General features: G+C 38.9%; 4 protein-coding genes across 8 annotated transcripts in view; 3 read left to right on the forward strand and 1 right to left on the reverse strand.

The window, feature by feature from the left end:
- The window catches only part of LOC128704129 (uncharacterized), an 8,917-nt gene extending 7,631 nt beyond the window's left edge, over positions 1–1,286 (forward strand). The window contains exon 7 of one of the 2 annotated variants that reach the window (XM_053799182.2): positions 134–429. In XM_053799182.2, coding sequence (XP_053655157.1) covers positions 134–204 — 71 coding nt within the window. In that variant the 3' untranslated portion in view covers positions 205–429. Of the gene's footprint in view, positions 1–133 lie in introns of both variants that reach the window. The other variant, XM_053799181.2, reaches the window with a different exon arrangement.
- Positions 1,287–6,207: 4,921 nt separating this feature from the next.
- LOC128704128 (26S proteasome regulatory subunit 10B) lies at positions 6,208–21,054 on the forward strand. Of its 2 annotated transcripts, XM_070099134.1 has the most exons (8): positions 6,208–6,361; positions 12,365–12,558; positions 12,934–13,095; positions 14,467–14,616; positions 19,806–20,030; positions 20,216–20,378; positions 20,531–20,745; positions 20,779–21,054. In XM_070099134.1, exons 1-7 carry the CDS (start codon positions 6,277–6,279, stop codon positions 20,719–20,721), a joined length of 1,170 nt encoding a protein of 389 aa, XP_069955235.1. In that variant the 5' UTR covers positions 6,208–6,276; the 3' UTR covers positions 20,722–20,745; positions 20,779–21,054. The 2 variants fall into 2 exon arrangements, with proteins under 2 accessions (XP_069955235.1, XP_053655155.1); XM_053799180.2 differs by having other exon boundaries at positions 20,531–21,054.
- On the reverse strand, positions 21,045–56,906 carry LOC128704127 (tRNA (guanine(10)-N2)-methyltransferase homolog). Of its 3 annotated transcripts, XM_053799179.1 has the most exons (13): positions 50,346–50,400; positions 48,500–48,681; positions 47,722–47,787; positions 47,195–47,283; positions 44,109–44,265; positions 41,610–41,726; positions 35,245–35,419; positions 34,437–34,540; positions 30,402–30,543; positions 27,338–27,548; positions 25,105–25,231; positions 22,216–22,401; positions 21,045–22,177 (listed from the first exon to the last, which is right to left on the reverse strand). In XM_053799179.1, the coding sequence occupies exons 2-13, from the start codon at positions 48,566–48,568 to the stop codon at positions 22,004–22,006; spliced, it is 1,617 nt and encodes a 538-aa protein (XP_053655154.1). In that variant the 5' UTR covers positions 48,569–48,681; positions 50,346–50,400; the 3' UTR covers positions 21,045–22,003. The 3 variants fall into 3 exon arrangements, with proteins under 3 accessions (XP_053655154.1, XP_053655152.1, XP_053655153.1); XM_053799177.2 differs by lacking the exon at positions 50,346–50,400 and adding an exon at positions 56,889–56,906 and having other exon boundaries at positions 21,045–22,401; XM_053799178.2 differs by lacking the exon at positions 50,346–50,400 and having other exon boundaries at positions 22,058–22,401; positions 48,534–48,678.
- A 10,049-nt stretch (positions 56,907–66,955) lies between these two features.
- The window catches only part of LOC128704182 (uncharacterized), a 5,475-nt gene continuing 341 nt past the window's right edge, over positions 66,956–72,089 (forward strand). Inside the window, exons 1-2 of the mRNA XM_053799242.2 lie at positions 66,956–67,890; positions 71,258–72,089. The exon at positions 71,258–72,089 is cut by the window's right edge and continues 341 nt beyond it. Of these exons, the coding sequence (XP_053655217.2) occupies positions 71,277–72,089 (813 nt within the window). The 5' untranslated portion in view covers positions 66,956–67,890; positions 71,258–71,276. The remainder of the gene's footprint in view (positions 67,891–71,257) is intronic.

Below are 72,089 nucleotides of genomic sequence, written 5' to 3' on the forward strand. Positions count from 1 at the left end.
TAGATTTTAATGCTTCTCCATAAATTTTATATTAATAGGGAAACTTGTGATATCTTTTCCTAAACAATAACACATGCTAAATTAGTGTCAGAAATGTATACTGTACCTAAATCAATAAAATTTTTACCCTCAGATAAAGAGCCTGTCTATTTGGAGCCGGTCTTGGAGGAGATATACGACTTGCCACCACCACCATGGGAATAAAAATACATGGATGAAGATCAAATTTAAAGCATGAAGGTGTGTTTGTGGCACAGTGAATTTTTTGTGTATTTTAAGCAAGACTACTGTCGTATGTGAACGGTGTACTGTATCTAGAACTTTACTACACAATTGTAAACTGATTTCTTTTATTGGGTACTGTATTAAAACCTGTAATCCATAGATGCTGTGTTCGAGCATTGTTTTAAGCATCATGCATCGGCATAATTTGCCACAAAAATAACACCAGATTTCTTAGTTGCATGTCCCATCACTTAGTTTCATATGATTCTTTTTATTTTGTTACCCAAGTAATTTCTTTCACTATTTGTTTAAATTTGTATTCACCAAATATTTTTGGGTTTATTAAGTTCTAAATTGTATGGCATTTTTTCTCAAATGCAAAACTGAAATACTCATTCTATTAAAAACTCGGTGTTCTTTAAAGCAGGGTATATTTTCAGTAAAGATAAAAAGTGCAGCTTTATATTTTTGTCTCATTGCAGGGAAAAATTAAAAATTCAGGTTTCAGGGATACCAAAGAATGTGTACAGTGCTTAGTCTAGTTTTCACACTGTTGTAAAAGACTAATATAAGATAGGCAAAGTCTTATTATTCTTGTCCTTGATGCTTGTGACCTTATCAATGGCTAATGTATTATCCATTTTTTTTTTTTTCTAATTTTTAAGGGTGCCTTACATGGAAAAAAATTGCCTGTTCTTACAAATAAAGCCTTTGGTAGTTTTGTTGTATAAACAAAAAAATAAAAAAGGATGCATCTTTTTGAAAAATGTTTTTATTTGAAAAAATAATTAAGTGGATGAGTTTGCATTCTCTACTTTTTCAGCCTTTGTTTTCCCTTGGCAAACAAATTGCATTTTATTAATGGTAAGTGGCATTTTTAAATGTAAATATGCAACTGCATTTCATTGACATCGTTGTTAAGACTTGTATCATTATTTTTACTAACTTTTTTATATTTTGTATTTTTATTTTAGTTATAGGTATAACACTTTGTAATAGTGAGCACTTTGTAATACACTGTACTGTATGTATAAAATAAATACTGCTAATATTGATATAACTGAACCTTTTTCAATGTGTACTATAGACATGCATTAATGCTGAATTTTGGTGATGCCCTTATAATCCAGAAAGAAATTATCTGGAATTCTAAGGTACAGTATTCACAATTCTCAGACTTCCTGTCACTTATTACACTTTGTAGTTACTAAATGGACTTAGTTGCACATTGTCCCTGGGAGATTCACTTAGAATCTACCAAAGAAAGTTTGCTTACATTATATTAACTGTGTTGTTCGTGCCCTGCAATAATGTCTTGAACCTCCAAGTTAATGGAAGAGACTTATTCTTCCTAAGAAAAATTGTTCATGGAGAAATGCCAACCCTATAGGGGTCGTGCAGCACCTGTGGATTGGAAGGTAATCAGGATTGATTGATGAAGGGAAGGGTAGCTCCCATTTACTCATCAAAAGATCTTTACCAGAAACCCCACCCTCTAGTGGGGGTTCCTGATACCAGTGAAATGTTCTTCATCCAAGGAATTAGACCTGTCTTTTTCTTGGATAAATAATTGCTGCCCCTTCCCAAGGCACTGCAGCGCTGTATAGCTCTTGTGGCTTAGCGCTTCTTTTTGATTATAATAATAATTCCCAAGGCACTGTATCCCCCTACCTCTGTGGATTTAGCTCTTCACTCTAAACAATTTTGCACATAGTAATCCCTATTCTCTCGCATCATCCTCACGGCTCTGTAGAACCTATATAGGTTGCATGCATAATTTTTAATACAGTAGCACAAAAAAGCACTCTGAAAGGAAAGTAAACAGATTGATGGGTAGGGGAGGTACTCTCTCCCTTTATCCATATTGCTGCCAATGATGGCACCAATACATGGCTTAGGGCTGCTGTCTGGTTGATAGGGAAGGGTAGGAAACTTTTGTTGTGCATAAAACTCGGGCACATATTGTACAGCATAGGACTAAACCTGTACTGCTTACACCTAGTTCGAGCAGGCAACCCTGAACTCTTCAGGCATTTGAATGTGCACACCCTACAAGGGATCTACTACCGTGATGCTTGTACAGGATTCTTTATCCAGAGAATTGGAAAGACTGCCTCCTTGGATTGAACCTGCTTGCCTTTTATTTCCCAGATGCTGCATTACCCCTGTGGGCATAGCACTTCCCACATAACTATAATAATGAATGCACACTTTCCTGAGTTAAGGGTTCTGAACCTATAGGAACAAAATCTACAATTTATAAGTTTACCATATGTGTAGTATGTAAATTTTAAAGACTATTGGAGTGTAAGCTGTTTATATAATAGTCACCTGTCTTCTGTACCTTTTTTTTTTTTTTTGTGCTTTTTCTTTCCTTCCTCATAGCAGCTAGTTGATGAGCAGGAACAATATACAGTAGTTCACTGGTGAAACCCTTATGCTATCAAGCAACAGTTCCTAAGTTTGATTCCAAGAGTGGGGAGGTGAGAAAGTTTTATGCCTCTCCATGCCAAGCAGTAGAAATAGATAACTACTGGTATATAATAACCCACTTTAGTGAGCAGCATCCATAAAAATGTTTCTCGACAAATGTCAAAAAAAAATATCTTGACATTTGCACCCTGATCAAAATGCCATGTGTAAGAAAAATTATAACTTGCTGCAAGTATTCAGATGTTGAGTAAAATGTTTAAGCAAATAGCAATGTATAATAAAAAAAAATTAGAGGTAGTGCCTTCATACCAAGAAACTATCTTGATTCAAGGAATAGGAGCTCCTGTCCTCTAAACTTGATTACCTCTCATTTCCCAGGCATTGTATAATCCCTACAGATTTAACCCTTTCCCACAGTGCTGTTTGACCCTTTTGGGTTTGGTGCTTTGTATAATTATTAATTAGAGCTTCCTCGTGAATATAATAATTCCCTCCCTCCAGGGAGGAGTTGCATAAAACCAGTACATAATCTGACAGCACAATCAGGTTCTTATCATCATTATTTTAGATACAGCACCAGCATGGAGCCCACACTTGAGAAAATACTGCATGCTTAAAAGCTAAGCAAAGTTCACAGATTTGTAGCTAGATTGGTTCCTTTGCTGATAGACCCTGATATGACCCTGGTGAGTCATACAGCTCTGATTAGCTGATCAAGTTGAAATATAAGGAGAGGCTCAAAGAAGTTTAACCTAATGCAATTGGAAGAGAAGTACCTGGGGAGATATGAAAATTACATGCAAGGTATAAAATAATTTCCCATTCCCAATTTGTGTAATAATTCCATTAAATAAACTACAGGGGCAGATTAGATAGTGCAGGGTGAATTATACAATGAAGTTGCAATAATAATGAATTGGCTACTTGCAATGCAGATGATGCCTTGATTCTGGAAGGCTCATGCTCCCATCAAGGAAGGTCCTTTGATGATGAGGAGCTCTTGATCCAAGAAGCTTAATTTATACTCTTCCTTTGGATCAAACCTAAATGCCTTCCATTCCTCAGGTGCCATATGACCCCTATGGGTCTAGTGCTTACCTCTGATAAAAAAAAATAATGGTCAAACTCAGTTACCTTTTAATCACGAGTCATTGTTCCCCTCAAGGGAGGTGCCTTTATATTTGGATGTGTTCTTGTTCAAAGGAAGTGGATATATATTTCTCTTTGGATTGATTATTATAATTATTGGGGAGCACTAAACCCATAGGGTTATACAGTGCATGTGGGGGGAATGGAAGGTATTCGGACTCAATTCAGGGAAGTGGAGCACAGATCTAATTCCCTAAATCTAGAGTCCCTCGCCACCATCAAGGAACCTCCCTTGAGGCGTCTTTGGATTGAACCTGAGTGCTTCCCCTTCCCATGCCCTGTATGATCCCTACGGGTTTAGTGCTTTTTCCTTAAGTAAGTTTATTCAGGTATACACAAATACAGTTACATAGATTATCATACATAGCAGGATATGTGTAGAGAGCCTAGGATGACCCAAAAAAGTCAGACAGTGACTTATTTCTTGACCCAGGGAACTGCAGTTACACTCCTTGCCCTTTGATCTAACCTGATTATGTACTCCCATATCCAAAGTTGTGTGTGACCCCTTTGAGTTTAGAATTCCCTGCATTGTATGACCCATTTTGGTTTACACTTCCCCAGGAATATCTTAATACTTCAGGATGACCTGTTAGGCAGGCGTGCGTGAGCGTGTTTGATAGGAGTGAATGGAGACGAATGGTATTTGGGACCTGACGATCTGTTGGAGTGTGAGCAGGGTAATATTTAGTGAAGGGATTCAGGGAAACCGGTTATTTTTATATAGCCGGGCTTGAGTCTTGGAAATGGGAAGTACAATGCCTGCAGTCTAAAGGAGGGGTTCGGGATATTGGCAGTTTGGTGGAATATGTTGTGTATCTTTATACTTCTATGCTTCTAAGCTGTTGTGTTCTGAGCACCTCTGCAAAAACAGTGATATGTGTGAGGTGAAAGTGTTGAATGATGATGAAAATATTTTCTTTTTGGGAATTTTCTTTCTTTTTGGGTCACCCTGCCTCAGTGGGAGACGGCCAACTTGTTTGTTGAGGTGGTTTGGTCATTTAGAGAGAATGGATCAAAGTAGAATGACATGGAAAGCATATAAATCTATAGGGGAAGAAGGCGAGGTAGGGGTCGTCCTCAAAAGGATTGGAGAGAGGGGGTAAAGGAGGTTTTGTGGGTGAGGGGCTTGGACTTCCAGCAAGCGTGCATGAGCGTGTTAGATAGGAGTGAATGGAGACGAATGGTACTTGGGACCTGACGATCTGTTGGAGTGTGAGCAGGGTAATATTTAGTGAAGGGATTCAGGGAAACCGGTTATTTTCATATAGTCGGACTTGAGTCCTGGAAATGGGAAGTACAGTGTCTGCACTTTAAAGGAGGGGTTTGGGATATTGGCAGTTTGGAGGGATATGTTGTGTATCTTTATACATATATGCTTCTAAGCTGTTGTATTCTGAGCACCTCTGCAAAAACAGTGATAATGTGTGAGTGTGGTGAAAGTGTTGAATGATGATGAAAGTATTTTCTTTTGGGGATTTTCTTTCTTTTTTGGGTCACCCTGCCTCGGTGGGAGACGGCCGGCTTGTTGAAAAAAAAAAAAAAAAATATATATATATATATATATATATATATATATATATATATATATATATATATATATATATATATATATATATATATATATATATATATATATATATATATATATATATGCAAAACAACCACTCTGAAAGAATAGAGAAATTCCAAGCGCTTTCGTGACTACTCACATTATCAAGGAACTAGTTCCTTGATAATGTGAGTAGTCACGAAAGCGCTTGGAATTTCTCTATTCTTTCAGAGTGGTTGTTTTGCATGTTCTGAAATCACCTGTTTACTGTGATCTTATTGCATATATATATATATATATATATATATATATATATATATATATATATATATATATATATATATATATATATATATATATATATATATATATATATATATATATATATGTGTGTGTGTGTGTGTGTGTGTGTGTGTGTGTTTGTGTGTGTGTGTGTGTGTGTGTGTACTCACCTAATTGTGGTTGCAGGGGTCGAGATTCAGCTCCTGGCCCCGCCTCTTCACTGATCGCTGTGTGTGTGTAGATAGAGAGAGGGGGGAAAAATCGTTGTAAGCAGAAATCAGGGAGAACCTTGAGTTTTCCCTGAAGCAAGTTTATTCTTTTCTCTGAGGATGAGGGTCCCTTGGACAGTTCCAAAGGTGGTACCTCCCTATATTTTATATACGTACGTACATATATATAAATTTTTCTACCTGTCATTCATTAACGCATATTGTTCTTCAAATTTCTATATATTCTATCGACTTCGTAAAAACTTTGTAAAATAAAAATGATTCCACAAGTACATTATCATGCTAAAATTACTTAATAAATGTACTTTAACATACCAATTATTTAAGACAGTACAAAATAGAATTAAATTTTACAAATAAAGGAAGTCGAGGGTTGAGGAGCTGCAGAGTCAGAGGAAAACAAACATGACTGCTGACCGGGAGCAATGTCTCTCAGATTATCGTCGGAGGCTGATAGAGCACCGCGAAGTCGACTCAAAACTAAGGAAGTGTAAGTAAATGTAGCTAGATGGAGTCGAGTATGTGTTTCTGTCAGCCTAACGGAAGAAATACGTTCAGTGACAGGGCGGACCCCAACTGTCAGTGCAGTACAACTTTATTTCTTTCCGCAGTATACGAAATGTAGTTTGTTAGGTAAGACACATATGCAACAGTTAGACAACTTTATTCCGAAACGTTTCGCCTACACAGTAGGCTTCTTCAGTCGAATACAGAAAGTAGGCAGGAACAGTAGAGATGTGAAGACGATGTAATCAGTCCATCACCCTTAGAGTCGTAGAATTTGAGGTTGTCAGTCCCTCGGCCTAGAGAAGTTCAGTTCCATAGTCAGGAACTATCTGATAGTTCCTGACTATGGAACTGAACTTCTCTAGGCCGAGGGACTGACAACCTCAAATTCTACGACTCTAAGGGTGATGGACTGATTACATCGTCTTCACATCTCTACTGTTCCTGCCTACTTTCTGTATTCGACTGAAGAAGCCTACTGTGTAGGCGAAACGTTTCGGAATAAAGTTGTCTAACTGTTGCATATGTGTCTTGCCTAACAACCTGTCGGTATTGTATACCATTTTGATGTTCATCTCGAAATGTAGTTTACATGTAATCAAATATTGTTAACCACAAAGGAAAGCCATTAACATGCAGTGCATTTAGCTGTTTTATTTTGAATTTTTAGGTTTATTTTATTCGGATTCTTAATCCAGAGAGTTAATGACCCAGAATAATAATATTTCTACCAGTACATGTACAAGGTATACAGACCATAGCTGACATCAATGACATACTACTATATAGAAAGCCCCTTGTTATGCAGTTCATGTCGGGCAAAGTAGGTCAATTTTGTCCCAGGATGCGACCCACACCAGTCAACAAACACCCAGGTGATTATCAAATGGTATACAATACCGACAGGTTGGTAGATAAGACACATAGGCAACATTTGGGCAACTTTATTCCGAAATGTTTCGCCTACACAGAAGGCTTCTTCAGTCGAGTACAGAAAGTAGGAGGGAGCAGTAGAGATGTGAAGACGATGTAATCAGTCCATCACCCTTGAAGGCGTAGATTTGATGTTGTCAGTCCCTCAGCCTGGAGAAGTTCTGTTCCAAAGTCTGAAACTAACTGAAGATCAAGCGACAGTGTTGAGACTTAGTAGTATTTAAGTCTCAACACTGTCGCTTGATCTTCAGTTAGTTTCAGACTTTGGAACAGAACTTCTCCAGGCTGAGGGACTGACAACATCAAATCTACGCCTTCAAGGGTGATGGACTGATTACATCGTCTTCACATCTCTACTGCTCCCTCCTACTTTCTGTACTCGACTGAAGAAGCCTTCAATGTAGGCGAAACGTTTCGGAATAAAGTTGCCTATGTGTCTTATCTACCAAACACCCAGGTACCTATTATTACTGATGGGTGAACATGGACAACAGGTGTAAGGAAACGAACCCGGACCCTCACCACATGAAGTGAGACTTGCCACCAGGCCACGGGCCACCAGCCACTATGTTTGGCTTCCATTTAGATGTTTTGATGCTCTTCCCCAAGATGCAACCCATAACACTGGCCCAACACTTGTCAAATCTGAATAAAAACTAGACTCGGATACCTACTTACTGCTAAGTGAATATAATGCAGGAACACTAGTAGGATGTAGTATATCTAACATACATGTATCTATATTGTGATCTGATCTTATCTTTAATATTAATGTAAATAACTCACTTTACCTTATTCCTAGTTTATCTCTTTTTATTGTTTAAATAATAAGTTAATACAAGGACCCCAGTGGAAATAACGGTTATCCTGGGTAATCTACACATATACTGCTATGTATGATAATGTATGTAACTGTACTGGTGTGTACCTGTACCTGAATAAACTTACTAGGCCTATTGGCCCATGGTACACAGGTCCAGTTCACACCCACTCATGTACCTCTCCGACTTATGTTTAAAGTTACCCAAAGTTCCTGCCTCAATAACTCTACCTGGGAGTTTGTTCTACTCATCCACACCTCTATTACCAAACTAGTACTTCACAGTTAACATTCTAAATAAAAAAAATTCCAACTTTAATATATTGCTGCAAGTCCTATCTTGATTAGATACTTTCAACAGGCTAAGTGTATTCCCTGTATTCCTGTTTTCCATTTGTACACTTAAGTTTTTTTTCCCCTAATTCTGTGCCTTTCCAAAGAGTGCAAGTTCATTGTCTTTAGTTTTCTAATATACATGGAATCTTTTATCATCCTTCTCAGTGTATTTTTGAGTGCATTTATTTGCATCCTGTAATATGGAGACCAGAATTGAATAGAATAATCTAAATGAGGTCTATCCAAAGATATATATAACTGAAGTACAGTGTATAATCTTAGGACTTCTATTTATACTTCTTGAAATGAAGTTAAGAATTTTATTAGCTTTATTGCAAATACTTGTGCACTATTGTCTTAGCTTAAAATATCAGCCAACCAGTATGTCTAGTTCTCTTTTTATTCACTTTCCCTAAGATTTATATTGTTTAGTTTATATATGCCCTAGTTATTTCCTTTTCCTAGTGTTACACCCTTACATTGATTCGCATCTGCAGCTTCTCTGACCATAAACAGTAACTTGTCTGAGTTACATTAAGTGGACTTATTTTATCCCTAACTTATTCTAATATACCAAAGAGACTCATAGGATTGGTCTTGGATTCCTACTTTATGAAATATGATTATGGAAATTTACTTTTGTCAGGCATATACGTATGTATACAATGAATTTTAGAAAGATTACTTTTTGTTATTGCACACACTACACTTAATTTCTATACATAAAATAATACTGTACCTATGATTGTTAGGTAGCGTATGTGATTCTTCAAACCTAAATAGCCAAAATATTATTAAGATTTAAAAAAAATTACATGATAGAAATTAATTAAATTCAGATTCGTGATTGCCACAATAAAATTAGCTTAAAACCAGTTTGGTTTCTGAACTGAATATGAAGTTAAATTGTGTTAGCTAGTGTAATCTGAACAATATCTTGATCTGTCTTAAATACAATATACAGAAGGGCCCCACTTTATGGTGTTGTGCTAATATGGACATTTCAAATTTTGACCAAAACTTGCTATACGTTCCCCCCCCCTACCCCTTGACTAATACGGTCACTGCGCACCACTTGGTATGTTTACATTCTCCGTGAGCTCAGTTTGTTTCCATTATGTGTGGAAACTCCAAAATTTCAAGTGTGTGAAAGTTATTGCATATTTTATATATACAGTGGTACCTTGACTTAAGAGTTGAATCCATTCCGTGACCTAGCTTGTAACTCAGTTTGTTCGTATATCAAATCAATTTTCCTTATTGAAATTAATTGAAATGCCATTAATCTGTTCCAGCGGAATTCCTGCTCTCAGGAGGCAGGAGAAAATAATTCAATATAACGCTAATATAAACTCTATGGCTTATTTTTTTATCACAATTGATCTAATATGACATAATAAACAATATAAATAACATAGAAATGTGATATATACTCTAGAATGAATAAAATACATGTCATCATGTGACGAGTGGTGACGGCCACTCCCGATCTGACTAGATCTTCCCCTTCTGAAAACGGAGCATTTCTGAGGCTAACTGCACTTGATCACTAGTTTTGTAAGGAAAACAGTGTATTTATAAATAAGAAATAATGTATAAAAGCATAATAGAGATTGTAAAGAAATAAACTGGTTTTATGAAGTGTATGTAATTACCCTGGAGAATAGATGCTGGCGGAGGTGGAGGGTGGGCACACCTCGCTCATATTTATCCATGATTTCATTCTTTAAGTCATTGGACATCATCCTCTTTTTCTTCTCAGCACTGTCATTTGCACTTACTTTCTTAGGATCCATGGTTAGAAAAAAGAAATTTGGCAAAATAACTGCACAAAACACAAGCACAACACGAGAAATGCTTCCACGGTGAGGTAAACACGTGCGATGCTGAGCGGATGTTGTGGTGTTCGCTGTGCCAACTAGTGGCGGTGTTCTGAAGCTCGCTCATTACTCAGATTTTGGCCCGTAACTCAGAGCAAAAAATCAACCAAGGGACAGCTCGTAAATAGAAAAATTCGTATGTTGGGGCACTCGTAAGTTGAGGTTCCACTGTACTCTGATAATTATACTTATGTGTACCTGTACCTAAATAAACTTAGTGCTGGTGTGCAGGTACACATTAAAATCACTAAGTGTGTCTCACTAGTGTTGAAGAAACCTTAATAATAACAATGATTAAATGTCGTATACAGTAGTCCCACCAAATTCATGGGGGGGTTACGTTCCACAACCACCCGCAAATTTGGAAAAACCGCGAATTCTGCACGCGGTTAAAAAAATGCCTATAAATGCCTATTTTTATAGCTTAGACTCTAATTTCAAACTCAGCTTCATACATCACCCTTAAAAACAAAAAAAAATGTAAAGATAAACCCGTATACAGTACTGTACTGCTATGTCTCCCGCAGTGCTAGAATGTAAAATACCGATGTTACCCCCATATGTACTGTGATTCATGCAACCCCATTTTCTTTGTATATGTATGGTAAATATACGGTAATAATTTAATTTAGTCAAAGCATTATATTTTATGTGGAAATTTTGTTGAATTTACATTAATATTTATGTTACAAAATTATTAAATTATATTTTTCTTAATATTTAGTGTTAAAACACATAAAAAATTATACATTGCCACAACCCCCCCCCCCCCCCAAAAAAAAAAAAAATCCATGAATTTGTGGCTATTTATGCAAACGATTATTAATTAGGTTCTAAGGAAAAATCCACCAATTACTGAAGCCACTGTATATGTGATTGGGTGACAGTATATTAACCCTTTGAGGGTCGACAGGCCCTCTCCGAAACTCGTTCTCAGGGTCGGCCAAATTTAAAAAAAAAAAAAAAATTTTGTTTCTTATGAAAAGATAGAGAATCTTTTCCCGATCATAAAGACACCAAAAGTTTGAAATTTGATAGAAAACTTACGGAATTATGCTCTCGCAAAGTTAGCGGTCTCGGCGATGTTTACGCATCGGCGATTTTGCCCACTTTGAGCCCCATTTTCGGCCAATTTCACTGTACTAGTCGACACAAAACATGAATATTTCGCTAGAACTCCATTTTTTCTATCGAATGGGTGCAAGAAACCACTCATTTATGAAATTCAACTATCCAGTACAGTGGTCAGAATTTAGCAATTTTGCCAATTTCACACAAATTTCAAAAGATGCCAATTTCCGAATAGGGTCCAGAATAAACAAGAAAGACATTCCTGGCACTAAAATGACATTTCCTCTAGTCATTATTCACGTCTCAAGGCCCCTCTTATATTCTTTTGCTTTCCACTTTGAATTTTTATTTTCACAAAAAATATAAGATTTACTGTTATGCAGACTACTGCATTAGTGTAAAAAATGGTATAAATATTATTGGTGCACTTGTGAAAGAATATTAGACTCGCCAGTTGACGTGTATTGCACGCTTGGCACGATTTGTTTACTTTTGAAGTTTGGTAAAAATCGAACATTTCTGCTACTTTGAGCTCAATTTCAAGGCACCTTTCTTTGTAAAACCAGTCAAAATCATCTCTATTTCTGTAATATGTCTTCCATTCTATAAAATGAGACCAAGAAAACTAGAATACAACAATAAATACCATACGAAAATACACTGCAAAGTCGCTGATTTATTCAAAAAAAATGGTCAAAGTTTTTTTTTTCTCATTATGCACTGTGTGCTGCAGGATTTTTTTTAGACTGTGCACACTGACCACATAGACCCATTCTTTCATATGAAGGCCTACCAGCTTTCTCCCACTAGATTTGAGGCCGCTAGAATTTATGAGTACTAGTACGTCAAAAACCCCTACGCGTAAGACGTACTAGTACGACGAAAACCCTCAAAGGGTTAAACAAAACTGTTCTATATTAAGCTTCTTGGTGGACCTTAATTACAGTGAGAGAGGAGAAGAAAGAGTTAGACAAGCAATATGATAAGAGTGAGAATGACCTCAAGGCTCTGCAGAGTGTTGGCCAGATTGTTGGAGAAGTTTTAAAGCAGCTTACTGAAGAAAAATTCATTGTGAAAGCTACAAATGGCCCTCGTTATGTTGTGGGTTGCAGACGCCAACTTGATAAGGGCAAACTCAAGGTCAGTGTCAACTCTGTTTTAAATTGTAATTGTATTCGCTTTCATTAAGAGTTATGTTTAGCTTATAAATGCCCTAGTAATTTCAGATTCATTACTTTTTGATGTTTTGAGTTAGGTATGTAAATGTGTGTGTGTGTATTTATGCATATAATATCAAATAAATATAAATGTAAGAGTGTGTGCTCACTGAGTGAGTTTGGAGCATACATGTGAAATGGAACATTATTATTTTAGGACTATTAATAGTTTTGTTTTTGCATGTTAGACTATTTTACAGTTAAAGGTACTTTATATTGACTCCTAAAATTCCAGATTCATAGTACATATGGGCATTTAAATTACATGTATTAGTTAACTAAGTTTTCTGTTGTTTAGTCTGGTACACGTGTGGCACTGGACATGACAACTCTAACAATCATGAGGTACCTACCCCGTGAAGTTGACCCTCTTGTGTACAATATGAGCCATGAAGATCCTGGTGATGTCACATACAACAAAATTGGAGGTTTGGCTGAACAGATTCGTGAACTTAGAGAGGTAAGAAAACAGTGGCATGAACAGAGGAGAAACTGAAGTTTTAGGTTTATGCATAATTTTTTGAAAACTGCTTCCATCAAAGGACATGAGAGCAACTAATGAGACTTTATTGGCTTGATAATCTCTTGGAAAGGAAAATGTAGACATAATAACCATCTCATTAGTTGCTTTGGTGTCCTTTTACCAAACTTGTGTGTGTGGAGGCAAATGGTTTTTGGGACTTGACGAGCTGTTAGAGTGTGAGCAAGATAACACTTTGTGAAGGGATTCAGGGGAAACCAGTTTGCTGGACTTGAGCCCTGCAAGTGGGAAGTGCAGTGCATGCACTCTGAAGGAGGGGGTGGTAGTATTTGCAGTTTGGTGGGGCACTTGAATTGTATCTGCATGCCTCTGGCAAGACAGTGATAGTGAATGATGGTGAAAGTGTTTCTTTTTCAGGTCGCACTACCTCAGTAGGAGATGGCCAGTGTGTTAAAAAAAAAAAAAGCACCATTTCCATCTTGTTTTGGTGCACTTAAATTTTTTAGTTATTTGATGACAAGTGTCATCCTACCGATATTACCCCATTCCACAAAGGCAGCAGTTGTAAAAAAAACCTAGAGACCAGTAGCAGTAACATCACATAACAAAATCTTCAAATGGGTTCAAAGAAGCAAGATGGCCAATCATGTGGAATCACAACAATTGCACAACTCACAGCTCAGGGCATCACGAGTAGAGCAGGTGCTCATTACTTTCACAATTGTTAGACAATTACAATATGGTCCTGGATGAATTGGAAGACAGGCTAAATGCAAATGCAGTGTATGCTTATTTTGCAAAAGCTTATTTCTTCTTGAAAACTGTTCCCCTTTCTCCTACATAACACTAAATTGAACCTCACTTACCATATAAACTCTACTGCTTTATTAACATACATATTCCATACATTTGCAACATCTGCCGCATTTCTTCCTTGTCGACCCTATAATATGCCATTTTTAAATCCATGAATGCCAGTTTCCTAACCTTACCTGAGTATTGTTCACTTGTATGCTGCATTGTCAACATTTGACCCTTTTGCCTTATACAAAGTAATTATGCACTCTCTTTGCCAGTCCTTAGGTACATTTCCTATTTTTCATTCCTGTATTTAACAATACACAAACTACAGTACCAAATTAAAATTGCCTATCTGTCAACTACTACAAAACTATATCCCTACCTCCTTTAACTTCTCAGTAGTAATCTTGCTTATCCCAATTGCTTTACCCCCTTTCTACCCATGGAAATGTCATTTTGGAAAGCTATATTGTGACTTCCTTTTCATTACTTACAATTTGTCTCAGAATACATTATAAAATAAATTTCTGAATGTTATGTTTCTTTCAGGTAATTGAGCTACCTCTGCTTAACCCAGAACTCTTCCATAGAGTAGGAATCAATCCACCCAAGGGATGCTTGCTCTATGGACCTCCAGGTACAGGGAAGACACTCTTAGCACGAGCTGTTGCCTCGCAGCTTGATTGCAACTTTCTAAAGGTTTGTCATAACATGCATGTATATTTGTATGCTCAAAGACTTTTGTAAGGATTACTGATTCTACTGAATATAATACTGTATTAATTTGCATTAATAATTGAATACAGTGAACTTCTCTAGCTTGTTTTATAGAGATGAGGATTTGTTACTGTTAATATTACATTGGTTTGATAGGCCATTTGTTTGTGATTTTAAAAAATTATAACACTAGTTTGACGTTTTCTTGTTTTTAGCCCATGAATTATTTGTATACTTGGTGGTTTTAAGAGAAAAATAGTTTAATAGAGTGGAACCTCTGCTTGCGAGCGTGTCCACGTGCGAGTTTTTCCAAATATGAGCAGTCGATGGGTCGATTTTTTTCTTCCATACGCGAGCAAAATTTCCACAAGCGAGCAGACCTCAAGGCAGGTTCCTTGACACTGGTGAGGGGCTCTTGCTCTTGATTTCAGGAATTGTATCTCATTTGTTTGTTGGGCTATCTTATTGAAACTTGGGCAATGTATGATGGAAAGATGCTTCTTAACATACACCAAAAATGAAAGAAATCTAAGCATAAATACAGTGGACCCTCAACCAGCGATATTAATCCGTTCCTGAGAGCTCATCGTTAGTCAAAATAATCGTTAGTGAAGTTAATTTTCCCCATAAGAAATAATGGAAATCAAATTAATCCGTGCAAGACACCCAAAAGTATTGAAAAAAAAAATTTTACCACATGAAATATTAATTTTAATACACACAAACTGAAGATTACATGCACAGTTACATGACACTTACCTTTATTGAAGATCTGGTGATGATTGATGGGATGGGAGAAGGGGAGAGCGTTATCTTCTTACTGTTTAGAAGGGGAATCCCCTTCCATTAGCACTTGAGGCAGCAAGTCTTTTTCTGGGGTTACTTCCCTTGTTCTTTTAATGCCACTAGGACCAGCTTGAGAGTCACTGGACTTCTGTCGCACAACATATCTGTCCATAGAGGCCTGTACCTCTCGTTCCTTTATGACTTTCCTAAAGTGGTTCACAACATTGTCAGTGTACAGGTTGCCAACACGGCTTGCAGTAGCTGTGTCAGGGTGATTATCATCCATAAAGCTTTGCACTTTAAGCCACATTGCACAGATTTCCTTAATCTTAGAAGTAGGCAACTTCTTCAATTTCTCTCTCCCCTCCCCCAAAGCAGTTTCCTCAGGTCTGTCCTCTTGCTGTTCAAGATGATCTAGCAGCTCATCAGTGGTTAGTTCTTCACTGTCCTCCACCACCAACTCTTCCACATCCTCCCCACTAACCTCCAACCCCAAGGACTTCCCCAATGCCACAATGGATTCCTCAACTGGCATAGGATTCTCAGGGTTAGCCTCAAACCCTTCAAAATCCCTTTTGTCTACACATTCTGGCCACAGTTTTTTCCAAGCAGAGTTCAATGTCCTCTTAGTCACTTCCTCCCAAGCCTTACCTATAATGTTTACACAATTGAGGATGGTAAAATGATCTTTCCAAAACTCTCTTAGAGTCAGTTGAGTTTCTGAGGTCACTACAAAGCACCTTTCAAACATAGCTTTTGTGTACAGTTTCTTGAAGTTGGAAATAACCTGCTGGTCCATGGGCTGCAGGAGAGGAGTGGTATTAGGAGGCAAAAACTTCACCTTAATGAAGCTCATGTCCCTAGAAAGTCGCTCTGCCACATCTGTAGGATGACCAGGGGCATTGTCTAATACCAGGAGGCACTTAAGGTCTAATTTCTTTTCAATTAGGTAATTTTTCACATCGGGGGCAAATTCATGGTGTAACCAGTCATAGAAAAAGTCCCTAGTGACCCATGCCTTATTGTTTGCCCTCCACAGCACACACAAATTAGCCTTGAGGACATTGTTTTTCCTGAACACTCTGGGGGTTTCAGAGTGATACACCAATAAAGGCTTCACTTTGCAATCACCACTAGCATTGGCACACATCAACAAAGTAAGCCTGTCTTTCATAGGCTTATGTCCTGGGAGTGCCTTTTCCTCCTGAGTAATGTACGTCCTGCTTGGCATTTTCTTCCAAAACAGGCCTGTTTCATCACAATTAAACACTTGTTCAGGTTTCAGTCCTTCACCCTTCACTGTCTATGTACTCCTTGAAGTCCTGCACATATTTTTCAGCCGATTTGTGGTCCGAACTGGCAGCCTCACCATGCCTTATCACACTATGAATGCCACTACGCTTCTTAAATCTCTCAAACCAACCTTTGCTGGCCTTAAATTCACTCACATCACTAGTTGCTGGCATTTTTTTAATTAAATCGTCATGCAACTTCCTAGCCTTTTCACATATGATCGCTTGAGAGATGCTGTCTCCTGCTATCTGTTTCTCGTTTATCCACACCAATAACAGTCTCTCAACATCTTCGAGTACTTGCGATCTCAGTTTCGAAAACATAGTTGCACCTTTGGCAAGAACAGCTTCCTTGATTGCCGTTTTCTTGCCCACAATAGTAGCGATGGTTGATTGGGGTTTATTATATAACCTGACCAGCTCAGAGATACGCACTCCACTTTCATATTTATCAATGATCTCTTTCTTCATCTCCATAGTAATTCTCACCCTTTTTGTTGTAGGGTTGGCACTAGAAGCTTTCTTGGGGCCCATGGTGATTTATTTTGCAGGTGCAATCACTAAAAAGGCTGTGATAATATGAAATGTTCCAGTTGTATGTTTGGAAGCGACCGCGGTGGCTGGCTGGCTTGTAAACACTGGCACCAAAGGGACAAGTGAGGCGCGCTCAGGCCAAAGTGGATGCGTATGGTACGGAACGAATAGCGCTGGTCGGGTTTTTAAGCGCTAGTCGAGGCAAAAATTTTGCGTTTAAATGAATCGCTAGTCAGATTTATCGTTAATCAATGCCATCGCTGGTTGAGGGTCCACTGTAATGGAGTTCACTTTTCAGCAATTAGCCACTCCTTAGCGATAATTTCGAATGGTTTTTATGATTGTATTCTCGTTTGTTTGGTCTCATGATAGAATGGAAGATATATTACAGAAATAGATATGATCTTAATTGCTTTCACGACGAAAAGTACCTTGAAATAGAGCTCAACCTAGGAGAAATGGTCCATTGCTTGGCTGTTTCAGAGTAAACAAATGAAGTCACTGTCCATTCCAATGTGCAGTCGTGAATGGGTTGACATTTATACAATTATTACAATAAGGAATAACAGTAAAGCTTATATTTGTGTGAATAAAAATTACAAATTATTTATATAATAATAATAATAATATGTATAATAATAATATATAATAATAGTATAATAATATAAGACAATAATAATAATATAATATGTATAATAATACATATATAATAATAATGTGCTACATATAACAATTATAATAGACGGCTTCAAAAGGCCGTCGCTAGATGGCAGTGTTTACCACAACAAAGAGGGAGCGGTTGTGGCCGCCTCCACCTGTTACATAATGATATGTTTTATTCATTCTAGAGTATATATCATGTTTCTATGTTATTTATATTGTTTGTTATGTCATATTAGATGAACTGTGATAGATAAATAAGCCGTATAGATGATATTAGCTAAATTATTCATGAAGTATTTTGCCCGGTCTCCGGACAAACTCGTCCACCGCTGACACCGCCCATACCACCACATGAATGATATATTTTATTCATTTTAGAGTATATATCAGGTTTGTATGTTATTTATATTGTTTATTATGTCATATTAGATGAAGTGAGATAGATAAATAAGCCTTAGAGTTGATATTAGCGAAATTATTGAAGTACAGAATTCCACTGGAACGGATTAATTGCATTTCAGTTAATTTAAATGAGGAAAATTGACTCTGCAAACTAGCAAATCCAGTTGCGAGCAAGGTCATGGAACAGATTAAACTCGCAAGTAGAGGTTCCACTGTATATAGATTTTATGTGCAGTGTTTTCTATCATATTAGAACCATAATAAACTCACCACACATGCATAAAAAAAGACCTCAGTGCATTAGATAAGGAAATACTGTAATAATTATTCACCCCCACCCCTTTTCTTTTTATCGCAAAAACCATATCCTACTAAGGCAGGGTGACCCAAAGGGAAAATTCGTTAACCATTATTCATTCAATTGCTGTCTTTTCAGAATTGTGTTGACATCACAATTATTAGATTATCCTTCCCAACAACTGCAATATCCCCACCCCTCCAGGATTTGAGTTTGACTTAGCAATTTTTCTGAATCCCATCATGAGTTACCTTGCTCATACTCCAAGAGCACATCCATTAAAAGACCACTTGCCACCATTTGCAATTATCTGACATACTCTCAAATGCCTGCTGGATGCTCATTCTTCTAAAACTCAAAACCACCTTTACCCCCTCCCTCCTACCTTCCACCTCAGATTTGTGTACCCTCTTTTATCATTCACTTTCTACAACCACATCTATAAATTTATTAAACAACCATGGTGACATCATATATCCCTCTTGAAGTCCTACTTTCACTAATAGTCCCCCTTCCTTCTACATATCCCAACCTTAGCTACACTTTCTGCATAAAACAAACTACTGCTCTTAGTAGCCTACCTCCTATTCCATACATTTGCAACATCTGCCATGTGGCTCCCATATCCACCTTGTATTAAGGAAACCATGTAGTGATGTGTATGTTGAGCAAGAATGTTAGATTTGATTAAGGCATTATGTATGAGCACAGCTGTGTATTAGAGAGGCAGCCTCCCAGGCATAATGTATGGCTATGAGCATTGTTGCAACTTGTGCTGATGATCAGAAATTAGTACTAGTGCTTTAAAAGATCTTGCATAGATAGTGAGGGCATTAGCATTGGCCACATCTCTCTGTAACTGGCTGAGCTGGGACACATTTCAAAGTAATGGGGAAAGTTTGAGAGGACAGTCAATGAACACAGTAGCCAAGCCAACATAGGGGCAAACACAATGATGAACATTATCTGGGAACAAACTAGGTTGAGATGAAGCAACAGTACATAGGATTTATCCAGGGAGAAACAGTCAAAAATCCACAACTGGAAATGAAAAACTAGACTAAGTTTATCAGTCCTGCACCATCATGACAAGTATTATCAGAATAATTAATTTAAAAAATGCAGAGTATTAAGGTCTGATATTTAAACTTCTAAATTTTACTTTTACACTGTCACTGTCTAATTTTCCTTTTCAGGTTGTATCAAGTGCTATTGTAGATAAGTACATTGGAGAATCAGCTCGGCTTATTCGTGAGATGTTCAATTATGCTCGTGACCACCAGCCATGTATAATCTTTATGGACGAGATTGATGCTATTGGTGGAAGGAGGTTTTCTGAAGGAACGTCAGCTGACCGAGAGATTCAACGTACACTCATGGAGTTGCTCAATCAAATGGATGGCTTCGATTCTCTGGGTCAAGTTAGTTCTTGGTGTTGTGTGATTTTTTTTTTTTAAGCTTTTGGTTGGATTTTTTGTTTATTAATTTTGATTGTTACAGCCTTGGCATATTTTCAGTAGAGCTTTGTCAGATTGTGTAATGTCTTATCATTTTACTTTTGGCACTTATTTCGTAGATCTTAAATATAATTATTTCCTGTCTTCAGGTAAAAATGATTATGGCCACCAATCGTCCAGACACACTGGATCCTGCCTTACTGCGTCCTGGACGTCTTGATAGAAAGATTGAAATTGCCCTTCCCAATGAACAAGCTAGATTGGAAATTCTCAAAATTCATTCTGGACCAATCACCAAGCGAGGAGAAATTGGTAGGTACTACTATTACTATGCTGAGCACTGTATTACCCTTCTGGGTTTAGTGCTTAGTTTTGATTGTAATATAATACTATTCTGTAAACTTTGTGTATGCATGTGTCTTATGCAATATTTCGTGTATTAAATACTTACATTCTCTTCTCAGATTATGAAGCAGTGGTGAAACTCTCTGATGGCTTTAATGGTGCTGATCTTCGTAACGTATGTACTGAAGCAGGTCTCTTTGCCATCCGGAATGAGCGTGATTATGTCATAGAAGAAGATTTTATGAAAGCTGTGCGTAAGGTTTCAGATAATAAGAAATTAGAAACTAAGCTAGATTACAAACCAATTTAAATGAATTAATGGTATTTATAGTAGGTGATCTTTTTGATTATAATAATAATATAGTAGGTGATGCAGGTATTTGAATGATTGTTTTTAAATACAGTATTCAGTTTTCTTTATATGAACCTGTAATACCAGCTATATTTACTTTCCAGATTTATTTTTTTAGTGAGGAGACTACTTAACAATTTGAGCATCATGTTTTGCATTTCAATGGGTGTAAAATTCAGTATCCAAAAAATGCATTTGCTATCTAACTAGTGTTTCTTCTCAAGTATATTCTCGGTTCTTTAAATGTAGGCTCAAAAGGTATTGCTTAAAATTAAAGAAAGTTTTGTAAAATATATTTTATTACTCCTTGTCTACAGATTTGTTTAAATGATGGTGCATTGCTACATTCAGTGACTGGTCTTTGGAAAAATGAAGGGCAAAGTAAATTATGGTAAGAAAAATAAAATATGGTGCTGTATATACAATAACTCATTTTACATATTTTCATATTTCAATTTATATAACCTGTTAATGGATGAAAGGGTAAGTGCATGCATTCACATGTTTATTGGACACATTTTGGTCCTGTTACCTTTGTTGCTTGAATGAGGAAACACAGTTCTGCAAACATAGAGAATGCAAGTCACTGGTGATTGTCAGGCAAAGGCGAGAGGTCACCCAATTGCTGTCATGTGGCAGCCAAGAATCGTGTAGCAGTAACAATGTACTAGGGTTGAGAGGATATCTTTGTTCTGTGGTGGTTGGAAGTAGCAATTAAGGAGGCTTCAATACAGTGACGTCTGTTCCTGCCATATTCTTTGATTCATCAATCTACAGACCAAGACAAGTATAGACACCACTGTGCTGAAGCCTCCTTGATTGTTACTTCCAACCACCACCACAACAAAGGGTTGACAAATACATCTCAACTTAGGCACACAATACTGCTACAGGCTGCTGCCTTGTGACAGCAATTAGGTGACTTCACACCATCTGACAATCACCAGTGACCTGCATTCTCATTCATTTGGAGTTACCAAGGTCCCAGGACTAGATTGGATTGTATCCAATAAAGATGTTTTTGTGCATACACTTATCCCTTCATTCATATTGTTAGTATAAACCCATAGGGGTTAGAGAGAGGTGGAATGGGAGGCAATTGGGTTCAATCCAAGAAAGGGGAAGGTACATCCAATTCCTTGGATCAAGAGCCCCTCACCAGCATCAAGGAACCTCCCTTGAGAGGTGGTATCACTATCTAGTTGAATAAATAGTGGGTTCATTTTATTTGCTATACTGCTTAGTGTGAGGTAAGGCTCCTACTTTTCACATTTATATAATCTTCCCTTTCTTCATCAATATTACTTCCTTGTAGATTTATGAAACTGTTAGTCTGTGCCTCCTTTAAGCAACTTTCATTGCTTATATTATCAGTCTGAACTGTATTCCTAGATCCTTCAGATTCATTTAGTGTCTCATGCCTTTGTAAAATATTTTTTACATTGTTGCAGCATCCATTTTAATGACTTTCACTTTACCTTCTGTCAGTCGATAACCTAGACCTTGGCCCCTCTTGTCTCGTGGGAAGCGAGATTTCATAAAGGCCCTTTCCTCCTTTGTCATTAGAGAGGCTTGGAAGAATTTCTCTCGAAATTTTGCTGTCAGGTCTGTGACTTGAGCAATGGCTGTTTCTCCTTTCTGTAATATAGTAAAACATTATTTTTATTACATTCATGGAGGGGAGAGTGAAGCATTGATAAGGGTAATCCAGTGCCTCAGGTAAAAGGCAATCAGATTTGAATTCAACGTGAGGACAAATTATTATTTATTTTTTTTATTATCACACTGGCCGATTCCCACCAAGGCAGGGTGGCCCAAAAAAGAAAAACTTTCACCATCATTCACTCCTCCACTGTCTTGCCAGAAGGGTGCTTTACACTACAGTTTTTAAACTGCAACATTAACACCCCTCCTTCAGAGTGCAGGCACTGTACTTCCCATCTCCAAGTCCGGCAAATATAATTCCTTAAATCAAGAGCCCCTCACCAGCATCAAGGAGCTTCCCTTGTGGGGAATATATTAAGTGTAAAAAAGAACTCTAGAATTTCAGCCTGCAATGGTCTACTAGGTAAAATTATTCTAATGGGCCCCCTCAAGTGCTGGTGAAGGTATCTTGATTCATGATTTGGAGCTATTGTACTCCCCTCAGATCAAACCTGGTTACCTCCCCATTCCCCAGTAGTTCTACGAACCTTGCAGCGCTGTTTGATCCTTACAGATTTAGGGATTCGTAGATATATATTTAATGTGGTAGTGATAATGTAAGTGACAAGCAAATGTTAAGTGAACACTATTATTACTATGGTAGTGTAGTACACTATAACCCATATTGGTTTAGTGCTTAATTTTTAATATATTGTAATACTACATTCACTGAGTCATGGAGGTGGGAAATACAATGCCTGTGGTTAAAGGAGGGGTCTGGGATATTGGCTGTTTAGAGTGACATCTCACCTGTTGTATCTGAATGCCTGTGCAAAGACAGTGATTATATGTAAATGATGGTGAAAGTGTTTCTTTTTTGGGTCACCCTGCCTCGATGGGAGACTGCTGACGTGTTGAGAAAAAAAAAATTGTGAGACGTAATTAATAAACCGATGGGCGACTTGAAAAAGAAGAAACACTTTCACTAACAACCACTCCATAACCATCTTGCCAGAGGTGTACTGACATTACAGCTCAGATGCCCTTTACAAGCTGCAATATCCCACCCTTTGTTCAGAATGCAGGCGGTGTACTTACCATCTCCAGGACTCTTACGTCCAGCTAACCAGTTACCCTGAATCCCTTCATAACTGTTACCTTGCTCACACGCCAACAGCACGTCAAGTAATAAAAACCACTTGCCTCCACTCACTCCTATCTAACACACACATATATGCATGTTGGATGTGCTAGCCCCTACCCCCAAACAAATCTATCATGTCAAGTGATTATGGCCAAATAGAAAAAAATAAGCTATAGCTTATACTTTCGAGATTTTTTGAAGTTTGCAATATTGCTTACGAACATGTACACTTTAGACATACTGATAAAGAAAATAGAGTAAAAATTATGAGATGCAAATAACTTTAGCATATTAATGGAGTCTTTTACCTTACCTATCCAAACCTTCAATAAAAACTTCATATACAGGATATTTTTTTTTTTTACACTACTAGGAAGTAAATGATCAGACAAATAAACTACCATGTCAATTGACAAATAACAATTTTTGGAGGAAAAAACTTTGAAAGAGCAAAAACTGAGCTAAAGGCTTACTGTACTTGGAATAGTGCATGATTTTTCAATTAATATTTTGACTTAACCCCTTCATTATCACGACCCCTGATTTGATATATCCAAAGCGTCTAAGAATTGAAAAAAAAAAAATTATTTTTTCTTACGAAATGGTAGAGAATCTTTTCCTGAAGGTAATAAAATAAAAAGTACAAAATTTGATGGAAAACTGACGAAATTACACTTAATGCGAATTTTGCTGTCAGCAATCTTTTGCATCGGCGATTTTGCCCACTTTGTGTCCTACTTTAGGTCAGTTACATTGTTCCAGTAAACCAAATTCTTAGGTATTTCACTACTATGTCTTCTACTTTATCGACTGAGCACAAGAACCCATCCAATCAACTATTTCAACTACCCAATAAAGTGATCAGAAATGGGTAATTTGGCCAATTTCATACAAATTTCAAAATATTCCAATTTCAAGTTAGGGTCCTGAATAAACAATGTAGGCATTCCTGGCACTAAAATAACATTTCCTCTGTTCATTAGTTACATTCCCAGGCTTCACATATGAATTCCATTTTGATTTTATATTCACACACAAAAAAACAGAAGATTTACTGTTATGCAATATTGTAATAACTGTATAAATAATATCAGTGCATTCATAAATGTATATTAGACCCACCAGTTGGACATGTATTAGATGAGTGACCTGATTTGTTTACTCCTAAATATTGGCAAAAATCAAACATTTCCACTACTTTGAGCTCAATTTCAAGCTATTTTCAGTCCTGAAATTAATCAAAATCATCTCTATTTCTGTAGTATATCTTCCATTTTATCAATTGAGACCAAGACACTGAGAATGCAATCATAAATACACTGCCAAGTCATTGTTTTATACCAAAACACTGTTGCAGTTTTTTCTCATGCACTGTGTGCTACAGGAATTTTTTTATATGGTGCACACTTACTGCATAGACCCAATACCTAGGCCCAAATTTACCACTCACAGTTTACCTGAGTGAGCTGAGCTCCTGGTGTAGTACTACGGCACTGACAATGAAAGGTTTAAGAGAAAATTAATCTAGCTCTAGAATAAAAAATGAGGTTTACCTGAGGGTGTCTTGTCTTGTAGAGGGTAATAAGGCGTCTGCTGGAGTGTACAGTAAGAACTTGTTCACTGTTGAAGAGAAGCTCCAAGCACGGGTGGCTTGGTATTAAGCTCTCATGGTAGTCTTCTCTTCATAGGAAGATAAAAGCTTTAATACACTAACTATTGTTTTATGAGTGTATGACTGTTTAGTTAATTGACAAATATAATATTCCAGCAAAGGCACACAAAGCTAATATGGCAACACAGTACCTAAAAATTTTATATAAATGAAATAAGCAATGACATCTACAATATATTTTGTCAAAAACTTAATTGTTTTAACCCTTTCAGGGTCCAAGGCCCAAATCTGGAGTCACGCACCAGTGTCCAAGAATTTTCAAAAAAAAAATTTGTTATTTTTTCTTATGAAATCGTAGAGAATCTTTTTGTGAAGGTAATAAAACAAAAAGTACGAAATTTGGTGGAAAATTGACGAAATTATGCTCTTGCGAATTTTGATGTGTCAGCGATATTTACGAATCGGCAATTTTGCCGACTTTGACTCCCATTTTAGGCCAATTACGTTATTCCAATCAACCAAATTCTTAGCTATTTCACTAGTATTACTTCTATTGTATCGATTGAGCACAAGAAATCGCCAAGTCAACTGTTTCAACTACAAAATAAAGTGATCGGAAATTGTTAATTTGGCCAATTTAACACAAAGTTCAAAATATTCCAATTTCAAAATAGGGTCCAGAATGAACAATGTAGGCATTCCTGGCACTAAACTAACATTTCCTCTGTTCATTAGTTATGTTTTGAGGCTTTACAAATAAATTCCATTTTGATTTTTTATTCACCTAATGAATTTTTATTCACACCAAAAAATAGAAGATTTACTGTTATGCAATACTGTAATAATTGTATAATTATCATCACCATATTTGTGAATGTATATTAGACCCACCAGCTGACGTGTATTAGACGTGTGAGGTCGTTTGTTTACTCTTGAATATCGGCAAAAATTTAACATTTCCGCTACTTTGAGCTCAGTTTCAAGCCATTTCCAATGCTAAAACCAATCAAAATCATCTCTATTTCTGTAATATGTCTTCCATTCTATCAAATGAGACCAAGAAATCGCAAATACAACTATAAAAAACATACGAAAAAACACTGCAAAGTTGCTGTTTTAATCGAAAAATCATGATTTCATTTTTTTTCTCTCATTATACACAGTGTGCCGCAGGATCTGTTTTATGTGGTGCACACATACCACATAGATGTATTCTCTCATATCTAGGCCCAAATGTACCACTCACAGTTTATCAGAGTGAGCTGAGCTCATGGCGTAGATCTACGGTTTGGACCCTGAACATAAAGCCGTAGATCTACGGGACGGACCCTGAAAGGGTTAAATAAACTAAGAAATTAAAAAAAAAAAAAAGCTATTATTCTCATTACATAGTGCCAATTTCAGGAATCTAACCCTCACATTATGTGAAGTTTTACTATACCATTTATACAATAGACCCATGAATGATACAATAGTTACAGTCCTGCAAATGGTGTTTTTAAAAAAATAAATAAATAAATAAACTAAGTACTAAAAATATACTTGATCTAATAAATTTTGTTTATTTCCATGATCTCTAAGATGGTTTTTCATGTTTTATTCCTTGGGAAGCACTAAACCTCTAAAGATCATACAGCACCTAGGGAATGGGAGGCATTCAGGTGTGATCCAAGGAAGGGAAGGTCTAAACTGGATTATCTGGGAATTTTTCAAAGTTTACAGGACAGGCAGACATGTATGTCCCTTCAAGAGGGGTGCCTTGACGATGGCAAAGACTTAATCCAAGGAAGTGCAGCTACCCTCTTCTTGGATTAAACCTGATTATCACCTACCCCTCTCATACCCCTGGTGTTTGTGATCCCTTATGCTTAGCACTTCCCAGTGAGTATAATAATAATACAAGGCAGGTGTTTGGATAAATAGTCATGTGGATAAGAAAATCATTTTGCATGGGAATTTAGTGAACTGGATAAATAAAAGTTCACTATATTTTTTTTGTCAGAACATATTCTTTGGTAATTGTAAACCATCCATTTTATTAAATAAATATTGTACTGTGTATATCAATGAGGAAAACAAGAATTTTTGGTGTTGGCATATTCGTGCACACAAGTAACAGTGAAATATTACTAAATACACACGTTAATATTACAAGTCACTTGCATGATACTAACCTTATTACTGGAAGCCAAAAAACTAGTCTACCACCAATTACCAGGTGAGTAGCAGCAAAGTTGATCAAGTCACGAAAAACATCTGATAGGCTGTAAGTGATCTTCGAGGGAAAATGTGGGGCGGATGTCTGTTGTATGGTCCCTTCTTCATTTGATTTTGGCTCTCTGAGGGTTCCCACTCGTTCTGTTGATTCTCGAATTCCATATGGGGCTGAACAAAAATGGGAAATACATTACATTACATTACTTTCAGATATAGTATTTAAGATTAATGAGTGGTGTGAATATTATGCACAGAATAAGAAATAGTTTTGGAGTAGTTAGTGCAATTATTTAATAAATGTATGGAAGAGGGTAAGGTACCTAGGGATTGGCAGAGAGCATGCATAGTTCCTTTGTATAAAGACAAAGGGGACAAAGGGGAGTGCAAAAATTATAGGGGGATAAGTCTGTTGAGTATACTTGGTAAAGTGTATGGTAGAGTTATTATTGAAAGAATTAAGAGTAAGACGGAGAATAGGATAGCAGATGAACAAGGAGGCTTTAGGAAAGGTAGGGGGTGTGTGGACCAGATGTTTACAGTGAAACATATAAGTGAACAGTATTTAGATAAGGCTAAAGAGGTCTTTGTGGCATTTATGGATTTGGAAAAGGCATATGACAGGGTGGATAGGGGGGCAATGTGGCAGATGTTGCAGGTGTATGGTGTAGGAGGTAGGTTACTGAAAGCAGTGAAGAGTTTTTACGAGGATAGTGAGGCTCAAGTTAGAGTATGTAGGAAAGAGGGAAATTATTTCCCAGTAAAAGTAGGCCTTAGACAAGGATGTGTGATGTCACCGTGGTTGTTCAATATATTTATAGATGGGGTTGTAAGAGAAGTAAATGCAAGGGTCTTGGCAAGAGGCGTGGAGTTAAAAGATAAAGAATCACACATACAGTGGGAGTTGTCACAGTTGCTCTTTGCTGCTGACACTGTGCTCTTGAGAGATTCTGAAGAGAAGTTGCAGAGATTGGTGGATGAATTTGGTAGGGTGTGCAAAAGAAGAAAATTAAAAGTGAATACAGGAAAGAGTAAGGTTATGAGGATAACAAAAAGATTAGGTGATGAAAGATTGGATATCAGATTGGAGGGAGAGAGTATGGAGGAGGTGAATGTATTCAGATATTTGCGAGTGGACGTGTCAGCGGATGGGTCTATGAAAGATGAGGTGAATCATAGAACTGATGAGGGGAAAAGGGTGAGTGGTGCACTTAGGAGTCTGTGGAGACAAAGAACTTTGTCCTTGGAGGCAAAGAGGGGAATGTATGAGAGTATAGTTTTACCAACGCTCTTATATGGGTGTGAAGCATGGGTGATGAATGTTGCAGCGAGGAGAAGGCTGGAGGCAGTGGAGATGTCATGTCTGAGGGCAATGTGTGGTGTGAATATAATGCAGAGAATTCGTAGTTTGGAAGTTAGGAGGAGGTGCGGGATTACCAAAACTGTTGTCCAGAGGGCTGAGGAAGGGTTGTTGAGGTGGTTCGGACATGTAGAGCGAATGGAGCGAAACAGAATGACTTCAAGAGTGTATCAGTCTGTAGTGGAAGGAAGGCGGGGTAGGGGTCAGCCTAGGAAAGGTTGGAGGGAGGGGGTAAAGGAGGTTTTGTGTGCGAGGGGCTTGGACTTCCAGCAGGCATGCGTGAGCGTGTTTGATAGGAGTGAATGGAGACAAATGGTTTTTAATACTTGACGTGCTGTTGGAGTGTGAGCAAAGTAACATTTATGAAGGGGTTCAGGGAAACCGGCAGGCCGGACTTGAGTCCTGGAGATGGGAAGTACAGTGCCTGCACTCTGAAGGAGGGGTGTTAATGTTGCAGTTTAAAAACTGTAGTGTAAAGCACCCTTCTGGCAAGACAGTGATGGAGTGAATGATGGTGAAAGTTTTTCTTTTTCAGGCCACCCTGCCTTGGTGGGAATCGGCCAGTGTGAAAAAAAAAAAAATAAGAAATACAAAAATGTAGTGGTACAAAAGGTATAACTTAAAGGATGGTGTAGTGGCTGAGTTGGTTTGGTCATTTAGAAATGAAAAAGAATGATAATTTGACCAAGAGTTAATGGTTGCTGGTTGTATAAATCTGGGGTAGATAGATGTAAGGAACGTATCAGAAAGAGTTCGCTAGAGAGAGGTGAAGCAGGTTGATGTTTAGTGGCTTGGACATCTAGCTGACACGAATGAGAATGGCTGATAAGGGCCACATCAACTATATCTACACACTTCTGTAGCAACAAGGAGCAAGGAATGGAAGGTAAGATCAAATTTTCTTGCCACTTTTTACCGTTTCAAACAAGAATGTTGTGCAATAAGCTACTGTATGGCTCTGTAGGATACTGGTGGTTTTGAGGGTCATACATATTCACACTTTCCACTTTCTGTGGAAGGAATATGCTGGTTGGTGAAACCTCTTCAAAATAAAGATATCCAGGTGTTGCACAGGAATTTAATTTATCAACCAACTTCCTCTAGGCCTTAGAAATGAAAATATGATGAACACTGCCTTAATTTTCTCACATTTTTTTTCACTCTATAACTCACAGAAATCAATGGCAGAGCAATTTTCAGGAATGTAACCTGCATGAAATATAAATGTCTACCATATTTGGACAAGAGTGATTTATCCCATCCAAATAATGATTTGTATTAGATTTTACATTAATCAGGTCAATGTTTATGAGGAACAAGCTCTGCAAAGACTCTTCATTGAAAGAAGTGAAGCTACCTTTTCCCTTCCATGGATCAAGCCTGAGTACTTTCTAGTACCCAGGTGCTGTAGGATCCCTATGGGTTTAGCACTTCCCAATGAATATACATATAATAATATATGAAGAACAAGTGGAGCTAGTCTGTCAGAAGGAAGGTTAATAAGTGTGTATAAGAGTACAATATGTATAGACAAACAAAAGAGAAAATTAAAAAGGGGAGCAAATATTTGAAGGATAGCAAATTTTTTAGATATTACAAATACAGTAGCTGTCAAAAGCATGTGAGCTTTAGTTAAACATGATAGCAATAAACAACACACTTACGGTCAGTAATAATGGCATCGACATAGGGAATACCTCTCCAGAATGGTCTTGCATTATCCATTACCACGACATCCATGTATCGGTGCTCTAGTCCATACTGTTTCAGGTTGCTTGATATAGATTCCCCTGCCGTACGTTGCTTCTGTTAAGGCAGACAATTGTCTTCACTATTTATACCTTAACCCCTCTTAAATAATACACAGTACAGTACCCGTATATTATTCTTCTTTCAACAAATCAGCTGTATCCCACTGAGGCAGGGTGGTCCAAAAAGAAAAACAAAAGTTTCTCTTAAACTTTAGTAATGTATACAGGAGAAGGGGGTTACTAACCCCTTGCTCCTGGTATTTTAGTCACCTCTTACGATATGCATGCCTTACGGAGGAAGAATTCTGTTCTACTTCCCCATGGAGAATATATTGGCAGTTTGGAGGGATATGTTGTGTATCTTTATACGTATATGCTTCTGAACTGTTGTATTCTGAGCACCTCTGCAAAAGCAGTGATAATGTGTGAGTGTGGTGAAAGTGTTGAATGATGATGAAAGTATTTTCTTTTTGGGGATTTTCTTTCTTTTTTGGGTCACCCTGCCTCGGTGGGAGATGGCCGACTTGTTGAAAAAAAAAAAAAAATACGTATATATGCATGCATGCTTGTACATGCATGTGTAGTGTGACCTAAGTGTAAGAAGAATTAGCAAGACATATCTGAAACCTTGAATGTTTATGAGACAGAAAAAAGACACCAGGAAAGTAAATTATAAAGTTTGTATTTTTTTTTTAAAGTAAAATAAGGTGTAGTAATGGAAAAACAAAACTATTATTGTAGTAGCTAAAGAATTGGGCATGTCAAAAGTGTTTTGTTTGTCATTGTTGGATAGATGGGATAGGCTAGCTGGCTCCTACTTTTGTGGTGGTGGTGCCAGCATGGTAAGACCTCCTCCAAGAGGTAAGGTTTGTAATTGAATATGATGTAACCATTATACCCAGGGTGACTACAGTGTGTCAAAACACTGGGTTAAGATCATCAGAAAGAATGGAGTACTAATTGTTTCAGATGGACCATGTGACTGGACTGGCTGAGCAGCTAAGGGTGTGTATCCTTTTGTTACAAATAGGAAAATGTTTAACTTGTATATTCTGTATATCCCTGTCTAGAATATATCCCTATTTTTGTAACAGCAGTTTAAATAACCTGTTGAGAGGGTTGGTGAAAAGATTTCAGAGACTGAGGACAACCAATCATGAATGTAAGTATTCCCCTAAACTTTACAAGGCATTATTTAAGCTACCCCACACTAGAACATGTAGTGAGAACCATACCATCAAAGTAAAAATTATGTCATTTAAATATTCTGAAAAGCTTTTTCCATATTAATATTTTTTTTTTCATCAAACCGGCCGTATCCCACTGAGGCAGGGTGGCCCAAAAAGAAAAACAAAAGTTTCTCTTTTTAAACTTAGTAATTTATACAGGAGAAGGGGTTACTAGCCCCTTGCTCCCGGCATTTTAGCCGCTTCTTACAACACGCATGGCTTACAGAGGAAGAATTCTGTTCCACTTCCCCATGGAGGTAAGGGGAAATAAACAAGAACAAGAACTAGAAAGAAAATAGCAGAAAACCCAGAGGGGTGTGTATATATATGCTTGTACATGTATGTGTAGTGTGACCTAAGTGTAAGTAGAAGTAGCAAGACGTACCTGAAATCTTGCATGTTTATGAGACAGAGAAAAGGACACCAGCAATCCTACCATTATGTAAAACAATTACAGGCTTTCGTTTTACACACTTGGCAGGACGGTAGTACCTCCCTGGGCGGTTGCTGTCTACCAACCTACTACCTATGATATTAATAATATCACCATTATATTTACTGGAAATTACTAAACCTGAAGAGGTCATATTGCCTGGGAAATGGAAGCTAATTAGGTCTGATCCAAGTAAAGGAAAGGTAGCTCCAATTTCTTCGATAAAGTATCCTTCATTATCACAGCATCCACATCCCATTTATGGAAATTTATGGATTTTCTCAGTCAACAGAACACCTTATGATCAATATGGTGCTTTACACTACAGTTTTTAAACTGCAACATTAACACCCCTCCTTCAGAGTGCAGGCACTGTACTTCCCATCTCCAGGACTCAAGTCCGGCCTGCTGGTTTCCCTGAATCCCTTCATAAATGTTACTTTGCTCACACTCCAACAGCACGTCAAGTATTAAAAACCATTTGTCTCCATTCACTCCTATCAAACACGCTCATGCATGCCCGCCGGAAGTCCAAGCCCCTCGCACACAAAACCTCCTTTACCCCCTCCCTCCAACCTTTCCTAGGCCAACCCCTACCCCGCCTTCCTTCCACTACAGACTGATACACTCTTAAAGTCATTCTGTTTCGCTCCATTCTCTACATGTCCGAACCACCTCAACAACCCTTCCTCAGCCCTCTGGACAACAGTTTTGGTAATCCCGCACCTCCTCCTAACTTCCAAACTACGAATTCTCTGCATTATATTCACACCACACATTGCCCTCAGACATGACATCTCCACTGCCTCCAGCCTTCTCCTCGCTGCAACATTCATCACCCATGCTTCACACCCATATAAGAGCGTTGGTAAAACTATACTCTCATACATTCCCCTCTTTGCCTCCAAGGACAAAGTTCTTTGTCTCCACAGACTCCTAAGTGCCACTCACCCTTTTCCCCTCATCATCATAATCAAAGTAAAAAAATACCTAAATCCAAAGTTTTACAATGTTCACAAATATAAAATGAAGCCTACATCCTAATTGACACTGATGAATTGGCTAACATACTTTAACACTCAGTGACTAAACTAATGTATGTCTTTTTCTTCTAAAATACACCATTGCCAAATAAGGAGATATAAAAATAAAAACTGTCTTCCTCATTCAGGTTCCTAGGGTATGGAGTCATAAAATGCTGGAGGGTATATATGCTTTCAGGTGGTAAAAATTAAACCTTCAAACCCTCGATTAAGGCACATTTGAACTACCCGACTTTCTTAACTATTGAAAACAAGTGCAACTAAAGATTCATAGAATGAAAACAATTGCTATTACACTCTTTAAATTCAAAAAAAAAAAAAAAGTAATCTGCAGAATTTATGTAATTCCCTTTGTAGATTTTCTCAACATACTTTGGGCCATGAGCAGTGCCCCTCCAGCCTCTTGATATTCTTGCTGAGCAAGTAAATCATGTAAATTAGACATTATTTTTATAAAACTAATGTTTTCCAAAACTTATAGACTATAAATGCTTAACTTATTTAAAGCATCTGCATAAAAAAAAGTCTGAAGGGAATATTCAAGGCATTACAAAAACATTAAGTTAGACAGTCCTCGATGACGCACTGACTTTCTTGGGTTATCCTGGGTGGCTAACCCTCCGGGGTTAAAAATCCGAACGAAATCTTATCTTATCTTATCTTAAAGGTTAGTAAGCCAGTATCATAAACTGACATTAATTACCCTGTAATTATACATTCCCCTGTCATGTACCAACTCTAGCTGTATTTCTAATTTATTTTTAGCATGTGTTAACTGATAATAAAAGTATTTAACTGAGAAAATTTGTAGTACCTGACTGAGACACAGCCATCAGGGAAGCACTGACTACCAAAACATATTGCATACTCATAAAATCATAGAATGGGCCTTTAATTTTCAAGTGTTTACATGTAGTGGATATGTCAACTGATAAATCTCACTAAATCCAGTTCAATCCAGTAGGCCCACATTAATCTTCCAAACACTTCAAATGCCTCCAGAAATGACTAACACAATGTAAGGTACAATAAACTGTATTATTTTTAATGTAGAATTTAAAAAGAAAAAGGTGGTATGGCATATTCTTCCCATATATCTTTCAAATCAGTTATCTCTATATTCTATTATATGCCATTTTCAAAGAACATAACCTTCACATTGCAGTCAAGAGCTTATTGTGCTTAATATAAGCACTGATAAGTATATACTGAACTTAAAACTGATTTCATTAATAACTAATACCTGGCTGTGACGAGTAGGTTTTGTTCGAGCATGTAGGGTGAGGTAATCAATGTCCCATCCCCATACATATGCGCCACAGTGAGCAGCTGACACCAGTATAGATCCTGAGAAAAAATGAACAAATATTGAAGGAGAATATGTGAACTATGGACAGGATATATTGTGAAAAGCAGATATTTCATTCATGTAGAAATTAACACACATGTAGTACAAAATCACCAGCAGATCTTGCATACTGCTGATAACCAATACCTGAGGAGTGTTTCCTAGTAAAATGCACAGATATTTCTGCTCAAACAATATAATCAATAGGTGAGCACAAAAATGAATGTGGCAAAAATAATAATTCACCTGTTTATAAATACAGAGATTTGTATTTGTTTACTTTAGTCAATATCTTAGTGTGAGTGTCTAAGTGGATTGCAGCTTTAATGACTCTGGTGTACTCAAAAGGCTTTTAATCTCATAAATTAACTGGTGACAAGTTTTGGAGGCATTATTAATACACACATTTTCCAGAAGCTCTTCAGCCATCTTCTGGAGAGCTAGTTATAAATTTGGTTAACCAAAATACTTAAACTGCCATTCATATACTGTAGTGGTAAAAAAAAAAAAATTTAGATTGCCTTTGAAAAAATGAGATTACTTAATTTTCACAATGAGAATCAAATTTTTTATTATGGTTGGAATAATTAACATATGAACTTTGTTTCTACTTTAAAATTCTCCCCTTTTCTCTAATTACAATTATGCCAATATTTAATACTGCAGTGAAATAAAATAAATTGTATAGAAGTCTGACTCGCACCTGTGCCCACAAAGGGATCTACCACTACTTCGCCAGGCTGTACTTTGGCGTAGTTGGCCATTATGAAAGACAGTTGTGCATCCATTGATGTACTACCAATGTAAGTTCTTCTCTTTAGTGAATACTTGTCAATTAGCTCACGTTGGCCCTCCACCACCCACCGTCCAAGAAAAATCTAATGGGTGTAGTAAAAATAAAATATTAGGAAATAGCTGAAGAAAACTATGTGCACAGTGTATCAACTACAGTACAGTACATGTTTTCCTCTGTACCTAGTTAATTACTTGCTCAAGCATTCTGATGCTGAATAAGGTAGAAATAAGATTATCACAAATAAAAATAAATATATATATATTTTTTTTTTTTTTTTTTTTTTTTTTCAACAAGTCGGCCGTCTCCCACCGAGGCAGGGTGACCCAAAAAAAAGAAAGAAAATCCCCAAAAAGAAAATACTTTCATCATCATTCAACACTTTCACCACACTCGCACATTATCACTGTTTTTGCAGAGGTGCTCAGAATACAACAGTCTAGAAGCATACACATATAAAGATACACAACATATCCCTCCAAACTGCCAATATCCCAAACCCCTCCTTTAAAGTGCAGGCATTGTACTTCCTGTTTAAGGGCAATTTTTTTTTTTTTTTTTTTTTCAACAAGTCGGCCGTCTCCCACCGAGGCAGGGTGACCCAAAAAAGAAAGAAAATCCCCAAAAAGAAAATACTTTCATCATCATTCAACACTTTCACCACACTCGCACATTATCACTGTTTTTGCAGAGGTGCTCAGAATACAACAGTCTAGAAGCATACACATATAAAGATACACAACATATCCCTCCAAACTGCCAATATCCCAAACCCCTCCTTTAAAGTGCAGGCATTGTACTTCCCATTTCCAGGACTCAAGTCCGACTATATGAAAATAACCGGTTTCCCTGAATCCCTTCACTAAATATTACCCTGCTCACACTCCAACAGATCGTCAGGTCCCAAGTACCATTCGTCTCCATTCACTCCTATCTAACACGCTCACGCACGCTTGCTGGAAGTCCAAGCCCCTTACCCACAAAACCTCCTTTACCCCCTCTCTCCAACCCTTTCGAGGACGACCCCTACCCCGCCTTCCTTCCCCTATAGATTTATATGCTTTCCATGTCATTCTACTTTGATCCATTCTCTCTAAATGACCAAACCACCTCAACAACCCCTCCTCTGCCCTCTGACTAATACTTTTATTAACTCCACACCTTCTCCTAATTTCCACACTCCGAATTTTCTGCATAATATTTACACCACACATTGCCCTTAAACAGGACATCTCCACTGCCTCCAACCGTCTCCTCGCTGCTGCATTTACCACCCAAGCTTCACACCCATATAAGAGTGTTGGTACTACTATACTTTCATACATACCCTTCTTTGCCTCCATAGATAACGTTTTTTGACTCCACATATACCTCAACGCACCACTCACCTTTTTTCCCTCATCAATTCTATGATTAACCTCATCCTTCATAAATCCATCCGCCGACACGTCAACTCCCAAGTATCTGAAAACATTCACTTCTTCCATACTCCTCCTCCCCAATTTGATATCCAATTTTTCTTTATCCAAATCATTTGACACCCTCATCACCTTACTCTTTTCTATGTTCACTTTCAACTTTCTACCTTTACACACATTCCCAAACTCATCCACTAACCTTTGCAATTTTTCTTTAGAATCTCCCATAAGCACAGTATCATCAGCAAAAAGTAACTGTGTCAATTCCCATTTTGAATTTGATTCCCCATAATTTAATCCCACCCCTCTCCCAAACACCCTAGCATTTACTTCCTTTACAACCCCATCTATAAATATATTAAACAACCATGGTGACATTACACATCCCTGTCTAAGACCTACTTTTACCGGGAAGTAGTCTCCCTCTCTTCTACACACCCTAACCTGAGCCTCACTATCCTCATAAAAACTCTTTACAGCATTTAATAACTTACCACCTATTCCATATACTTGCAACATCTGCCACATTGCTCCTCTATCCACTCTATCATATGCCTTTTCTAAATCCATAAATGCAATAAAAACTTCCCTATCTTTATCTAAATACTGTTCACATATATGCTTCAATGTAAACACCTGATCTACACATCCCCTACCCACTCTAAAACCTCCTTGCTCATCCGCAATCCTACATTCTGTCTTACCTCTAATTCTTTCAATTATAACCCTACCGTACACTTTTCCTGGTATACTCAGTAAGCTTATTCCTCTATAATTTTTACAGTCTCTTTTGTCCCCTTTCCCTTTATATAAAGGGACTATACATGCTCTCTGCCAATCCCTAGGTACCTTCCCCTCTTTCATACATTTATTAAACAAAAGTACCAACCACTCCAACACTATATCCCCCCCTGCTTTTAACATTTCTGTCATGATCCCATCAGTTCCAGCTGCTTTACCCCCTTTCATTTTACGTAATGCCTCACGTACCTCCCCCACACTTACATTCTGCTCTTCTTCACTCCTAAAAGATGGTATACCTCCCTGACCAGTGCATGAAATTACTGCCTCTGTTTCTTCCTTAACATTTAAAAGTTCCTCAAAATATTCTCGCCATCTACCCAATACCTCCATCTCCCCATCTACTAACTCCCCTACTCTGTTTTTAACTGACAAATCCATATTTTCCCTAGGCTTTCTTAACTTGTTTAACTCACTCCAAAATTTTTTCTTATTTTCATTAAAATTTCTTGACAGTGCCTCTCCCACTCTATCATCTGCTCTCCTTTTGCACTCTCTCACCACTCTCTTTACCTTTCTTTTACTCTCCATATACTCTGCTCTTCTTATAACACTTCTGCTTTGTAAAAACCTCTCATAAGCTACCTTTTTCTCTTTTATCACACCCTTTACTTCATCATTCCACCAATCACTCCTCTTTCCTCCTGCCCCCACCCTCCTATAACCACAAACTTCTGCCCCACATTCTAATACTGCATTTTTAAAACTATTCCAACCCTCTTCAACCCCCCCACTACTCATCTTTGCACTAGCCCACCTTTCTGCCAATAGTCGCTTATATCTCACCCGAACTTCCTCCTCCCTTAGTTTATACACTTTCACCTCCCTCTTACTTGTTGTTGCCACCTTCCTCTTTTCCCATCTACCTCTTACTCTAACTGTAGCTACAACTAAATAATGATCCGATATATCAGTTGCCCCTCTATAAACATGTACATCCTGGAGCCTACCCATCAACCTTTTGTCCACCAATACATAATCTAATAAACTACTTTCATTACGTGCTACATCATACCTTGTATATTTATTTATCCTCTTTTTCATAAAATATGTATTACTTATTACCAAATTTCTTTCTACACATAGCTCAATTAAAGGCTCCCCATTTACATTTACCCCTGGCACCCCAAATTTACCTACTACTCCTTCCATAACATTTTTACCCACTTTAGCATTGAAATCCCCAACCACCATTACTCTCACACTTGATTCAAAACTCCCCACGCATTCACTCAACATTTCCCAAAATCTCTCTCTCTCCTCTACACTTCTCTCTTCTCCAGGTGCATACACGCTTATTATAACCCACTTTTCACATCCAATCTTTATTTTACTCCACATAATCCTTGAATTTACACATTTATAGTCCCTCTTTTCCTGCCATAGCTTATCCTTCAACATTATTGCTACTCCTTCTTTAGCTCTAACTCTATTTGAAACCCCTGACCTAATCCCATTTATTCCTCTCCACTGAAACTCTCCCACCCCCTTCAGCTTTGTTTCACTTAAAGCCAGGACATCCAGCTTCTTCTCATTCATAACATCCACAATCATCTCTTTCTTATCATCTGCACAACATCCACGCACATTCAGACTTCCCACTTTGACAATTTTCTTCTTCTTATTCTTTTTAGTAATCTTTACAGGAAAAGGGGTTACTAGCCCATTGTTCCCGGCATTTTAGTTGACTTTTACAACACGCATGGCTTACGGAGGAAAGATTCTAATTCCACTTCCCCATGGATATAAAAGGAAAATTAATAAGACCAAGAACTATTAAGATAAAATCAAAGAAAACTCAGATGAGTGTGTATAAATAAATGTGTACATGTATGTGTAGTGTGACCTAAGTGTAAGTAGAAGTAGCAAGACATGCCTGTAATCTTGCATATTTATGAGACAGACAAAAGACATCAGCAATCCTACCATCATGTAAAACAATCACAGGCTTCGTTTTACACTCACTTGGCAGGACGGTAGTACCTCCCTGGGTGGTTGCTGTCTACCAACCTACTACAATGTGTGGTGTAAATATTATGCAGAAAATTCGGAGTGTGGAAATTAGGAGAAGGTGTGGAGTTAATAAAAGTATTAGTCAGAGGGCAGAAGAGGGGTTGTTGAGGTGGTTTGGTCATTTAGAGAGAATGGATCAAAGTAGAATGACATGGAAAGCATATAAATCTATAGGGGAAGGAAGGCGGGGTAGGGGTCGTCCTCGAAAGGGTTGGAGAGAGGGGGTAAAGGAGGTTTTGTGGGTAAGGGGCTTGGACTTCCAGCAAGCGTGCGTGAGCGTGTTAGATAGGAGTGAATGGAGACGAATGGTACTTGGGACCTGACGATCTGTTGGAGTGTGAGCAGGGTAATATTTAGTGAAGGGATTCAGGGAAACCGGTTATTTTCACATAGTCGGACTTGAGTCCTGGAAATGGGAAGTACAATATATTTTCTTATACCATATTAATGATTTTCTACCAAGGTTGAGTGACCCAAAGAAACATAATCACCCTAATTTATCCAATAGCTGCTTTGCCAGAAGTGTGTGAACATAACAGTATGAATGACCCTCTGAACTGCAAGTTTTAATACTAGCTGTTTAACATCAAAGACAGAAAGTGCTGCAGAACAAGGTACTAGGCATAGACATAAACCTAAGATTTATAAAAACTTTCTTTTAAGATCATCTTACAATTAAAAGCAGTAGAAAGCAAAGGTGTGAGAAATTTGTAACTTTAACCCCTTGACTGTCGCAACCCCCAAATCTTGAGGTGTCTCCTGGTGTTGCCAAATTTAAAAAAAAAAAAAAAAAATTCTTATGAAATGATAGAGAATCTTTTCCCGATTGTAATGACACCAAGAAAAAACAAAATTTGATGGAAAACTGACGGAATTACATTCTCGCGAAGTGAGCGACCTCGGCGATATTTACGAATCGGCGATTTCGCCCACTTTGAGCCCTATTTTTGGCTAATTCCATTGTTCCAGTCGACCAAACTCATAGTTATTTCTTTAGAACTCAATTTTTTTCTATCGATGGAGTACAAGAAACTGCCCATTTACTGATTTCAACTACCCAATAACGTGGTTAGAAATTTGCAATTTGGCCAATTTCACGAAAATTAAAAAATATGAGTTTCAAAATAGGGTCCAGAATGAACAATGCAGACATTCCTGGCTCTAAAATAACATTTTATTTGTTCATCAGTCACGTCTCCAAGCCCCTCTGATATTACTCTTGCTTTCTATTATGAATTATTATTCAAACAAAAAATAGAAGATTTACTGTTATGCAGACTACTGCAATATTGTAATAATTGTATAAATAATGTCAACCCATTCATGACTGCATATCAGAATGGCTACTTGGACATTTATTGGAAAATGGCATCGTTTGTTTACTTTTGAACCGGCAAAAAATCAAACATTTTCCCTAATTTGAGCTCCATTTCAAGGTTCTTTTCATAGTAAAACCAATCAAAATCACCTCTATTTCTATAATGTGTTTTCCATTCTATCAAATGAGACCAAGAAAATGAGAATACAACCATAAATACTAAACGAAAATAGACCACAAAGTCGGCAATTTAATAAAAAAAATGGTCAGTTTTTTTCTCATTATGCACTGCGTGATGCAGGATTTTTTTATGTGGTGCACACTGACCACACAGACCCATTCTCTCACATGTGGGCCTACCAGCTTTCTCCTGCTTGATTTGAAGCCGCTAGAATTTATGAGTACATATATATACGTCAAAAACGGTGGCTCGTAAGACGTATATATATACGACCAAAACAGTCAAAGGGTTAATATTTAGTGGCAATACACTATATTATAGTGCTGTTGTAACACTGACTCCTGACTGCTCAAAGATCAAACCCTCCAAATGCTAATTAATCATCAAAGTTTCATGGAAGAACACCCATTAACAATTTTCAGGAATTCTATAATGTCATAATCTGGGAGCCCTACTGTATTACTCTGCGCTGTACCTCCAATTCATTCATTTATTCCTTTCATCTTCAGGTAGAGGAATTTGCTGTAATACAAGAGTAACTGACCCTGTATGGTGCCTCGGGAATCAGATTCGGGTGTAAACCATAATATTCGATAAGATGAAGGCATGTATCAGCATTCTTTAGGTTCACACTGCCCTTAAAGGGTAGATAGCTCAATGACTGCAAAAAAAAAAAAAAAAAGAAGAAGAATTATTAGTTTATCACTGGCCTAAGTTGAAATACGTATTGACTTTCTAATATTTATTGTATAAGAATACATATTATACAATTGTAATAAAAATTAATTAAGCAAAAAACTAAGTAAATTTTTTACCAGTTCAGCATAGTTATCATCTGGTAAAAACATAAGAAATTCATCATTAATACTTAGTTTATGCTACGTGTATTTTAGAGTCATCCTGTTACTATCCTAGACAATGGCTGTACATCTCTCCATTAACACACATCACAGTCACAAAACAACAGGAATTGGAATCCTGCAGGTATAACCTCTAAGATATCAGGTCACTTTTTTCCAGGAAGTCACTTGTTTATATTCATTTGCACACAACTGCTAGATACACACATCAGTGTGGATGCATGTAAAGAATCTCCAATACAGTGGACCCCCGGTTTACGATATTATTTCATTCCAGAAGTATGTTCAGGTGCCAGTACTGACCAAATTTGTTCCCATAAGGAATATTGTGAATTAGATTAGTCCATTTCAGACCCAGAAACACACATACAAACACACTTACATAAATACACTTACATAACTGCTCGCATTGGGAGCTGATCGTAAACCGGGGGTCCACTGTATATGCCCTGGAACTCCTAAGACTGAGATTGACTTAAGTTCATCTCCCTGCTAGCTCAACAAACACAAACACATGACGAACAAGTGTAATATCATATGCAACTTTTCATAATCAAATGCTTGAGCCAGTAACTCAGTCATCCCTGTCAAGAACTACCAATAACAGGATTTAGAAGTAACAGTCTTGGTATGTTACTCCCTATACTTATACCTATTTGGGCTAAAATGCAATGTCATAACAGTTACCATGTTCAACCTTCACTTTATTGTTTAGGCTATATCAAGATGTCCAGAGGGTTAGTGTGAACTTTTCCACTGCCCAGCCAATGGTTACTTTAACCTTTGTATGGTCAAGGGGAAGTTACTATATACAAATATTCAAATTAATTCATAATGATGAAAGTACAGTATGTCAAAAATCCAGCCAAAAGCAATAAAAGGAACCCCAAATGAAAAGCTGGGAGGGTAAGTCATCAAAGTTTTCCAAAAACATGGAAGTGTGTATACGACATCAGCAACCGGAAATAAGATATAACCCTAATGGTGGGTGGTCAATATACTTAAGCTTTATGCCCAGGCTATGATGGTTTTGTGGGCCAGCAGCACTGATATGAACAGCCTGGTTCAAGAGGCAATAAACAAGGAAGCCTGGTCTCAGGCCAAGCTGTGAGGATAGAAAATCCTCAAATCAATCACAGGTATGTCCATGATGAGGTCCAAGAGAATGCAAACTGCAAGTGCTAGGCCCAAGACATGTCTCTAGTGTTATGGGTCATCACTCTGAGTGAGGAAGGTGGTGGTGTAAGCAGTTACTGTACATTACAGGCATTGTAAACTGTTTTACCCAGGTGAAGATGAGTTTGGAGATGGTGCAAAGACCTAAAGGCAGACTAATGAAGAGACTCACTGTAGAATTTTTAAACCATAGCAAGGACAAACAAGAAATGACATTCATGTAAGAATGAAACTAAACAGAACGTGGAATTTCTTGACAAATCCATGATGTATAAGGTATGACTTGTGAACTCACTTGTTACTGAGAAAAAAGCCTCATCCCTTTGTGAGGGTGACTGAGCTTTTTGTGATGAAGTAACAAATCAGGTGATCTCTGTAGGGCACCTATGCAGTTTCTCAATAAAAGTCACGTATGACAGCTGTAGAACCTCCCTCACCAAGTCCCATAATTAGTGGAACCAAGGTTGAAGAAATCTCCATGGTGTGATGAGGATGCAATATATGCATAACTCTGTCAGGAATGGAACTGAAGGGAAGAGTTATGGGGAGTGGAACATTGTCTGATCTAAGGATAACATTTGCTGCTTGAGCCAATGGATCTGAAAGGAAGAAAGGAATAGTGAAAGTCTCCTGTGTGGCAAGTAGATCCATCTGGAAGACCCAAGATATCTACCAGGGACTGAGTAACACCCTGGTGAAGTTCTGTCAGGAAAGAAAGATCCCAGATTCCCATCTGGGATCTATCCAAGTGGAGAAGGTACTACATACTTTGATGCAGAGTGTGTAGGTTTGAATCCTGCCGTGGACTGAGAGATAATGTTTGTAAATAATTTTGCCTGTTTGCAAATTGTTAAGCACATACTCTTTGTATATGACTATGTTGAGCTTATACATATACATGTATAACTGTGTTGAGGTTATACGAGTGCAATGGCTCATTAAATGGGATTCCAATTTTGTGAAAAGAAATCTAAGCAAAATCTGTTAAGAGTACTATAAAGTCCTACCTCAATTTTCTTTAGCTTCTCTGAAAGTCTGAGTGTCTTATTGAATGATTCCACCCGAACCATAAAGGTCTTCTCGTGAACTAGATGTGGCTTGGTTAAATTCTCTGGAAGAGACTTGATATTTGAGTGAAGTTCTGCCTCGGTGTCTCCTTGACCCCTGCAAAATTTAGTCAACTGCATAAAGTCATTAGCCAAAATACTTAATTTTTTAAACTTAACTTTCAGTGTGAAACACTGTATGTTACACTGTGCTACTATTATTTTTTAACATATCAGCCATTTCCCACTGAGGTAAGGTGACCTGAATAGGAGGAAACACTTTCACCATCACTCATTCACTCTTGCCAGAATGAAGGTACTGTACATCCCACTTCCAAGACTAAAGTTCAGTGAACCAATTTCCCTGAATTTTTTCACATTACCTTGCTCACATCCCAACAGAACATAAAGTAATAATAATTAATAATAATAATAAAAATAATAATAACAATAATAATAATAAGGCCAAGGCAGGATAACCCTGCCATGGCAGATAGCCAAATGTCTAAGAAAATAGAGTTAATCCCAATATGAGATGCTGCTGCTACTATTTCCAGAAGTACATGCCTATTGTGTACCATATCATCCTAGAAAGAGGCCATGGAATGTGGCAGTATAGAAAACTACAGTTAATATAAAGAGGAGGAATTTTGGTATAAGTTTTATGTATGGCATCTAAGCTTGTACAGGCAAAGCATGTAAAAATATAAATTCTTTGAAAAGTTCTGAATAGTGACAATCCCAAATTGGCAAAAAAATTTTAGGTCTCAAAATTGTAAAAGAAAAAAAAGTAACACTGTACTGTAACTGTAGTTGGATGCAGTGATGTGTTATGTTTAAGAATAGATCAATATATACAAGTACTTTACTGTAGTTGGTAAGTAGGAGTTTATCTGTTGCACCTATTAACAGTTTGGCGACCTAGTCTTAGACCAGATTGCTGGGGCAATGATTTGTAAAGGAAATATTGTGTGGATAAGAACTATAAACCCTTTGACTGTTGCGAGCCCCTTTCTGAAACTGTCATTCTATGGTGCAAAATTTTTGAAAAAAAAAAATAATTATTTTTTGTTATGAAATGATAGAGAATCTTTTCCCGATGATAATGACACCAAAAGTACAAAATTTGGTCGAAAACTCATGGAATTACGCTCCCGCGAAATTAGCGGTCTCGGCAACATATAATCATCGGCAATTTCGCCAACTTTGAGCCCTGCTTTTGGCCAATTCCTTTGTTCCAGTTGACCAAGCTCATAACTATTTCTTTAGAACTCCATTTTTTCTATCAGTTGAGTACAAGAAACCTCCCATTTACCGATCTGAACTACCCAATAAAGTGGTCAGAAATTGGCAATTTGGCCAATTTCACACAAATTAAAAAAGACGCCAATTTCAAAATAGGGTCCAGAATAAACAAAGTGGACATTCTTGGCACTAAAATAAAATATCCTCTGTTCATTAGTCACATCTCTAGGCCCCTCTTATATTACTATTGCTTTCTATTTTTATTTTTTATTCATACAAAAAATACAAAATTTACTGTTATGCATACTACATTATTGTAAAAATGGTATAAATAATATCAGTGCACTAGTGAAAGAATATCAGACTCCCCAGTTGACGTGTATTGGACGTGTGGTGTGATTTGCTTACTCCTGAACATTGGTAAAAATCGAACATTTCTGCTACTTTGAGCTCAATTTCAAGGTCGTTTTCATCATGAAACTAATCAAAATCATCTCTATTTCTATAATATGTTTTCCATTTTATCATGCAAGACCATGAAAATGAGAATACAACGATAAATATTATATGAAAATACACCTCAAAGTTGGCATTTTAATCCAAAGAAACGGTCAGTTTTTTTTTTCTCATTATGCACTGCGAGTTGCAGGATTCTTTTTATGTAGTGCACACTGACCACACAGACCCATTCTCTCACATGTGGGCCTACCAGCTTTCTCCTGCTTGATTTGAAGCCGCTAGGATTATTGAGTATATATACGTCCGAAACACTGGCTCATAAGACGTATATATACGACCAAAACAATCATAGGGTTAAAAAACATACAGCAAAGTAAAGGTAAGTATACAGTGGACCCCCGCATAACGATCACCTCCAAATGCGACCAATTATGTAAGTGTATTTATGTAAGTGCGTTTGTACGTGTATGTTTGGGGGTCTGAAATTGACTAATCTACTTCACAATATTCCTTATGGGAAAAAATTCAGTCAGTACTGGCACCTGAACATACTACTGGAATGAAAAAAGTTCGTTAACCGGGGGTCCACTGTATACTAAATGTAAATACAAGCTTTTAAGATTCATCAGCCATCTTTGGTGTTAATGAGACAGAAAGAAGGCCTGTGCTGCACTCGTATGACAACTGGTAGTACCTCAATGGATGGTTGCTGTTTACCAACCTGAAGATTTTTTTAGAGATCAAAATGGTGTCTCCCCTTTTTCTGTTCTTGTTGCCGAAATGTAAGGGTTTTCCACACTATTTATCCCAATTCTTCAGCAGGAATGTGTCAGCAGTTTCTAAATTATGGATTAAGGCCAATATACACCAAATGACCTTTGAGAATGCCTGATTACATTTCACAATTCAGTCCAGTGTTCACACATTAAATTCATTATGGTGCCCTCCCCACTACATCACTCAGTGGCTGTTCTACCATCCCCCTCACTCGAAATTTCTCGAAAGGGTCAAATCAGCATCACACTTTATTACACAATTATTGTATTATTCAAATTTACACATGCTGAATTTAGGAAAATTCAAGATTTTCCAAAGCAGTTTAATACTAGTACAGTGGACCCCCGGTTTACGATCAGCTCTCAATGCGACCAATTATGTAAGTGTATTTACGTAAGTGCGTTTGTATATGTATGTTTGGGGGTCTGAAATGGACTAATCTAATTCACAATATTCCTTATGGGAACAAATTCGGTCAGTACTGGCACCTGAACATACTTCTGGAATGAAATAATATCATAAACCGGGGGTCCACTGTAATGGCTAAAATTGCTTCAAAACCTCACCATAGCTCATAACAAGATCGCACAAGCATGCTGCGTGACATTAATTTTCGAGCATCGTCTTCAGACTGCATTTCCAAAATCACATATGGCTGAAAAGAAAAAAAATAATGTTCAGGCTATTACATTAGAACAAGAGACTATTAAAAAAGAGATTACTTGTGTTATGGCTTAAGCACTCATATCACAAATATTTTTTTTAATGCACCGGCCATCTCCCGCCAAGGCAAGGTGACCCAAAAGAAAAAGCAGAAGTTTTACCTTTTACATTCAGAACATAATTTATACAGAAGGGGTTCCTAGCCCCTTGCCCCCGGCATTTTATTCGCCTCTCATATCACTAATATTTTCACAGTTAAAATATGAGCAAAGTACTGTATTGAGATCAATAAAATATATTATAAATGCTGTACGTATTTTTATTCACTTTTAATGCTAGCTAAATTACAAAATTCAGTGCAGTCGGGATATTCATTTATTTATGATTGCAAACAGACAAATTAAATTATTATACAGTAATTTTAACTCACATCTTCCTTTGGTTTATCAATCCACTTAATAGGAATGTTGAACATCTGTGCAATGGACATGAGTTCCTATAATAGAAATTAAAAATTAATGTCAGTCCTGTGATCAAGAAGTTCAGTAAAATGTAAACTAATTTTCCTGGCTTTAAAAACTGGCCCCATATGGGTTTAGCACTTTTTCTAAATATAATAGTATAATTTAAAAACCAATACGTATAAGTAATGGTATAAATGACTGCCACTATTCTATTTGAGATGTGATTAAATAATGAACAGTAAACACAAGACATTTTTCGGGCTATTAAACAAAGTATATACTGTATTGTACTGTATATTTCTCTATCTAAATCTTAACTATATACAGCCTCTCCTCACTGAACGACGGGGTTCCATTCCTAAAACCACGTTAGTAAACGAATTCGTTGCTAAGCAAGGAGAATACTTTAATGGTAGCGGGTTTGTGTCAGCCATCTTTGATATTGTTTTAATGTCACCTTTGCACCATTTGTAACATTTTTAGTATATTTTTAAATGTTTTTACAGTAGTGTACTGTATATTTTAATAAACAGAATAGAGGAAATCAGCTGAAATATACATTATTTAAGTATACATACTGGTGAGAGAGCCCATCATAAGTCTGAGTCACTGGTAAACAAGTATACGTCGCTAAGTGAGGATAGGATGTATAAATATTTTCCATTATTTAAATCCTAAGTGTCTCATGCCATATTTTACAATGACTGATATGTACTCCAAACAAAGAAAATTTCTTGTGCTTACTGGTATTCTGAATTCAATATGTTCATTTGCACACCATAAGAGGTATCTTCTGAATGTCTGACTACACATGATGGCTGCAGCTGTGTTGTATATTATCAGTACTGTACTGGTACTATAGTTTTCTCCTCATTCTTCTAAAACCTTTGCTTTGTCCATTCTTGTTGATATAATCATGTCAGCACCTGTTGAAGAACACCTAATTACATAATGCTATATACATGTATATTTATATTTACACACACACACACCTGTACACTGTACACTGTGTATGTTAGGCCCATATCGGAGTATGCAGCACCAGTTTGGAACCCACACCTAGCCAAGCACGTAAGGAAACTAGAGAAAGTGCAAAGGTTTGCAGCAAGACTACTCCTGGAGCTAAGGGGTATGTCCTACAAAGAGAGGTTAAGGAAAATCAACTTGATGACACTGGAAGACACTCCTCACTCCTGAAAGATGTTATACCTCCCTGCCCAATGCATGAAATCCCTGCCTTCATCTCTTTATCAACAATTAACAGCTCCTCAACATATTCCTTCCATCTTCCCAATACCTCCATCTCCTAATCTAATAACTCCCTTCTTTTGTTTTTAACTGTTAAATCCATTTCTTCCCTATGCTTTCTCAACTTATTAATTTCTCCAAAACTTTTTCTTATTCTTAGCAAAATTTCTTGTTTTACAAAATCTCACCCTCTCTCTCTCATTTGCTCTTCTTTAACACTTTCTCATCACTTTTTTTGAACCTATCTTGTAATCTTTGTATACTCCTCCCTCCTTATATCACTTCTGCTTTGTTAAAAACCTCTCAAATGCAAACTTTCTCTTTTACCACTCTTTACCTCATCATTCCACCAATTGCTCCTCTTCCCTCCTGCACCTGTCCTCCTATATCCACAAACCTCTGCTGCATACAAGCATTTTTAAATCTACCCCATAGAAGGTCCATGGCCTGGTATACAAAGCTCTCCCTTCACACGCTGAATGTCCGTGGTTCGATTCCCGGCAAGGGTAGAAACACTGAGCATGTGTCCTTACACCTGTTGTCCCATTCACCTAATAAATGTTAGTTGACCGGTGTGGGTTGCATCCTGGGGACAAGATTGAGGCCCCCAATGGAAATGAGATGCACTGTCTTGCTTGGGTTATCCTGGGTGGCTAACCCTCCTCGGTTAAAAATCCGAATGAAATCTTCTTATCTTACCTTACCTCTCTCTAGCCCACCTTTCTCCCATCAGTTATTATAATTATTACTAAACCTGTAAGGATCATACACCTGGGGAATCAAAGACAGTCAGATTTGATCCGAGAGGAGAAGGTAGCTCCAATTCTTTGGATCAAGAGCCCGTTACTAACATAATGGCTCCCCGCTGCAGAGTTGAACTAATAAGTAAGTAAGTTTATTCAGGTATACACAAATACAGTTACATAAATTATCATACATAGCAGCATATGTGTAGAGAACCTGGGATAACCCAAAAAAGTCAGTGACTTATTTCCATTGGGGTCCTGCACACAACTAATGAATAAGAACTGGTTGTTTAGTTTATTGGGTTTAAAACCTATCGACTGCACGAGGATCATTAAAGCTGCATGTAACATATCCACCACCACCACCACATTATATTATAATTATGGGGAGCGCTAAACCCGTAGAATTACACAGCGCGTGTAGGGGTGATGGAAGGTATTCAGGCTCAAATTCAGGGAACCGGGGCACAGATACAATTCCCGACATCAAGAGCCCCTCACCAGCATCAGGGAACCTCCCTTGAGGAGATATTCACCACCAGTCAAACATAATTTAATTACTAAAACAGAGATTAAAGCAAATTCAGCACACGTACATCAACGCATCTCTCAATCGTCTCGTTATTGGGGGTTTATAGGGCAACTGACAGCTTAAGCCGTATTGAAACCTACTTTTCGGTGTCCAGGGAAGAAACTTCGAGATATAATAATAATAATAATATCTTTATTTCTACAAGTACATGTACAAGGTATACAGACCATAGCTGACATCAGTGACATACTACTATATAGAAAGTCGCTTGTTATGCAGAGCATTTCGGGCAAATTAGGTCAGTTTTGTCCCAGGATGCGACCCACACCAGTCGACTAACACCCAGGTACCTATTCTACTGATAGGTGAACATAGACAACCAGTGTAAAGAAACACGCCCAATTTTTCTACCCTCGCCGGGAATCGAACCCGGACGTTCGCCGTGTGAAGCGAGAGCTTTAGCCACCAGGTCACGGGGTGTGATATCTTTAATACCCCCTCTCCTCATCAACCACCCACCCATCATCCACATTCCATCCTTCTTACTCTACCCTAGCTTACCAAACCTCTGAAGAACTGAATTGGACACCTCTTAGTGAATCTTCATCTTCATGGGTTTGTAAGGGCCACTGACTTCTTATGCCGTATCTAATGCTGCTTTCCAATCTAAGGAGAATTATTATTATTATTATAATCAAAAAGAAGCGCTAAGCAATCTAAGGAGAGTTTACCTGGAGAGAGTTCCGGGGGTCAACGCCCCCGCGGCCCGGTCTGTGACCAGGCCTCCTGGTGGATCAGAGCCTGATCAACCAGGCTGTTGCTGCTGGCTGCACGCAAACCAACGTACGAGCCACAGCCCGGCTGGTCAGGAACCGACTTTAGGTGCTTGTCCAGTGCCAGCTTGAAGACTGCCAAGGGTCTGTTGGTAATCCCCCTTATGTATGCTGGGAGGCAGTTGAACAGTCTCGGGCCCCTGACACTTATTGTATGGTCTCTTAACGTGCTAGTGACACCCCTGCTTTTCATTGGGGGGATGGTGCATCGTCTGCCAAGTCTTTTGCTTTCGTAGTGAGTGATTTTCGTGTGCAAGTTCGGTACTAGTCCCTCTAGGATTTTCCAGGTGTATATAATCATGTATCTCTCCCGCCTGCGTTCCAGGGAATACAGGTTTAGGAACCTCAAGCGCTCCCAGTAATTGAGGTGTTTTATCTCCGTTATGCGCGCCGTGAAGGTTCTATGTACATTTTCTAGGTCAGCAATTTCACCTGCCTTGAAAGGTGCTGTTAGTGTACAGCAATATTCCAGCCTAGATAAAACAAGTGACCTGAAGAGTGTCATCATGGGCTTGGCCTCCCTAGTTTTGAAGGTTCTCATTATCCATCCTGTCATTTTTCTAGCAGATGCGATTGATACAATGTTATGGTCCTTGAAGGTGAGATGCTCCGACATGATCACTCCCAGGTCTTTGACGTTGGTGTTTCGCTCTATTTTGTGGCCAGAATTTGTTTTGTACTCTGATGAAGATTTAATTTCCTCGTGTTTACCATATCTGAGTAATTGAAATTTCTCATCGTTGAACTTCATATTGTTTTCTGCAGCCCACTGAAAGATTTGGTTGATGTCCGCCTGGAGCCTTGCAGTGTCTGCAATGGAAGACACTGTCATGCAGATTCTGGTGTCATCTGCAAAGGAAGACATGGTGCTGTGGCTGACATCCTTGTCTATGTCAGATATGAGGATGAGGAACAAGATGGGAGCGAGTACTGTGCCTTGTGGAAGAGAGCTTTTCACCGTAGCTGCCTCGGACTTTACTCTGTTGACGACTACTATCTGTGTTCTATTAGTGAGGAAATTATAGATCCATCGACCGACTTTTCCTGTTATTCCTTTAGCACGCATTTTGTGCGCTATTACGCCATGGTCACACTTGTCGAAGGCTTTTGCAAAGTCTGTATATATTACATCTGCAGTCTTTTTGTCTTCTAGTGCATCTAGGACCTTGTCGTAGTGATCCAATAGTTGAGACAGACAGGAGCGACCTGTTCTAAACCCATGTTGCCCTGGGTTGTGTAACTGATGGGTTTCTAGATGGGTGGTGATCTTGCTTCTTAGGACCCTTTCAAAGATTTTTATGATATGGGATGTTAGTGCTATCGGTCTGTAGTTCTTTGCTGTTGCTTTACTGCCCCCTTTGTGGAGTGGGGCTATGTCTGTTGTTTTTAGTAACTGTGGGACGACCCCCGTGTCCATGCTCCCTCTCCATAGGATGGAAAAGGCTCGTGATAGGGGCTTCTTGCAGTTCTTGATGAACACGGAGTTCCATGAGTCTGGGCCTGGGGCAGAGTGCATGGGCATGTCATTTATCGCCTGTTCGAAGTCATTTGGCGTCAGGATAACATCGGATAGGCTTGTGTTAACCAAATTTTGTGGCTCTCTCATAAAAAATTCATTTTGATCTTCGACTCTCAGTCTGGTTAGCAGCTTGCTAAAAACTGAGTCACATTGGGACTTAAGTAGCTCACTCATTTCCTTGCTGTCATCTGTGTAGGACCCATCTTGTTTATGTAGGGGCCCAATACTGGACGTTGTTCTCGACTTTGATTTGGCATAGGAGAAGAAATACTTTGGGTTTCTTTCGATTTCATTTATGGCTTTTAGTTCTTCCCGCGATTCCTGACTCCTATAAGATTCCTTTAGCTTAAGTTCGATGCTTGCTATTTCTCTGATCAGTGTCTCCCTACGCATTTCAGATATATTGACCTCTTTAGCCGCTCTGTTATTCTTTTCCGTCGCCTGTAAAGGGAGCGCCTGTCTCTTTCTATTTTACATCTACTCCTCCTTTTTCTTAGAGGAATAAGCCTTGTGCATACATCGAGTGCCACCAAGTTAATCTGTTCTAGGCATAAGTTGGGGTCTGTGTTGCTTAGTATATCTTTCCAGCTTATATCGGTTAGGACTTGGTTTACTTGGTCCCACTTTATGTTTTTGTTATTGAAGTTGAATTTGGTGAATGCTCCCTCATGACTAATCTCATTATGTCGGTCTGGGGCCCCACGCATACATGTCTGAACCTCAATTATGTTGTGATCTTAGTATATTGTTTTTGATATGGTGACATTTCTTATCAGATCATCATTGTTAGTGAAGATGAGGTCTAGTGTATTCTCCAGTCTAGTAGGCTCTATTATTTACTGGTTTAATTTGAATTTTGTGCAGATATTTAAAAGCTCGTGTGAGTGTGAGTTTTCATCAGAGCTGCCTCCTGGTGTTATTACTGCAACAATATTATTTGCTATAGTCCTCCATTTTAGGTGCCTTAAGTTGAAATCCCTCAGGAGCAAGATGTTGGGTGCAGGAGCTGGAAGATTTTCCAGACAGTGGTCAATTTTTAACAGCTGTTCCTGGAATTGCTGGGATGTTGCATCCGGAGGCTTGTAGACTACCACCTTTACTGCTAAAACTTCCACTACATCATTTGAGGCATTAAGCAGTTCTGTGCAAACAAGTGACTCTGCAATGTACAGGCCAACCCCCCCCCCCCTTTTGCCTGTTCACTCTGTCACATCTGTATAGGTTGTAACCTGGGATCCATATTTCGTTGTCCAAGTGATCCTTTACGTGGGTCTCAGTGAAAGCCGCGAACATTTCCTTTGCCTCTGCAAGCAGTCCACGGATGAAAGGTATTTTGTTGTTTGTTGCTGGCTTTAGACCCTGTATATTTGCAAAGAAGAATGTCATCGGACTGGTGGTTTTGTTGGTACTGGGGGGGGGGATTTTTTTTCCGGCATTAGTATCTGTATCTGTTGGTTTGGAGTGGAGGCCATCCACTCCAGGAATGACTGGATTTGGTGTACGATTTCTGCCATTTCCTGCCAGTTTTTTTTTCCTTCCTGGCACTAAAAAACCTCTCTTGAGTGGCTGTGGCTACTCAGGTTTTCCCATGGCCTGGATGTTTTGTATCTTTTTGTCCCCTTTAGATGGTGTGCCTGGCAATTTAAGTTATAGCACAGTCTTTCCTGTACTGAAGAGATACACATTTCAGGGTGAAAAAGCTTACAGGAAGGGAGTTTGCATTTTCCTGTTGTCATATGGGCACGGCATTTTCTAGGGTGGTCATAGTTGCACGTCCCGTCTGTTTTTCCAGATTTCCCATGTCTACAGATACCAAGTGCATAGTATGTGCACAGGCTTGGTTTCCGTTTGCCTTGGGTTTCTGTGACTGTATTTCCTGTTGGTGCATGTTTCCCTGTCTTATTCCTATCCTCCCTAGCACCAACAATGGAGCTCCCACCAGTTGTTTTTGGTAATATATCCTCACTATTGCTAGTGGAGTCCTCTTGTTTGCTATTTCCTGTGGTATTTCTAGTTTGCAATATTGGTTTTATCTTATCTTTGACTACACTTGTTTCCCCACTAGAAGAGATACTGACTGCAGAATCCGCAGAAAAATGTCGCAATAATCATTTTATATATATTTCCACTTTCGTCTAATATACTGCTTATGTTATTTTCATTAATAGCCAAGGTGAAAATAGCTATAGGCTTAGCGGACTGAAGCCTAGGACCTCAGAATCTGGGAGGCTTCCTGTGTACAATATTTTTGACAATATCATAGGCCTTTTTTACACATGCTGTCATAACACACAGTAATCTCTAAACAACCCTTCAGTAATGTTCTTTCCCCCCCATTTCAGAATAATACTGTTTTAAGCCAATTACTCGACACTAGCATTGATTTCTGTATTGATTTTGTCCTTGCAGGAAAGCAGTGAGATAGATAAGTCGACTGAGACCCTCAGTCATTTGTACTCTGATGTTAATGAGGTGATACCAGGCTTCAAGTTAACAATCTTTTGCAGAAAATGGAAAAACTGGAATTTGTGATTATGCTGCATTTTTGGACCCGTGTGCTAGGTCATTTTCACAAGGTCAGCAAAGTCATTCAGAAATCAGAACTGTTACTGAGTACTTGTGCATGTTTGTACAGTTCACTTCAGGATTTTTAAAACAAAATTAGAGACTTTGATGAGCTTGAGCAACAACCAAAAGTCATCTTGCCAAAAGTTAACTACCGAAATGTCAACTACCGAATTTATCAACTTGTCAGTTCTCTGAACCGACAAGTTGATAAATTAGACACATGTGCAACACTTTGGTATCTTTATTGAGGAAACGTTTCGCCACGCAGTGGCTTCATCGGTCCTATACAAAGAAGAATTGTGAATATCAGAGAGAGTTTGAGGTAATCAGTCCCTCATCCTGGAGTCGACGTAATCAAACTCCTTCTGATCTTCCATTAGTCTTTCCAAGATTGATGGAAGATCAAGATAACAGATCATCTTACTATTCATGTGCTGCTATATTACCTCTCTATGGGTCAGAAGTTAGTTTATCTAGGGACTTGTTTTGGCAGTCACATTCTAAATCGTGTCTTGCTGAACACACCACACATATAGTACTCTTGTACTTTAAAGTGCAGCAAATTTCAATCCACTAACATACCATATAGTACTGTTTCTTTGAGTGTTTCTCTGTACAGTATCATGTATTTAATGTACAGAATATAAAATAATTATAAATACAGAAGCTATGTACCAAGCGATGTTACCTGGAGGTTACCTGGAGGTTATTCCGGGGATCAACGCCCCCGCGGCCCGGTCCATGACCAGGCCTCCCGATGGATCAGGGCCTGATCAACTAGGCTGTTACTGCTGGCCGCACGCAGTCCAACGTACGAGCCACAGCCCGGCTGATCCGGCACTGACTTTAGGTATCTGTCCAGCTCTCTCTTGAAGGCAGCCAGGGGTTTATTGGCAATTCCCCTAATGCTTGATGGGAGGCTGTTGAACAGTTTTGGGCCCCGGACACTTATGGTGTTTTCTCTTAGTGTACCAATGGCGCCCCTACTTTTTATTGGCGGCATTTTGCATCGCCTGCCCAGTCTTTTACTTTCGTAGGGGGTGATTTCTGTGTGCAGATTTGGGACCATTCCTTCCAAGATTTTCCAAGTGTAGATTATGATATATCTCTCCCTCCTGCGTTCCAACGAGTACAAGTCAAGTGCTTCCAAGCGTTCCCAGTAGTTAAGGTGCTTGACAGAACTTATACGTGCAGTAAAGGATCTCTGTACACTCTCTAGATCTGCGATTTCACCTGCTTTGTATGGAGCTTAGTTCCTTATTTCTTGTTATTAAAGTTCTCAAACTTTTATGGTTGGTTTTATTTCAACAAGTTGTAATCCCAAAGCGCTATGAGAAGCCCAGTATGGTACAGGATAATTGGTCTTGAATTCTTACTAACTCTTACAAAGCCAGAAACAGGCTAGATTCTAGAGGGAAATCAGTAAGTTGACCTGGTATTCTCTGGTACATGTCTATGCTAATATATGTCGCATTTTGTAACACTGCCCAAAGCTGGGCGATGAAAGAAAAAAAGGGAACAAGAGCCCCTTGCAAAGTCCCCAAGTAGGCCAGGTAAACCCCACCTTGCCAAGTACCAGCAGAGCGGGACGCCCACACTCTCACCTGAGTTCAAGAACCGGCTTCACTCCTAAATCGTTAAAAGATCATAAAGAGGAAAAAATGTAGTTTTAGTTGTGCACCCTTACCGGCTAGTTTATGGTGAACCCCATGGTCATCCTGTGAGCGTTAGCGTAAATATCAGGTTGCAGAGGTCGTAATGGGTCCTTGTCTAACCCCACTGGGCACTGTTAGAAAGAAACATAAATCATTTCATAATTTGCAATTACTTCATATAGCTAATGTACACAATACAGTATGGAATACAATCTAAAAATAATAATAAATGTTAACACTTAAAAACACTGGTTATAACTGGGTGGCAATAAGATAAGATAAGAGATAAGATAAGATTTCGTTCGGATTTTTAACCCCGGAGGGTTAGCCACCCAGGATAACCCAAGAAAGTCAGTGCGTCATCGAGGACTGTCTAACTTATTTCCATTGGGGTCCTTAATCTTGTCCCCCAGGATGCGACCCACACCAGTCGACTAATACCCAGGTACCTATTTGCTGCTAGGTAAACAGGACAACAAGTGTAAGGATCATCAATCATCTAGTGTTCTAGTCGATGCAAAATGTGAATACAGCCTCAAGATTTCAGATAATTTATCATTAACAATGAAGTGTTTTACCATATCCTGTAAGGTTTGCATGGAGGTTTCTGAAAGGTTGGATGGCTGGACACTAAGATATAATACACAAATAACCCGCACATAGAAGAGAAGCTTACGACGACGTTTCGGTCCGACTTGGACCAGTCACGGTATTGTGCCTTTTTTTTGTTACTAAGATATAATGTTCCAGAGTTTGACAATGGAACATTACATCCAGTGTATGGCACTGGAATACTGTATCCAGTGTTTGGCACTGACACATTATATCACTAAGATATAATGTTTCAGTGCATGCGAATTTTTTATTTTGTCACTGACATCTTCATACTAACCATACTGCTAGAGATACTTATACTTAGTCTAGCAGTAATAACATCTTGCAATCTACTGGCCTTGTTACTTCCCCATAGATATGTTTAACTCGATACATTTCATTGTGATGGATAATGGATCTGCTAGTCGCAATCTGTACTGTTCTACTTTATTCAAGGTCGTTTCTTGTCCTTTTCTGACAGTGTTTCGTAAACTTGTTTTGAAAAAAAAAATATATTCAACATTCTCTTTGTTAAATGCTTATTTAGGTAATTCATTAATTTTGTCATGCTCCTGGAGGCCTATGTGAGATGAAATCCACAAAAGCACATTCAGGTCTCAGGCTATTTAGATACATTTAGGTCTCAGGCTATTTAGGGCAAATAAGGAAAGAGTCAGTTTCAATTAAACTGTGTGGTCGTAATTTCCGTAAGCTAAGATCAAAAAATATGGTAAACAGCTCAGTTTGTAAGGTGGGAATCCACTTATCAATTTTAATACACCTGTGTGTTATAGTACCATCAGGGTGGTTTACAATAAAAGCACTTCCCGATTGCTTTGCTAGGTTATAGACTAGCGGTACTTCCCCTTCATCTTCTTGAAGGGAAGAGAACCTTTAGTGGAATACTTGACGATATCCTCATTGCCCTACACAAGTTTATCAGCTTGGACTGGCGGTGCAACATCCCCCCAATGAAAAGCAGGGGCGCCATGAGTACGCTGAAACAATACAATAAGTGTCAGTGGCCCAAGACTGTTCAACTGCCTCCCAGCATACATAAAGGGGATTACCAATAGACCCCTGGCTCTCTTCAAGAGGGAGCTGGACAGATACCTAAATTCAGTTCCTTACCAACCTGGCTGTGGTTCATATGTCGGTATGCGTGCGACCAGAAGTAACAGCTTGGTTGATCAGGCCCTAATTCATCGCGAGGCTTGGTCATGGACCAGGCCGTCCGGGTGTTGACCCCGAAACACCCTCCAGGTATGCATGTAATGTAACCCGTCCTATATGACATGATAACATAACTAACTTTTGTTCCCAAAATGTAACCATCACATAGAATGGGGTAGCAGCCTATTACTGATTTATCTACTTTTTTTTCTAAATAAAATAAGTGCTAATTAAATGCTGTACAACTCTGCTCGTTTCAGAGTAGTGTACTAAGCGCCACACTATCTGACTAATCAATGTCATACTAAAATCAGCTCTAGATTTTTCCAGAAATATCACGATTAGTTATGCTGACGATGTGTGTGTATATACACTAAAACTTACCGCCAAATATGTGTCCGTTTAGAGAGGTCCAGTGTGTTTTCCAGAACATGTAACTTGACTCCCTTAACCTCACCCAGTCAGTGTCATATATCATCCCCACTGCCCACCTATCAGAGCCAAGGGTAATAAACCACGTACTTAACTGAGGTTCCCTCACTACCATCACTCTACCACTTCCAGCCTTCACTGTGAGTATCAGTTTTAAGTTTAGAGCATCAAGAATAATTTAGGCTGCGAGTGTGTCACTTGTGCTCACTATTTAATGTTTTATTCCCATAAGTATAAATTTAGAGATCATGCATTTGTTTTAGCAAAATTGTTGAATTCATTGTTCATGTGATTTTCGCGTGTACGCTTTTCACATTGATGACGACCTTTGTATTGCATTGTTTAATAGTAAAATAAAAAAAATAATATAGAGATTGGTCTGAGGGACTATGTATTACTATTAAATTATTTACCCAACAGAATGTTGAGATCCAGTACATGGACCCATTATGTGCATCGTAGTCTTTCATTCCACAGTAAAGATCTTATGGGCGGTAGCTGAGATGTATAACTTTTATTGCATTATTATTCTTAGGTTTTAATGCATTCCTTCTATTCATAATTCTGTGACAGACTCTTATTATTAGTCCTGCCAACAGCTCATTATTACTGTAGATTATAAAAGGCTGAGGACTAGTTCTTAGACCCATAAGGTGCCTTTGTAATCCTTTGACTACCACCCACAGAATGGGCATGAAACACGTAATGAAGCTATCAGACTCGTCCAGTGACGTGGACGGTGGCAGTATGCAGATTCGACAAAGATAGCGTTAGCATTATAAGCAATGGCAACTGCAGCTCAGTTAATTGATCCCAACTTCCCCTAACCGGACTCCAGCAAGCTTATTCAGGTTCATTTCAAACATAATTTTTTGCAACTGTTTTATATAGTAACATGTGTAAATTTATTTAGGATAACCACTTAAATCCAAACATTGTGACCTATTACTGTTGGGGTCAAGTGATGAGTAGATATATAGGGTGGATACAATACTTTCATTCTTGCAACCAAGACTCTAACCTTATTGGTTTCGAACACTGTACACGGAATTGTGCGGTTATCTGGACCTATATAACATTTTATAAGGTTCGAGCAAGAGCTGTTGATACTAAACACTCATCACACAAAACGCCTATTAACAGGATATAACGTCCAGCAAGGATGTTTATACCAGACACCCAATATATTCGAAGTTTATTTACATGATATAACTTCTAGCAACGCTGACGAACTTCTAGCAACGCTGACGAACTTCTAGCAACGCTGACGAACTTCTAGCAAAGCTGACGAACTTCTAGCAATGCTGACGAACTTCTAGCAAAGCTGACGAACTTCTAGCAAAGCTGACGAACTTCTAGCAAAGCTGACGAACTTCTAGCAAAGCTGACGAACTTCTAGCAAAGCTGACGAACTTCTAGCAAAGTTGACGAACTTCTAGCAACGCTGACGAACTTCTAGCAAAGCTGACGAACTTCTAGCAAAGCTGACGAACTTCTAGCAAAGCTGACGAACTTCTAGCAAAGCTGACGAACTTCTAGCAAAGCTGACGAACTTCTAGCAAAGCTGACGAACTTCTAGCAAAGCTGACGAACTTCTAGCAAAGCTGACGAACTTCTAGCAACGCTGACGAACTTCTAGCAACGCTGACGAACTTCTAGCAAATCTGACGAACTTCTAGCAAGGCTTACCAACTTCTAGCAATGCTTACCAACTTCTAGCTAGTCAGGACTAAAGAAACCACTCATGGCAAAATGTTTCCTTTAATAAATATCATAACTGTACATACGTCCCTTCTTCCACATGTCGGTAGCACAGTACACTGTACAACTGAAATGGGAAGTAATCATGTTTGATACGAGGAAAGGAAGGGGTGGCTCCAATTCTTTGGATCAAGAGATCCGAACTGGCATCAAAACAACGTTCTCCTCCCAGCCCTTACAATACAATACAGTACAATTTTTATTTCCTTTCAAGTTTACATTGAGGTTATGTAATTACAATAATGAACTGCAGTACAAAGAGTGACTGCCATGCCATGGCATTATGGCCAGACTAAATTAATGTCTTACAGACTACTTAATACTAGAGATATTGATCATAGTTTAAGTTGTACATGTTTTTTTTTTTTTTAAAGCCGACAGTAAGTTTGCTCAAGTTACAATCTGGGGATATTACATTGGGATAATTTGAAAGTATTTTGTAGGTTGTGTATATCAATAGTAAATGTTTAAGTTATATTATTGGAAGATAATACTGAGCGTTGGTGAAAGTAGTTTACAGTATGAGAATGTTAGAATATGGTGTAAGGTACCATTGAGGAGAGTAAGGACACTTATTATATTTGTCAGGTGACAGGACAAGTGTCTCCTAACACGGGTCTTAATCATATAGATGACCAGTGTGTAGATATAAGGAGACTCGTCAACTTGGCTTGGGTTATACGTATTATACCAACATTTCCGTCCAATACACGTCTAGTCTGTGCTACAGTAGTGCCACTTAACACCACAAGTTTATCTTGTAACCATTTACTTCCCTTACCAGTATAATAAGACAATATCTTTTGTTTTCTTTGGAAAATATACAAGAAAATATACAAATAATTTCAGTGGTATAAATCTGTACGTTGTGGGCATAAATAAATATATTGTACCATGTAGATTTAACTTAGAATAATCCTCTAAAATCAAAATATGACTTATTCACATTAGTTTTAGGTAGGTAAGTATTAGATTTGTCAGGGAACAGGACAAGTGACATTAGTCTTAGAATTCCTAACTTTGTTCACCATTTATTAATGGTCCAAGATCTTACGGTATATTGTGTAACTGACTGTAAATACACTCACAGCTGACATTAACCTCTACTTCAGTCATCAAAGTTTCCTGTGTCATAAGTGTTTAGGTGAAATACCGTCTTAATGATTCTTGTAGTCAATAGATCTTGGAATCAGATTAATGAAGATTATTCTGGCTGCCTGGCGGGTGGGTTGGAGCACAAAGAAATAACTCAGTGTATCTCTCCACCCGCTAGTGTCAGCAGTTGGCACACTCGGCTGCTAATATTCATCCCTGTGTAAATTGCCATTGGTTGCATTTGTCCTCTTCGCTTTCGGGCTGAGTGGACGCACTGCGCAAACAGCTCTTGCTTTCTCTGGTGCGCAACTTCCTGTTTTCACCAAGATGGCTGCCAGCTACCGCAGGAGGAGCAACACCGTGTGTGTTGACCTTGTTAAAGGGGCAATATACCCCACGAATGCCCCTGTTTTATTACCAACGATTATACGGGACACGTTTGGCATTGATGTTGAAGACTTACACGGAATAGCACTGAATGGATCATCACGAATCTTCATAAAGTTCTGCACAGTGGAGGCATATGAAAGGACGGTGACTCAGTACCAGGAGAAGAACATCATCGTATCATCTGGTCTGGAGGTACGCCTGCGGGATGCCTCAAAGTACTACACCTGGGTGAGGATCCGCAACGTTCCTTTCGAGGCAGACGATGTAGATATCAGAGAGACATTTCAAAGATATGGTGAGGTGCATGACATTACTTTAGTTCGATGGACGGAGGGGATCTATGAAGGGTTGCCGGCTGGATCTTACACCGTCAAGATGTCTTTAAGAAGACCTATTCCATCGTATGTTGTCCTGGAGGATTTTAGGACACAGCTGTACGTGACCTACGCGGGACAACGAAAGACGTGTCGCCTGTGCGGCGCTTTTGACCACATGGCGGCCGGATGTGGTAGAGCAGCAGCGCCGCGGCCTTGGGAGCGGCAAGTAGCCACGGAGTCTCAGGCGGAACCTTGACCGAAGAATTTGAGTGTGGCAGGCAAAGGTAATTGGGCGGACGAAGTGGAGGGCGTGTTGGAGAATTGTGTGACACTACCAGTGGCTTCGGATATTCCCCCGCAAGCGGGCCCGGGAGTTGAGCAGCAGCCTGTGGGGGTGGGAGAGACCGGTGCTCCACAGGAGTTATCTACGCCCCTACAGGAGATGATTAAGTCTTTCCTGGACGTGCCTGCGGAGGAGAACCCAGCTACAGACAGGAGCATTCTGACGGTTGAGAAGGACTTGATTGAGCAGATTCCAGAGCCTCTGGGGTCAGAGCCTGGCATGTTGCAGTTGATACAGGTGGAAGCTGAGGTGCACAAGGGCAATGGAAATACTGATATGGAAATTGAGGGCACATCTAGAAAGAGGGCTGGAGGCTCGTCGGATGAGGAGGTTATAACACCAGCTCAGCGTACAGGGACGAAGACGTGGGCAGGAGTGATTAAGAAAGGGCGGAGTAGTGTACAGGGGGGGGAGGGGGTACAGGCGGGAAAGAGTGTACGAGAAAAGACAGAAGCAGCAAAAAGTGGAACAGACAGGACACAGAGACATAGAGGAAAGCCACCCTTTCTGAATCTTTAAGTGTCTAACGATAAACGTGAATGGCCTTAGAGCTGACGGTAAACGAGTATGGTTGGAGGATGTTTTGCGGCGTTTTAATATTGATGTGTGTTTTATTCAAGAACACAATTTCAAGTATGGCAGAGAGTTGAGGCTGAACGGTTTTAGGATGTATGTTGGTAGTTCAGGGAAATTAAAGGGTGGGGTGGCAGTGGCAGTGAGGGAGTCCAGCCCATTCCACATGCTCAAGTGGGAAGAGGGAGGGGAGGGGAGGGTGGTGAGGGTGGAAGGGATATGGGGCGAGATTAGAGTATGTTTTCTGGGGATATATATGCCGGCAGATAGTAACATACGGGTTAAGGTGAATTTTGTAAGGGAGGTTTTGCTTTTCTACATGCGGGGTTTACCAATGGTTTCTATAATAGGTGGGGATTGGAATTGTGTAATCAGGAATAAGGATGTGGAACCGAGAGGGGCAGGGTGTGTGCTTGGGGTATTGAGGGATTTGTTGAGGGATGCAGGGGTTTATGACATAGTCAGGGGCGATGGGTGGAAAGTAGAGCACACGTTTCTGCGGAGGGGTTATGCTGCCAGGTTGGATCGTATATATATAACTCGAGATATAACAGTAGAACGTGTAATGACGATAGATTTAGGTTTTTCGGACCATCGTGCCGTTTTGGCAGAGATGGCATGGGAAGGGATGGTTCGTAGGTATGTGGGTTATTGGAAAATGAATGTGAGGCTACTCCAGGGAGAGGAGGAGGGGTTGTTTTTTAGGGAATGGTGGAAGCAACTATGGGAGGCTCGCAACGAAGAGGAGGATGTTTTGGAATGGTGGGAGAAGCACGCTAAATTGCAGATTAGGGACTATTACCAGCATAGAGGAAGGGATGAGGCGAGGTGGAGGTATGGTTTACAGAAATATTTAGAGGGGCAGCTAAATGATTGTTATGAAGGGGGAGGGGGGGCTAGACATGGAGAAATAGAGGTTTTAAGGGGAAGATTGAGGGATATACAAAACTCTCGTTTTGATGCGATACGTGTGAGGGAAGGTTTAGAGGAGGTTCTATGGGGTGACAAACCGTCAGGATGTGTTTTGAGGAGATTTAGGAATAGGCAACAGATGACCACGATTATGGGATTAGAGGTGTGTAAAGGGGTGGGGGGATATAGGGTGGGGCAGGTACTTAGTACCACCGATGGAATGAGCAATTATGCTGATTATTGGTTTAGGGAGAATTTTAAGCAGAGGGAGGGTGGAGAGAGGGAGGGAGAGATTCTGGGAGAAGGAATTCGAGGTTTTTTAGGGGAGGAGGAGAGGGCGGTAATAGAGGGTAGGATCAGTGAGGAGGAGGTGGAGGAGGCGATAATGGGCTTGAGTAGGGGAAAAGCGCCGGGCATTGATGGAATTCCTAATGATTTCTATATTACACATTGGGATTGTATGAAGGAATGTCTGGTCCGGTTGTTTAACTGTATGAAGGAAAGAGGAGTGTTGGGGGAATCGCAGGGCACGGGGGTAGTAGTTTTGGTCTATAAGGGAGGGGGGGGGAAGACCTTGGGTGCTTTTAGGGCGATCTCCCTCATGTGTGCAGATTATAAAGTTTTTGCGAAGGTTTTAGGTAACCGTATGAAAAAGGTGCTTGACCGAGTCCTACATAGAGGACAGTGTGGGATTCCAGGTCGAAGTATGCGTGAGGGGCCTGGAAGAATTAAGGATTTTGTGGAGGGTAGACAACGGGGGGGGATCTTGGGGATTGATTGGATGCAGGCTTATGACAGTGTAGATAGACATATGTTGTGGTGTATTTTGAAAAAACAGGGTTTTGGTGATGAGATGGTGCGCTGGGCGACTACTTTGTATACGCCTGCAACGGTCAGGGTTCAGGTTAATGGGAAGTTAGGGTTGCCAGTGCAGATGGGGATGGGTTTGCGACAGGGTTGCCCCTTGTCTCAAATCCTCTTTGCATGCATGCAGGACCCTTTTTATAGGCTTATAGAGGAAGGAGTGTGGGAACAGGGAGAGGTGGGTCCTGGGAGATGTGGTATTGTGGGGTATGTGGATGACACCACAGTTTTGGTTGGAGGGGAAATAGGATTGGGGAATGTGGGGCGTATAATAGAGATTTTTGGTGGGGCGACAGGGATGAGGGTTAATGGAGCAAAGTCAAAGTTATTAGAAGTAGGCACGTGGGTGGGGGGGGGGGGTTGGGGGAACAGTATGGGTGGAACGTAGTGGATAGAATTAAGATATGTGGGGTTGTGTATATGGCGGACGCTGGGGAGGCACAGAGAATAAATTCCAAAGAAGTAGTGAGTAGAGCGATGGGTAGGATGCGCGGGTGGAGGGCTGGGGATATAACATTGCAGCAGAGGGTGGTGGTAGTAAATACACTTGTGTACAGTAAAGTGTGGGGCGTGGCAGACATATATCCCCTGAGGTCGTGTGATATTCAGGAACTGGAGAGGGTGGTTTTGAGGTATGTGTGGGGTTATGGGAAGCCATGGCTACGGAAGGAGGTGGTGACGATGGGCGTGCGGCAGGGTGGGCTGGGTCTTATACCTTTGGACACACGAGTGAAGGCAGTGTATGTGAAGCAGCGATACTTGAGGGTGGGAGGGGAGAGGGGTAGAAGGGTGGGAGAGGTCATGAAGGATGTGCGAAAATGGTGGAAGGGAAAGGAACTACTGGAGTGTGAAGATATGGTGCGAAATTTGTTGGCAGTAAGGGAAGCAAAAAAAGTAAGGGTAAGTAGGCTTGGGAGGATAGGTAGGCAGGGTACAGTGATACAGGGAGTAGCTACATACCCAATGTATGATTGGAGGGGCATTTGGGAAGACTTTCGGAAGATCAGATTAAAGCCAAGGGTTCGTGAAGTGGTTTATAGATTCTTTATGGGAATTCTAGCTACAAGGTCAGTGTTATATAGAATGGGTTATGTAGGTGCTGGCACTTGTTTGCATTGTGAGGAAGAGGAGACGGCTTTTCATGCCATATATTTTTGTGAAACCATGGGTTTTGTAAGGGCTTGGTTAGCGAGAGTTCTGGGTATAGTGGCGGGAGGGGCAAGAAACATTTCGACTTTGAGGGCTTTGCATTTCGATGTGGGAGGGGTTTCCAAGGACATTCGGAGGGCAGTGATGTATATAGTGGCAGATTTTTTGTATGTGTCTTGGTGCATGCGGGAGGTGGGGGGTGAATATAGGGTGCGGGCGCTTGCGGCGAGTGTGTATCGTACAGTATGCAGAAATAGGCTACTATATGGGAGGTTGTGGGTAAATAGTTTTCCCTTGGGTTATCGTAATCTATCGGTAGGTGTAATGTTAGGGTTGGGTGTAGTTTAGAGCTGGATTGGGCTGGTTCTCCCTAAACTGGCATTTTTGTTCTTTTTTGAGATTAGTGGAGGATGGAAGGTGGAATAAAAGTGTGTGGTAGTGGAGCATATGGGTGTAAAGTCGTTAGGAAAGGGGGGGGCGTAGGGGGGGGGTGAACTGGTGACATTTGGTTGAGACAGGGGTTTTATGACTTTCGACGTCAGGTACGAACTTGAGCATGGAAGGGAACGTGAGTTTGTGTTTTTTTTTTAATACAGATAGCATGGGGTCAGGGGATGGCAGGGGGTGGCTTTCTGAAGTGTCTTTTGCCAGGTTGGTTTTGTTCATGATTGAGGTAGTACTGCCCGGTACATGTTTTATTAGGAGCCATAAGTTATATTGTGTAACTTAGTGCATGACAGAGTAAGTCTGATATTGCTCTGGAACATTGTTTAAATGGCTTTAGATTTAAAGGCATAATACATCTATAAGTTTGCATGAAGTGTATATACTAGACTTAGTACTGAATCTAACATTGTATAAAACTTTTATATTTAGCATAAGATGTTTTTGACGTTTTTGTATTGTGTAAAAGTTATTGTTGGTCCATTTATTTGAACAATTTTTCATATTTTGTTAGTTGTTTGTTAGTTTTTAGTTATTTATAACTTTTATAAAATGTAAGTTAGTAAATGCTAAGATCTGTTAGTTTGTATGTACTAACTGTCAAAAAAATAACATGATTCTTTTGATTTAGGTTATACACTTTTGTCATGTCATGTGTATATATGTACATTGTTTCAGGCTAAGTACATGAAAAGGGGGGTTACCACTATTATGTGGCTGCAAGGGTTTATCATCCTGCACATTGAAAGGGATTGAGAGAGAGATACTATAGTGTAAGGGTTTAGTTCAATGGATTAGGTATATTTTGTGGTGAGATTATAAATTGTGTAAGTTTTGTTTTCTTGTCTTTTGACAAAAACAGTTTTTATGTCTATATTTTGGTACCATGTAAGTTTTCAATAAAATATAAAAAAAAAAAAAAAAAAAAATCTCTCCACCCGCTAGTGTCAGCAGTTGGCACACTCGGCTGCTAATATTCATCCCTGTGTAAATTGCCATTGGTTACGTGTTTATTGTGTTATCCAGGTTATGAATTACATTGTTAATTACCGAGTATGTAGACTCCATTGTGTTACCATGGTGATATTTATGTTTATACTGCATAATGTGTTACCCTGGCGCAAATTGTTATGCAAATTTCATTGTATGGTATCATGGGAACGTGTAAATTAGTGTTGCTACCATGGTGTTGCTTGTGACTCTGTACGGTGTTTTGTAGCTCATTAACACTGTTCGACTCACAATATAAAGAACTTGCGTTCGAATTCCGGGTGGGCAAAGTCCTATATGAGTTTTTATTTAAGTTTTCCGTACATAACACGCTTTTTTATATACAGTGATCATCAGGGCACATAAAAAAAGTTCAGTCTGTAGATTTAGCGTAAGATAATCTAATGAAGTTGGCGGCCCGTGGTCTGGTTGGCAACGCTCTTGCCTACCAGTGTCCGTGGTTCGATCCCTGGCAAAGGTGGAAACATGGGTGTTCTTCCTTACACATGTATCTGTAGGTACCTGGGTGTTAGTCGACTGGTGTTGGTCGCATCCTGGGGACAAGATTAAATAAGTAAGTAAGTAAATTTATTCAGGTATACACAATACAGTTACATAGAATTATCATACATAGCAGCATATGTGTAGAGAACCTAGGATAACCCAAAAAAGTCAGACAGAGTGACTTATTTCCATTGGGGTCCTTTTACCTTATTATTATAATATAAAGGTTATAATATTTTCTTATTATTCTATAATGAGGATAACATCTTATTATCATACTAAAAAGACTATCTACTACACGAGGGTCATTAAGACTATCTACAATACGAGGGTCATTAAGACTATCTACTACCCGAGGGTCATTACGACTATCTACAATACGAGGGTCATTACTAGGGATAAGGTAAAATTTACACGTATTTTAGCTAAAAAATAGAAAATCATTCCCCTCCCTTTCTGTTGCTTCATTCATCAGACACTTTTTGGCAGTCTTCTTGAACTGGTTCAAGCTATGACTGGCCTTGACATTTGTGGGTAGTCTGTTCCATTCCTTTATTGCTGTACAATAAAAGGTGTTTGAAGCCTGGCCACTGACTGTGGGTACTACAAAGTTGTGCTCTCTCCCCCTAGTACTATGATTGCTTTGGTTCCCAACCTTGACAAAATTGACAGCAAGATATTCTGGACACTGTTCGTGAGCAATTTTATAAACATGATTTAGCTTCAGTTGTTTTACTCTGTCTTCAACATTCAGCATATCCAACTGCTGTAATTCATCCTGGCCTACATGTTCTCTTGGTCCCAGCCCCAGGATGAATCTTACGATTTTGTTCTGGGTGATTTGCAGTCTATCTTTCAGTTTTTTTGTCAAGGCAGAGTACCAAGAAGAGCAAGCGTAATCCATATGGCATTGTATAAGGGCTAGACATAGGGTCCTGCGAGCCTCAGTAGGTAGACACTGTGCTTGTCTATACAGGAACTTCAGCCTGGCATTCGCTTTCTTTACTACACTGTTCCCTATCAATTCTCCTGACATGCATGGGTCAAAAGGGATTCCCAGATATTTAACTGATGAAACCAAAGTGATGGACTCCCCATTACACTGAACATTAAAATTATTTACCCTTCTCAGTTTGTTTCGTTCCAAAGAGAATGGCTTCAGTTTTCCCTAGGTGTAATGATAGTTTGTTGTCTACTAACCATTTGCTGCAGGACTCCAGTTCCAGTGTTAAAACATTAGCAATATCTTGTGGGTATTTGTCCTGTTTCCTGACGAACCTTACCTAACCTAACCTCTTGTGGGTCTTTACCTGTCACTAACAGAGCACTGTCATCTGCATACAGTAGGAGTTTGCACTTGACACTGATAGGCATATCATTGACATAACATAAGAATAGTAAGGGACCCAGAATACTACCTTGGGGAACTCCACATGTTATCGGCAGGGGTTCTGATTAAGGACCCCAATAGAAATAAGATACAGTCCCTTGATAACGCAGTGACTTTCTTGGGCTATCCTGGGTGGCTAACCCTCCGGGGTTAAAAATCCGAACAAAATCTTATCTGTTCTGTGTACCTACCGCGTTGTACTCGCCCTGTTGTAAATGTTATGACAGGATTTATCATTTATTGAATTAAGAAGACCAGGATCAAGGGGATATAGATGAAAACTGAAGACACAGATCATCCATAGGGATGTAAGGACGTATTTCTTTAGTCTCATGGTGGTTAAAAAGTGGAGTGATCTGAAATGGGCAGCTTTAAGAGATATGAGATATGAAAATTGATAAGGCCCACGAGATAGTCAGTGATGCCGGTCAAAGTAGTGTAGTGACCAGGAGCTGAGTCTCATACCCCGGAAACAACTCGGTGAATACATTACAGGGACACCATGAGTACGCTAAGCAACAACACAGTAAGTGTCAGGAGCCCAAGACTGTTCAACTGCCTCCCATCATACGTAAAGAGGATTACCAATAGACCCCTGGCTGTTTTCAAGAGGGAGCTGGACAGACCCCTCAAGTCAGTACCTGACGACTAACCGGGCTGTGGTTCGTACGTCGGTTTGCGTGCGGCCAGCCGTAACAACCTGGTTGATCAAGCCCTGATCCACCACGAGGCCAGGTCATGGACCGGGCCGCGGGGGCGTTGATCTTCGGAATGCCCTTCAGGTAGACATGCTTTCACAGTAGCTGTGAATCGACCCCTGTAGCCACATATAGATGAGTATACACACACACAAGCGTGATTTGCAAATTGAAAATATTAATAAAAAAAATCTGAAAATGGAAGCAGGAAGGTTGTGTTTGCACTGCCCGTTCTCGTACAAAATGTGATAAACGTTCAACTTTGAACGTTTCCTGTTTTTTTTTCTCTCGGCCACCTCGTTGCCAGACGTATCGCTGCCAAGATTTTTTTTAATATGCTTATCTATCGTTAAATATACGTTTAATGGATTTATGTAACTTAATTAATGTAAATTAGCCTAACCTAATGAAATAAAGAAAATGTGACTTGGGAGAAGAAAGCCACGTAAAAAAGTGGACGCTTCACATCTGGGCAGTGAGGCATTAATTATATATATATATATATATATATATATATATATATATATATATATATATATATATATATATATATATATATATATATATATATATATATATATATATATATATATATATTAATATGTTTTAAAACCTTAAGCAGCGCTGTATAACCTTTGTGCGTCTGGCGCTTAGTTTCGATTATAATAATTTAAAACCTTGAAATCATTTCTTATAAAATGTATTTAAATATGCATTACAGTAACAATTAGTTATGTCACCATGTACTGAGACATAACTCATTTTTTTCTAGGTTGCAACCGTAATACATTATGGCTGAATATATTTACCATGGTATCCTGAGTATGAGAGGGAGCCGCATATCCGTCTTCAGCTTCAAGTCATGTGATGGGGACAAGTTTGTGGTCTGCATGAAGGCCTGTATATGTATCAATGGCGAAACAATCAAGAACAACAGATTTCCTAGAGATGTCCTGTCAGAACATAGTGGCAAATTCATCGTAACCAAACTACACAAAACTAGCCAGTGTTATGACTATGCATTTGAAATTCGGGACAAAGACAGCACTTGTGATTGTGCAGACCATCACCAGTCATACATTCCAGAGCCAGGCAAAACACTGTTTGGTATCCTTATTGATTATAGTTCTGTTAAGGATACCTACACAGTGGCGTGTGGACCATTTGGCTTTACTGTGCACTCTTCTTGGGTCACAAGCTTAGGAATCTCCCCAGAGTGTGTTGCAACTCCACTAACTTTTATCAGTTTCAAAGCATATTCTAGGGTCTATAGAGTATCTGGAGTGCATTACTTTAATGTTAATACTCCCCCAAGGCTTGAATCACTCAGTGACAGTATTAAGAGTACCATATTTTCATTTGAGCCCATAGATAAATCTCTTTTGATGGCAAACATTGTTTTCTCTGCTGCTTCTCTTCCAAGTTCCATTTCAACCTCTTCTGTTTCCTCTGTGTCAAGTTCTAACTCGGTGAATATGTTAACTTTAAGTAATGGCGGCATCTTGGATCCAGCCCCTGCAGCTTCCTCTATATCCTCCACCACACGTATGAAACTCGACAGAAATTTGTTCCTGTCGAGTCTAAACCTGCAGGATATATCTATC

The sequence above is a fragment of the Cherax quadricarinatus genome, chromosome 66 (genome assembly GCF_038502225.1).
Source record: "Cherax quadricarinatus isolate ZL_2023a chromosome 66, ASM3850222v1, whole genome shotgun sequence".
In the NCBI taxonomy this organism is placed as follows: Eukaryota; Metazoa; Arthropoda; class Malacostraca; order Decapoda; family Parastacidae; genus Cherax; species Cherax quadricarinatus.

Coding starts and splice junctions, on each gene's coding strand:
- LOC128704128 (XM_053799180.2), top strand. CDS start 6,277: ATGACTGCTGACCGGGAGCAATGTCTCTCAGATTATCGTCGGAGGCTG. Junction 13,096..14,466: donor AGATTCGTGAACTTAGAGAG/GTAAGAAAACAG, acceptor TGTTTCTTTCAG/GTAATTGAGCTACCTCTGCT. Junction 20,379..20,530: donor CACCAAGCGAGGAGAAATTG/GTAGGTACTACT, acceptor TTCTCTTCTCAG/ATTATGAAGCAGTGGTGAAA.
- LOC128704127 (XM_053799179.1), bottom strand. CDS start 48,568: ATGTGTAGTCAGACATTCAGAAGATACCTCTTATGGTGTGCAAATGAA. Junction 34,541..35,244: donor AGATCCCTTTGTGGGCACAG/GTGCGAGTCAGA, acceptor ATTTTTTCTCAG/GATCTATACTGGTGTCAGCT. Junction 22,402..25,104: donor ACAAGACAAGACACCCTCAG/GTAAACCTCATT, acceptor ACTATATTACAG/AAAGGAGAAACAGCCATTGC.